The following is a 72,089-nucleotide window of genomic DNA, read 5'->3' as shown; positions in this document are numbered from 1 at the left end:
GAGAGTGATCGACTCCAGCGGATGAAGAATCGGATCACACAGATGTAAAAGGATATGCGCAGCACTTATGCCTTGGCTGCTATCATAAAAAAAAGCGAGCTTGCAGCTGACGTAGAACGCTACGCTCTTACTGAATTACATAAGGCCACAGAGAGTTTGAACTGTAAGTCCGCTTGCCCTTTTTACTCCTTGTTTTTTTACGGAATGCATCGTCTTAAATTTTCCTGTTTCCTTTGCTAGTCATAGCTCTGAACCCTGCTGAAGAGAGCAAGCGTATCCACGCACGTGTCGACGCGTTGACTCAGCTATCATCGTCGGATGAGGTTTTCTGGAGAGAGCAATCGAAGGCTTCGGCTGTCGCAAAGTTCCAAGATCGAGTCCAGCAGGTCCATCGTTTCTTCGACAAATGCTACAAAGGGCTGAGAGTAATATGGAAGACGATGTTTCCTTTGAACGCAGTTCCTCCCACGTTGTTGACTTTGATGTCAGAGTTTAGTAACACCAAGAAAATCCGAGACTTGGTTCGAGCTCAACTTTTTGCAGGAGCTAGACTCACACTTGCCCTCGTGCTCGCGCGTTATCCTTCGGCAAACCTGCTGGCGATTGCCAACGCGGTGGGCGACTTGGAGCCGCTGTACCCGAAGGTGGGACTACCTTCCAATATAATTGTTGACAGGCTTGAAGAGACTTCGAAGGCATCTGAGGAAAAAGAAACTCCACAAGGGTGATTCGGAAACATGTACCTATTGTAAATAGAATACTTGATTACTTAATACACCCGAGTGTTTGGATCGTTAGGTTGAAAACTATTTTTATCGGTAGGAGCATATACATGCAGTTTTACCATGTTAATGCCATTTGCACATTTTGGCGGAGCAAATCTTAATTACTCGTTTAAGCGCATGTGTGTTCGTTGGTCAGCAAATTATTTGAGTTATCAGCTCGTGTTGCGGGTCTTGCTAAACCCGTTGTATGTGCAACTTTGCTTTCAACCGATGTATGACCTGACAACAGCTCCCGAATATATCGGTAGCACTAGCTCTGCCGATGACTCCGTCGTTCTTTGATGCTTCCATAAGTGAAGTATCGAACGTGGGTCGTTAATATACGTGTTTCGTGACTCTTGCTATTTACGGCACTCTTAGAGGCATCTATAGCAGAGGAAAAGAGCGGTGTCCCTGTTGAATTTGCATCCTTTAGCACTCGTAATTTCAGAGGCTTTTTCGGAATGCAATCTTTGGACGTGTTCTTCATCGCACCAACGTTCGCCAAGAGACGCAAACAAGGTTTATGTGTAGGGATTTGTTGCATAGAAAACAAAAAATTTCCTACCAGGAGAACGCAATCCAAGCCAAGATGCAATCTAGAAGATGGGAGCAACGAGGGGATGAACGAGACTACATTTATGGCAGGTTCTAGAAGGTTCTAGAAAAGTCCGGAAGAAAGGCACTATGGAAGGTGGAGTCCCGGAGGGACTCCAATAGCATGGCCGGCCAAACCCTAAGGGGGAGGAGTCCCAGGTGGGCTCCACCTTGGTGGCCGGCCAGCCCCACCTCAAGGAAAGGTGGGAGTCCCACCTTGAGTAGGACTCCCCCCTTGAGTAGGTTTCCCACCTTTGGGAAGTTTTGGTGTTGGGGTCTTATTCGAAGACTTGGACTACAACTCTTGGGGCTTCCACCTATATAATGAGGGACAAGGGGAGGGTGGCCGGCCACTCTTTCCTCCAACCTTGGCTGCCCCCTTCATGGCCAGCGCCCAAGGCACCCCTCTCCCCAAACCCTAGCGCCCCTCCTCCACATACAACTACCGCATACGCTTAGGCGAAGCCCTGCCGGAGTTCTCCATCGACACCGCCACCACGACGTCGTGCTGCCGGGATTCCAAGGAGGATCTACTACTTCCGCTGCCCGCTGGAACATGGAGAAGGACGTCGTCATCAACACCGAACGTGTGACCGAGTACGGAGGTGCTGCCCGATTGTGGCACCGTCAAGATCTTCTACGCGCTTTTGAAAGCGGCAAGTGATCGTCTACCGCAGCAACGAGAGCCTCCTCTTGTAGGCTTTGGAAATCTTCAAGGGTTGCACCGGATCATTTCCAAACTTGGAATATGACTTCCTACATATGAATCTTATTCTCCGGACCATTCCGGAACTCCTCGTGATGTCCTGGATCCCATCCGAGACTCCGAACAAAACTTCGAACTCCATTCCATATTCCATATCTACTTAAACGACATCAAACCTTAAGTGTGTCACCCTACGGTTCGCGAACTATGTAGACATGGTTGAGACTTCCCTCCGACCAATAACCAATAGCGGGATCTGGAGATCCATAATGGCTCCCACATATTCAACGATGACTTAGTGATCGAATGAACCATTCACATACGATACCAATTCCCTTTGTCACGCGATATTTTACTTTCCAAGGTTTGATCATCGGTATCACTCTATACCTTGTTCAACCTCGTCTCCTGACAAGTACTCTTTACTCGTACCGTGGTATGTGGTCTCTTATGAACTTATTCATATGCTTGCAAGACATTAGACGACATTCCACCGAGAGGGCCCAGAGTATATCTATCCGTCATCGGGATGGACAAATCCCACTGTTGATCCATATGCCTCAACTCATACTTTCCGGATACTTAATCCCACCTTTATAACCACCCATTTACGCAGTGGCGTTTGATGTAATCAAAGTACCTTTCCGGTATAAGTGATTTACATGATCTCATGGTCGAAAGGACTAGGTAACTATGTATCGAAAGCTTATAGCAAATAACTTAATGACGTGATCTTATGCTACGCTTAATTGGGTGTGTCCATTACATCATTCATATAATGATATAACCTTGTTATTAATAACATCCAATGTTCATGATCACGAAACCATGATCATCTATTAATCAACAAGCTAGTTATACAAGAGGCTTACTAGGGAATCTTTGTTGTTCACATAACACACATGTATCAATGTTTCGGTTAATACAATTATAGCATGGTATGTAAACATTATCATAAACACAAATATATATTATAATAACCATTTTATTATTGCCTCTTGGGCATATCTCCAACATTATGATGATGTGGTTCTGAATTACTGCAATGCTTTTAAAGAGACAAAACTTAAGTTCTCGTTAATAAAGTAGGCAAGAAACTAAGGGGCGAAAAAGAGCCCTGTTGAAAAGAGAAAACTAAATACTATCCGTACGCTTAAACAAGAGGAGGGTTCTTCTTATCTTCTAGCTTGTATGTCGCGTCAGCGATTTTGGAAGCGTCGTTGATTTCGCCAGGAGTCCTGGCGGTGATTGCCAGTGTCTTGTTTTCTTCTATGACTGATGTACCATCAGCTGCCGAAGCTTTTAATGTCAAAGCATCTGGGGAAAGATCGGCTGGCTTCTTCTTCGTCTTCCTTACGTGTTCGTCTTCCTTACTATCGTGTGCCGACGACTTTGAAGGAAGATCGACAGCTTCTTGCTTTACCCCAAACTTCGCAGCGATCCTCTGAAAGTCGCGGTCGCAATTGTTCGAGCGTGAGAAACTTCCATAGACTGTGATGTTTGTCCCATTGCTCCCAGGCATTTTCAGCTTGAGGTATGCATAATGCGGCACAGCCATGAACTTGGCATAAGCTGGTCTTCCGAGTATAGCGTGGTACTGCGATTCCCAATTTACGACTTCGAACTCGACCTTTTCCTTCCTGAAGTTGTCGAGTTTGCCAAAGATGACATTCAGGTGAACTTTGCCAAGAGAGTACGCCGGTGAAGTGGGGAGGATCCCATGAAAACAGGTGTCTGAATCTTCTAGCTTCCTCATGGTAATTCCCATACTTTTGATTGTGTCGATGAATATCAGGTTTAACCCGCTTCCACCATCCATGAAGACTTTTCTCATCTTGAACCCTCCGATATGCGCCTCAACTACTAAGGTAGCGTGCCCTGGTTTTGGGATTGTCATCGGGTGATCCGCTCTGCTGAACATAATGCTCTGAGATGACCACTCGATATATTCGGGAATGTTGGCCATAATGCTTTCTGCCAGATTGATTTCTCGGGTGAGCTTCTTCATTTCCCTTCTCGAAACACCTGTCCTATGGATCATGCTCATCTGCCCATGTGGTGGTGGAAACGAATCGTTGGGGTTATGAGGCTGAGCTTGCTGGACCTGGTGCTGAGGTGGAGGTGCCGGTGGTGTTGGCTTTTGCTGCTGCTGGATGAGCTTCTGCATTTTGATGAATTGTCGACAATCTCTGAGTAAGTGGCTTGACTTCTTCTTGTCCTCTTTAGAGTCGATGTACGAGTGCAGGTAGCAGGGAGTGTTTATCTGTTCAGCAAAGGGTAGCTCAGGAGTCCTCTGTGGTCGTGGTTTGTAGTTGCCACGATTTCCAGAGTTGCTCCGGTTGCCATCCTGCCGATCGCCTCGCCTGTCGTCGTACCGATCGTCCTACCGATCAGAATACCCCGCAGCTACCAGGTTACTATCGTCATAACTACGGTTTTTTCTTTTCTTACGGAGATCCCTTCGTCCACCCGAGTCGTGCTTCGGCTGATCGTCGTCTTCATCGTCACTGCGTTGTCGTGGCCTTCGTACGTTGTCTTCGCCATCAGCCCAGCTGTTGGCGATTTCCATTAACTTGGTTATAGTTTTCGGCTTCTTGCGCCCAAGTTCCTCTATGTAAGATTCACGTCGGATGCTATCACTGAAGGCGTCGATTGCTCTGTCGATGGGAACGTCTTCGGCAATGTTCAGGAGTTTGGTGAATCTTCCGATGTATGCGCGCATCGACTCCTTCTGCTTCTGTTGGCAATGCCGTAACTCCTCGATTCCAACAGGCCTCTTGTATGTCGCTTGGAAATTTGCGACGAAAGCGTCGACTAAGTCATGCCATGATTTGATGGAACCTTTCGGCAGGCCTCTCAACCAAGCTCGTGCCGAATCCTTCAGGTAAAGCTGCAAGCACTGCATTGCTACTATCTGATTTCCCTTGTGTAGGATCACAGTCTGTAGGTAATCGTCTATCCATGACCTCGGATCCTGCTGCCCATCGTACTTAGCGGCATCAGTGGGGGTAGGTTTGAACTTTTTGGGCGGCATCGTCTCACGGATCTTGTAGCTTAAGCAATCGCCCCCCCTTAGCTCGCCGTCGTACTCTTGGCTTCCATCTGAGGCGTCACTGTCGTACTCCTCCCTAGCGGCGCACCGTCGCCTGGCTTTATCGATTCTACTCTGGGTGATTTCATCCCGAGCATCCCTCGAGCGATGTTTTGAACCACTGGCTTGTAACATGGTATTTTCCTTCCGTGGGACCAAGTTGTCTCCTAATATTGCGAGGCTTTCTAATGCGCCCCGGTGAGCTTGAGCCATAGAACCTTCGGGTCATTGATTAATGAGGTACGCCGCGAGATTGGCAGTTGCTCCCTCGACGGTCTTCGGCCGTAGCATACCCGCGGTGTCGGTAGTCATGAAGGACTTGGACAAGTTCGAGGTGATTTCTCTAGCATCATCTTCCGAAAGCCTGGATAACCTCTATCGGTGCTTCCCTACGCCTTGACTGCTTCGGGAGGCACTTCCTCGTGAACCCCTTCGTCATTCGCTAGATTGTTCTGCGGTGAATAGACATTTCTCGAGGGTGGCCTGCTCTTTTGATAGACGCTCCCGGTTTTTCTCCAATATAGAGCGATAGGCATTGAGGGTTCCAACCGAAGTTCCAGCAGGGAGTGCTGTGTTATTAAGCACGGCTGCTCTGGCTGCTGCCCACTCTTCCTCCGCGATAGTGTAATCGCTGTTGTTGCTACTGGCGCTGTTTTGAAAACTTAGCCGGCTGCTAGAGCGAGGGGTGTGATCTCCGTCTCCCCTATTCCTTGCGTTTCCCGTGTTATTGGCGGCATAAACTTGGTGGTGCACCGCTTTCTAGGTGACCCCCTTGACGACGCTGTCGACATTGTCTTCTCCCGATGAATACTGGGCGTTGCAGATGAACGGTGTGTCGCTCGCCCCAATCCGTGCCTGGTGTCGTAGTTCAAACAGTAGTACGAGGTCATCTCTGAAGACACGAGATTATCGGATCCAACTGACATTGAAGACGTCGACCGAGGGGTTGATGGCGAGGATGAGTTCGTCGAGTCCGTCAGGCCAGCCGAAAGGTCGACTGATGATGACAGGCTTGGCCCTGCGGCCGGTGGTGGTGATTTCCTTGCTGACCTGGGGGCGTATGGTTCTAGCAATCGAAGGACTCCTTCCGCGTTGACGTTGTAGTGGACGCTGCCGAACGTCATCTCCATGTTTCCTTGTAGATCTGAGAAAGTCGAGCGTGAAGAGTGTAATATCCCAGGTATTGGGGTTACAAAAATAGATGAAACAGATGTGTGCATTGCATTCATGCATAGAAAATCTGGGGAATTTTCGCGCTTTAAAGTAAAACAGTCACAGTAACTGAAGTTTCACTTGACCTTGGTGGAATTGAAGTAGCTCACCAAGTCAAGCGCTATAAACCTCAATGTGACTTTGTTAAAACCTTGTTTTGGGAAGAGATGATTTGATCTAAGGGGTTAGATCAATGAAACTAATAATCAACACAACAACATTTTACTCAATGACCAAATGCTTGATCTTATAAAAGATTATAATATGGTAATCCTTGCCATAGCATATGAACATCCATTTAATTGGAAATCAAGTAACAGTAAGATGGAGAAACCATTCTTGACTTATCTTTTCCATGTCTTAAACTAATCCATGATCCTACCATGAACCTCATGGTATTTATTTCACTCCATTGTTGGAAACATGACATGGAGATTAACTCTAGAAATATATATTCTTCTCTATTCCAAATTATTAAGCATCCAACCTAGAGATGTGAGAGTTCTGTTACAATTATTAGAGAAGCAATAACAAACCTTGAGCTAAACCTTGGATATACATCCAAGTATTCAAATCATCATCTTCAAGAGGAACCCTAGAGTATCATTCAAGTCCTTCGCAAATGAGTGAGACCATTCATACCACTCTTAGCTTTACCTATTTCAGATTCAAGGACAATCATTGAATTAAAGTATTAGGTTGAAAACCATTTTCCTTGGAGTGGTGAGATAACCTAATATCACATGGAATAATACCATACCCCTGAATTGATAAGGTGAGGAAGAGACTAACCCAATTAAACTAGACAAACGAAACCTTAGCCTAGATACCTAAGGAGGTATTAGGAGTACACCATAAACCCTAGAATAACCATTCCTAAATGAGAAAGCTCAACCTATGGTGTTATACTCAAGATAATTGAGACAACCATAACCATGCCCATTCAAGAAACTATAAAAGAAAGTATATATTTAATTGATCAAGACAACACTTGATCTTGGGAGTGAGAAACCCATTCAAGGAGAGATACCTTAGGAAGCCAAACCTTGATCATTATTAATTCAGTGATGATCATAAACCCTAAGAATTTGAGGTATTGAGAATAAACCCTAATAGGATAAGTAGATCTCATTCCCACATGAAATTACTGGGAGATCACTAGTAAGCAACCATATGCTTATATTCCAACCTTAACTTGTGAATCACTTGGTGCTCATAAGTAGAATCCTACCATATCTATATTCCATAGATTTAAGAACCTAAGAAAACTTTAGAGTTAAACTCTATACTTTATATGGTGAGAAACCATACATCCATATGACCAAAGTTAACTATAAAAAGAACTATAATCAAATTAGTTACTTCAATGATGAATTAAGGATTCTAATAGAAGTCCAATGGAATAAGATAGAGCCCATTCTCAAATCCTTAGTGATTAGAGAAGCACATAAGATATGAAGCAAGTAACCATATTACCATGGTTAGGGGAGACTAAACCCTAGCAAATGCAATATGGTGACCCCTCATCTCTACAACCTATAATTAAATCCCAAACCTAGTTTATGTATCACCATGGTGATCATAATATAAACCAGGCCATAATTGAGATTCAAACCAATTGCCATTAGGTGAATATAATTAGAAACCTAGAATTTCTCACTAGCTAAATCATATGATTAAAACCATGGTGGTGGTCAACCACTTAGCTTTATAATTAATACCAACCCATAATGGGAGTAGTATCTACCTTAGGTATTCCATGGTGTTATTAAAATATAACACTAGTGCTAACTTTGAAATAAGATTATAATAATGCTTACAAGGCCTTAACAAAAAGTTGCTCACATAAAATATTATGCAAGGGATCAAATCCTCAGATAAGAGATTAAATACTTAGAAAGACTTATGCACATGAGATCATGTCATTAAGTCCCTTGTTTAATAGAACTCCATAAACAAACAATACTTAGTAACTTGTTTCTTGCAAAGCCATACCAAATAAAACAAGATATATCATTAAGTAAGAAAACTACCAATTGGAAAACAATTTGAATATTCCCAAGGATAATATTCAAATTCATGTCCATAGGGGTATTGAAATTCAAATACCAATAATAATAATTAAATCAATGTTATGGTGCCATATTAAAATTACAAATACACCCCTCAAGACATTGTAGTACCCTGGACTAACCCTTGTATGAATTAATTTGCAATACCTGCAAGATAGAAAAATTAATTCATATCTAACTTCAAAGTAGAAATACAAAACAGAAAATAAAGAAGAAAAAGAAGAGAGAAGAAAAACCACCTGAACCTTACGTGGCCGCCACAGCCCACCTCGGCAGCCCAGCTTAAGCCCATCGACACGGCCCAAGCACCAGCCCAGCAGCAGCCCGTATACCCCTTCGTTAAAAAAAATCCAGAGGAGCTCGTCCTCATCTTCTTCCTCGCTCGGTGGACAGCACGAAGCCGTGCTTCGCTTCTCCCTCGCGCTGGCGCCTTCTCCTTCCCCGACGTCGTGACGAGGATCGCCCTCGAGCCGTATAAAAGCCCAGCGAAGCATAGCAGCTCGGGATTTCTTCCTCCTCTCCAGTTTTTCCCCAACCGCCGAAACCCTAACTACTCGGACACCGTCAATCGCCGATGACTGGGGCAACCCCGAGGCTCGCTGTGGACACCAGCGTCACCACCATGTCCGACTTGCTCCTCCTGCAAAAGGAATCGAGCCGGGGCAGTCCGTAGCGCCGTCGCCAAGCTCAGCTCTCCGGCGGCCGGCGCCATGAAATCCGGAGAGCCAGACCTCCATCGACCACGCCGTCAAGCGCTACGTGCTCCTGGTGAGCTATTGAACCTCGTGGTGAACTTGGTTCACTCGATTACGTCCCGTAACCTGCCTAGCATCGTTGATCCAGGAGCTCTGCCGCTTGGCCTCGCCGGCGAGCGAGCTCCGGCGACCAAATAAGGGCGGCGTTGGTACTAGCTTGTTCACCTCGACGCGCTGAGCCTCGTAGTGTAGGTAGTTGGCCCGCGCGAGCGCCGTATCGCCGGCGGCGACCACCTCTGGCCGCCGGTGAGGCACTTGGTTGCCACGTCGGCACCACGTGGCCGCCAACGTGGACACGGCCCACCAGTCATGGACTGTGTGGGTGTCCTGTCCGTGTAGCTTTAGCTATTTTCAGTTTAAATTTAAATCTCACAAATTGCTGCAACTTTACAGAAATAAATCAAAATCATTTCAATTCTGAAAAATACTAAATGTGATATCAAAATGATCCTAAAAATAAACTCTATCCAATAAAAATATAAAATGAAATTTATATTTTTAATAAAAATTTAATTACTTAATATTTGTTATTTAAGCCTTTAATTTTAATTCTAAATACAATTAAAATTCAATAATTAGTAAAAGTTCCAAAACTAAATAATAACCAGTAAATAAAATAAAGAAAACATTAAACTAATTTTCTTTATTTGTTATTTTGTTAAATCATTATTAGAGAAATTTAAACCCTGATTAATAATTACCCTAAGTATTAATTGTTTAAAAATAATAAAATGTCAAATCCAATATTATTTTTATTTCCAAGTTACTAATAACTTCAACTTTCCCATGAAGTTATTAATCATAGAACCATAGGGTAAATAGCAAACCCTAATTCCTTATGAAATGATGTTACAACCCTATCATTTCATGTATAATCCTAAAACCCTAATCCATTCAGGAACCCTAGGACCACTATTTCATGTGAACCTTAATTTGCTTCTAACCTAAAACCAAGGTTAGAACAGGTGATCATGGTACTTTATTTCAAACCATAGAGCCATCATTAGCAACTAAAAGACATACCTATGTCTACATAAAATGTAGAACCCTATCATTAGCAATTCAGTATTCCATGTATGCATATCACTAAACCTAGTTGATCAAGTAGGATCAACCAACTTTAAACCCTAGTCTCTACTGTCAAAACCATCATCCTTATTCATCCATGCTTAGCATCACACCATTGTGATGAACCCCAATAGAATCTAGGCTCAATATTTATCATTACATAACCAAGTCCACTGAACACTACAAATACTTCATAATTATGAACCATCCTATTTAGGAGCCAATCATTCTTTACTTAGTGAATCCAATAGCAAACCCTAGACAACCTCAACCTTAATTGTATTACTTCTTATTAATTAAGAAGTATGTTCTTCAAAAGTTATTCTTTTGAAGAAAATAAGGAATCATCATCAACCCTGCTTATAAGGACCTATAAACCCTAGTCAGCTATCACTAGCAAGATAAACCAACCTTGACAACAACCATGTATAATGAATTGCTTAGGATACCTAGGCTTATCTTAACCTTACAAGCCCTAGGTGTTGATGAATCCAACCTTGTTAGGATCCATCTACTACTTACTCCAGAAACCAATTAGAACCATAGAATACCATAGAACCCCACAAACCTAATTATCATACTTGTTCTTCATTAAAGAACATGTTCTTCAAAAGTTATTCTTTTGAATTATATACTAAATAATCATCAACCATGCATTATAGGACTTAAAATTGACAACTGCTCTTTACTTATTATACAACTACTATTTCTTGGTGTATGATTGTTACTATGCATTTTACCATTTCCTTATGGTTCTAAAACAACACAAACCTTAATAAGAACCTTGTTTGTGAATCTTTGAATCACTCTAAAAGTGTAACACACCCTAAAACAAATCATTTCAACTCACTAATCCTATATCATCGGGGTTAGGCCACGCTTAGAGCGATTGCATCTCATACTTATGCATTATTGCATCCTTGGCAATCTTTTAAACATCGTCCTTACCGGACGATGATGCTATTTCAGAATTTGGAGTTATTGCATATCGAAGACCTTGCCTGCATAATCTTGCAGTCAAGAAAGGCAAGTTCATCACTTGCTCATGTCATTTGAGTATTTCTATCAAATTACTTGCAAAGTACTATGGTTATCACTATTGCATAAAAACCAAAACCACTACTTTCATAACTATGAATATGACTATGTGGTGGGCAATGGAACCATGGATTGTGTTGATATGGTGGAGGTTCCATTGCAAGGGTTAAATCCATCTAGGATTAAACAACAAATGTCGCCAGTGATTCTTGTGCCGTAATACCCGTGTTAACCATAAGATCTGGAATGGGACGGACTAGTCAATTGTATTTCCACCTCTCGTACATCAACGGATGCGCTTACCGTAGCAGTTGTGTCTGGCGGAACAACCGGAGGGTGGGGATCCCACTCTAATTCCCCACGGTAATGCAATGCTTACCGTAGCAGTTGTGTCTTGCGGAACAACCGGAGGGTGGGGATCCCACTCTAATTCCCCACGGTAATGCGGTCTATGATGGGTTGCAGCTGCCGGCAAAGGAGTTTATGGTAGAGCCCAGAACTGTTGTCGTGGTCGGGGTCCACCCTGAAATTACGGGAATAATGGGACCGGCGAGGACCCAGGGTCGGGGTTTGCAACAAAGGGTGGGTGTGCGAGGTAGCGGAGGAATATGATTGGCTATGACCTTATACCAGGCCTCACACCATAGGAAGTGTGGACGAGCTCGCGGCTCGGTTGGCACCAAGGTTAAGATCTCTTATGGGTAAAGCAACACACCTCTGCAGAGTGTAAAGAACCGTGACCTGTCACTCCCTGTTCCGGGATATGGAACTGCGAACGCGGCCGGAAAGGAGCTCCATGAAGTTCTAGTAAACCGGTGAAGGCTGACGGACATAGTTCTTCTGAATAAAAGCAACCTTTTGAAGAAATGGTTATGAAAACTTGCATTGGTATTAGACTCTCTAGTCTAATGCTGTAGCTAGTGCATTAAACACCTCTTTCCTATAATGAACTTGTTGAGTACGCTCGTACTCATCCCACTCTTAAATCCCCTGCTTAGATATGGAAGCATCGAAGGAGGATCCACAGTGCAACTCGAAGGCCGAGGAGTCAACAACTACTTCAAGAGACAAGACCCTGTCAGAGGAGTCAGATACCACATCCAACAAGGAGAAAACCTAGTTTAGCCATAGAAGTGAACTAGCTTCCTAAACCTAGCTCCTAGTTAGCTAGAATCTATTCTTAGCCTCTATAGCTAGGTAAATACTCTACAAATAGAGTTCGTGACAGGATTAGACTACGAGTCGTTCTTTTGGAGTTTATTTGCAGATTTACCTCATTGTAAAGTAGGAGGCTGTGTTGATCTTATGTAATAGAGTCTGAGTTGTAATTCCATAGACATGCCTTGGACCCGCATATGTTTCTGTTGTACCACTCTGAGCGATATAATACTAGTGGAACGGTGTTTCATTAGTGTTGTATCAGACTTGCATACTACACCATGCAGTGGTATGCCGGGTCATCACAGTTCGTATCAGAGCAAATGCTTTGACCTAGGATTAAAACCCTTTAAATGAGACCTATAGGATTGGTAGTGTCTATAGGAAGTTGTCCTAGGTAAACCAAATACTTCGTATGACTTGAGATGGATATTCACTTGAGAATAATCCTGACACACTTGAGTCAACATTTCTTACTTAACTTACCAAGATATAGTGAACTTAGTTAGCTAATCCCAAGTATGTAGCATACCATTAAGTCCTTAGAACAATAGATGAGTAGATCACTGTTGGTATACCATACATGGTAGTCCAAAGAGAGGATACAACCATAAGGAAGATATCCTATTGGAAGATGTGTACCAACACATGTTATAGCTAAATAAGAATTACTCATACCTGCACTAGAAGTAATATCAAGTGATGAAGATAATTAAGATATCCTAATAGAAGATGTAGACCCAGACCAGTAATAGGGTAAGTAAAATTTATCTAAACTTGTGAAACAACTGATAGTAAGTGATACAAACAAGTGATATGAGTAGTAGAGACCATGATGAGTCAATCATGGGAAATAAGGAAGAGTGATAGGAATAATATATGTCTACTTACAAGGTAGAGTTGCTAATCATCTAGAATTCACCTGAGAATCGTTATGTGATGGAATAGAACCTCATACACATTTAGGAGGAGAACAATAAGAAGTTAGACGCGAAACAAGAGAGTAAGATTTGTGTTCCAAAACCATGTGAACTGTGTCAAGTACATCATAACCCTAGTTATATGGTTAGAACATATGGAAGTATATGAGCTATATTTCCATAGCTATGTGTTTAGAGTAGCAATGTTAGAACCTAAACATATCATGTGAGATAGTCTTCAATAAAATGAAAGTTAAGTAGTACTTCCAAAGAAAATTAGGTTAGCCTTAACCATCCCAAACCACCTTGTTTCAAGTTTATCTCATTGCAAATGTGCAATTACGGTAAATGTTGAGACAAATAGTAGAGTCCCTTATATTCGTGCTAAGTATCACGATATAAACCTATCTTATGTGGTGTTATATACTACACATCAGAGCCTGATGTTTAGAGATGTCTTACTCAACTATCATATTCAGGCTTATGATGGTGTGTATTATAAGCACAAAGCTGAATCTTCTTGGATTTTATTGGATTTTCATTGTTTGACTAGATCCATACATGAAGTTTGACTTTGATATGCAAATGCATGTTGCAATATCAAGTTCCTACTTGATGTTAAAGATCTAGAGGGTAATGGTATTCGTGTGAGAAAGTGATGAATTTGGAAGATTCTGAAGACAAGATGAAGGTTCATCAAATAAAGGAAACAAAGTTGTGGGAAGTAACCACCATACTCTGAAGGAAGTACCAATCAACATTCATGCTTTACCTCCACAGAGGAGTACTTTAGTACATAAGAAGCATGAAGGTGAAAAATCTGGTGATTATGGTGAAGCTCAAGCAGATCCATAGTCAACATGGAAGAGGGAATGCATGGGAAATCACTTGGAATACTATAATCATAGTGTTAGCTAGTGGTTTTCTTGCAACAATAAACCCTCGAAGGAAGGAAGATGACCTATGAAACCATAGAAGAGATAAGAAGACCAAAATTGGTATTGGATCAATACTGCAAGATAAAGTAGAAGATGTCTCGTCCAGTTGATCAGAACCTATAATAGAATCCATTTTTAGATAACATATAGCCACAATTGGTATCAAGTAGTCGACCATTGGATTATTTGTACCAAGAAGTTGTGAACAAATAAAATTTTGTTAGCCAAATAACAATGATCTATAATTATTTAGTCGAAGGATTCACATTGGATATCCACAATTGAGTGGATACACCACAAACATTCTTCGTGAGACTTTTAGAAAGGTATACACCATAAGTTAGACCATACTAATATTCTAACCATAAGTCCAATGGTTCGGAGAAAAGGAGTTGAAGACCATAAGAAAACTCTAAGGGGTAGAGTAAAGATTAAGATGGATATACAATGGCTCAATACTTTAAGCTAGATAGAAGCAGAGGGTCTGAACTGAGAGGAAGTTTGATCTTATTTTCATAAGATTGTTGAACATTACTTTCAGAAGAATGTCAGACTAGAAGCCGAGGTTCATACCTCGAGGAAGTAAGAAGTGAATTATAACTTGAGAAAGTGAGTAGTATTGACTCAGAAGTACAAAACCTCAAGTAAGTCATGGATAAGGAAGTTGAACGAAGTTAATACTAGAGACCTAATAAAGCTCAAATAGGCCAAAGACCGAAGAAGATTGAATATACCAATACCAAAGACTAATAGAATGATTCCTTTCATGGAACCTAAATGACCCAAAATAGATATAGGTATCAACTATAATCCCTGATTGGATGGACTAAATGAGTCTAACCCATTCTTAGGGAAATAAACCATCAAGACCATTTCTATGGTAAGTATCTTACCAAGTACCATTATTGCACTTTTGGTAGCAAGGGAAAAACAAAGACCTATTTTATCAAATAGGAGAATGTTATCCAATTAATCCTCAATTAAGACTGTCAGGACAAGAAGAAGTCCCAATCATTAAATATTCAAAGAGAAAGGAAACAAGTTCATAGAGTTGAAAGAAATCAAATAATTAAAGTTAGAAGCCATGGCTCAGAGACAGGTATTATTAGATTCCAGGAAGAAAATCATAGAACTGGAATAAGAAACTAATGTTCAGAGACAAACCCAAATGGATTCCAGGAAGAATCTGGACAAGGGATATATTCAATTATATCCACTAAGATCACCATGGAGTTCGAGAAAAGTTTAAGTCTGCATAAGTCAGAACCACACTCCGGAAACGTGAGAGAGTTCAAACTTCGAGGACGAAGTTTAGTTTAAGGGGTAAAGACTGTAATATCCCAGGTATTGGGGTTACAAAAATAGATGAAATAGATGTGTGCATTGCATTCATGCATAGAAAATCTGGGGAATTTTCGCGCTTTAAAGTAAAACAGTCACAGTAACTGAAGTTTCACTTGACCTTGGTGGAATTGAAGTAGCTCACCAAGTCAAGCGCTATAAACCTCAATGTGACTTTGTTAAAACCTTGTTTTGGGAAGAGATGATTTGATCTAAGGGGTTAGATCAAATGAAACTAATAATCAACACAACAACATTTTACTCAATGACCAAATGCTTGATCTTATAAAAGATTATAATATGGTAATCCTTGCCATAGCATATGAACATCCATTTAATTGGAAATCAAGTAACAGTAAGATGGAGAAACCATTCTTGACTTATCTTTTCCATGTCTTAAACTAATCCATGATCCTACCATGAACCTCATGGTATTTATTTCACTCCATTCTTGGAAACATGACATGGAGATTAACTCTAGAAATATATATTCTTCTCTATTCCAAATTATTAAGCATCCAACCTAGAGATGTGAGAGTTCTGTTACAATTATTAGAGAAGCAATAACAAACCTTGAGGTAAACCTTGGATATACATCCAAGTATTCAAATCATCATCTTCAAGAGGAACCCTAGAGTATCATTCAAGTCCTTCCCAAATGAGTGAGACCATTCATACCACTCTTAGCTTTACCTATTTAAGATTCAAGGACAATCATTGAATTAAAGTATTAGGTTGAAAACCATTTTCCTTGGAGTGGTGAGATAACCTAATATCACATGGAATAATACCATACCCCTGAATTGATAAGGTGAGGAAGAGACTAACCCAATTAAACTAGACAAATGAAACCTTAGCCTAGATACCTAAGGAGATATTAGGAGTACACCATAAACCCTAGAATAACCATTCCTAAATGAGAAAGCTCAACCTATGGTGTTATACTCAAGATAATTGAGACAACCATAACCATGCCCATTCAAGAAACTATAAAAGAAAGTATATATTTAATTGATCAAGACAACACTTGATCTTGGGAGTGAGAAACCCATTCAAGGAGAGATACCTTAGGAAGCCAAACCTTGATCATTATTAATTCAGTGATGATCATAAACCCTAAGAATTTGAGGTATTGAGAATAAACCCTAATAGGATAAGTAGATCTCATTCCCACATGAAATTACTGGGAGATCACTAGTAAGCAACCATATGCTTATATTCCAACCTTAACTTGTGAATCACTTGGTGCTCATAAGTAGAATCCTACCATATCTATATTCCATAGATTTAAGAACCTAAGAAAACTTTAGAGTTAAACTCTATACTTTATATGGTGAGAAACCATACATCCATATGACCAAAGTTAACTATAAAAAGAACTATAATCAAATTAGTTACTTCAATGATGAATTAAGGATTCTAATAGAAGTCCAATGGAATAAGATAGAGCCCATTCTCAAATCCTTAGTGATTAGAGAAGCACATAAGATATGAAGCAAGTAACCATATTACCATGGTTAGGGGAGACTAAACCCTAGCAAATGCAATATGGTGACCCCTCATCTCTACAACCTATAATTAAATCCCAACCCTAGTTTATGTATCACCATGGTGGTCATAATATAAACCAGGCCATAATTGAGATTCAAACCAATTGCCATTAGGTGAATATAATTAGAAACCTAGAATTTCTCACTAGCTAAATCATATGATTAAAACCATGGTGGTGGTCAACCACTTAGCTTTATAATTAATACCAACCCATAATGGGAGTAGTATCTACCTTAGGTATTCCATGGTGTTATTAAAATATAACACTAGTGCTAACTTTGAAATAAGATTATAATAATGCTTACAAGGCCTTAACAAAAAGTTGCTCACATAAAATATTATGCAAGGGATCAAATCCTCAGATAAGAGATTAAATACTTAGAAAGACTTATGCACATGAGATCATGTCATTAAGTCCCTTGTTTAATAGAACTCCATAAACAAACAATACTTAGTAACTTGTTTCTTGCAAAGCCATACCAAATAAAACAAGATATATCATTAAGTAAGAAAACTACCAATTGGAAAACAATTTGAATATTCCCAAGGATAATATTCAAATTCATGTCCATAGGGGTATTGAAATTCAAATACCAATAATAATAATTAAATCAATGTTATGGTGCCATATTAAAATTACAAATACACCCCTCAAGACATTGTAGTACCCTGGACTAACCCTTGTATGAATTAATTTGCAATACCTGCAAGATAGAAAAATTAATTCAGATCTAACTTCAAAGTAGAAATACAAAACAGAAAATAAAGAAGAAAAAGAAGAGAGAAGAAAAACCACCTGAACCTTACCTGGCCGCCACAGCCCACCTCGGCAGCCCAGCTTAAGCCCATCGACATGGCCCAAGCACCAGCCCAGCAGCAGCCCGTATACCCCTTCGTTAAAAAAAATCCAGAGGAGCTCGTCCTCATCTTCTTCCTCGCTCGGTGGACAGCACGAAGCCGTGCTTCGCTTCTCCCTCGCGCTGGCGCCTTATCCTTCCCCGACGTCGTGACGAGGATCGCCCTCGAGCCGTATAAAAGCCCAGCGAAGCACAGCAGCTCGGGATTTCTTCCTCCTCTCCAATTTTTCCCCAACCGCCGAAACCCTAACTACTCGGTCACCGTCAATCGCCGATGACTGGGGCAACCCCGAGCCTCGCCGTGGACACCAGCGTCACCACCATGTCCGACTTGCTCCTCCTGCAAAAGGAATCGAGCCGGGGCAGTCCGTAGCGCCGTCACCAAGCTCAGCTCTCCGGCGGCCGGCGCCATGAAATCCGGTGAGCCAGACCTCCATCGACCACGCCGTCAAGCGCTACGTGCTCCTGGTGAGCTATTGAACCTCGTGGTGAACTTGGTTCACTCGATTACGTCCCGTAACCTGCCTAGCATCGTTGATCCGGGAGCTCTGCCGCTCGGCCTCGCCGGCGAGCGAGCTCCGGGGACCAAATAAGGGCGGCGTTGGTACTAGCTTGTTCACCTCGACGCGCTGAGCCTCGTAGTGTAGGTAGTTGGCCCGCGCGAGCGCCGTATCGCCGGCGGCGACCACCTCTGGCCGCCGGTGAGGCACTTGGTTGCCACGTCGGCACCACGTGGCCGCCAACGTGGACACGGCCCACCAGTCATGGACTGTGTGGGTGTCCTGTCCGTGTAGCTTTAGCTATTTTCAGTTTAAATTTAAATCTCACAAATTGCTGCAACTTTACAGAAATAAATCAAAATCATTTCAATTCTGAAAAATACTAAATGTGATATCAAAATGATCCTAAAAATAAACTCTATCCGATAAAAATATAAAATGAAATTTATATTTTTAATAAAAATTTAATTACTTAATATTTGTTATTTAAGCCTTTAATTTTAATTCTAAATACAATTAAAATTCAATAATTAGTAAAAGTTCCAAAACTAAATAAAAACCAGTAAATAAAATAAAGAAAACATTAAACTAATTTTCTTTATTTGTTATTTTGTTAAATCATTATTAGAGAAATTTAAACCCTGATTAATAATTACCCTAAGTATTAATTGTTTAAAAATAATAAAATGTCAAATCCAATATTATTTTTATTTCCAAGTTACTAATAACTTCAACTTTCCCATGAAGTTATTAATCATAGAACCATAGGGTAAATAGCAAACCCTAATTCCTTATGAAATGATGTTACAACCCTATCATTTCATGTATAATCCTAAAACCCTAATCCATTCAGGAACCCTAGGACCACTATTTCATGTGAACCTTAATTTGCTTCTAACCTAAAACCAAGGTTAGAACAGGTGATCATGGTACTTTATTTCAAACCATAGAGCCATCATTAGCAACTAAAAGACATACCTATGTCTACATAAAATGTAGAACCCTATCACTAGCAATTCAGTATTCCATGTATGCATATCACTAAACCTAGTTGATCAAGTAGGATCAACCAACTTTAAACCCTAGTCTCTACTGTCAAAACCATCATCCTTATTCATCCATGCTTAGCATCACACCATTGTGATGAACCCCAATAGCATCTAGGCTCAATATTTATCATTACATAACCAAGTCCACTGAACACTACAAATACTTCATAATTATGAACCATCCTATTTAGGAGCCAATCATTCTTTACTTAGTGAATCCAATAGCAAACCCTAGACAACCTCAACCTTAATTGTAATACTTCTTATTAATTAAGAAGTATGTTCTTCAAAAGTTATTCTTTTGAAGAAAATAAGGAATCATCATCAACCCTGCTTATAAGGACCTATAAACCCTAGTCAGCTATCACTAGCAAGATAAACCAACCTTGACAACAACCATGTATAATGAATTGCTTAGGATACCTAGGCTTATCTTAACCTTACAAGCCCTAGGTGTTGATGAATCCAACCTTGTTAGGATCCATCTACTACTTACTCCAGAAACCAATTAGAACCATAGAATACCATAGAACCCCACAAACCTAATTATCATACTTGTTCTTCATTAAAGAACATGTTCTTCAAAAAGTTATTCTTTTGAATTATATACTAAATAATCATCAACCATGCATTATAGGACTTAAAATTGACAACTGCGCTTTACTTATTATACAACTACTATTTCTTGGTGTATGATTGTTACTATGCATTTTACCATTTCCTTATGGTTCTAAAACAACACAAACCTTAATAAGAACCTTGTTTGTGAATCTTTGAATCACTCTAAAAGTGTAACACACCCTAAAACAAATCATTTCAACTCACTAATCCTATATCATCGGGGTTAGGCCACGCTTAGAGCAATTGCATCTCATACTTATGCATTATTGCATCCTTGGCAATCTTTTAAACATAGTCCTTACCGGACGATGATGCTATTTCAGAATTTGGAGTTATTGCGTATCGAAGACCTTGCCTGCATAATCTTGCAGTCAAGAAAGGCAAGTTCATCACTTGCTCATGTCATTTGAGTATTTCTATCAAATTACTTGCAAAGTACTATGGTTATCACTATTGCATAAAAACCAAAACCACTACTTTCATAACTATGAATATGACTATGTGGTGGGAAACGGAACCATGGATTGTGTTGATATGGTGGAGGTTCCATTGCAAGTGTTAAATCCATCTAGGATTAAACAACAAATGTCGCCAGTGATTCTTGTGCCGTAATACCCGTGTTAACCATAAGATCTGGAATGGGACGGACTAGTCAATTGTATTTCCACCTCTCGTACATCAACGGATGCGCTTACCGTAGCAGTTGTGTCTGGCGGAACAACCGGAGGGTGGGGATCCCACTCTAATTCCCCACGGTAATGCAATGCTTACCGTAGCAGTTGTGTCTTGCGGAACAACCGGAGGGTGGGGATCCCACTCTAATTCCCCACGGTAATGCGGTCTATGATGGGTTGCAGCTGCCGGCGAAGGAGTTTATGGTAGAGCCCAGAACTGTTGTCATGGTCGGGGTCCACCCTGAAATTACGGGAATAATGGGACCGGCGAGGACCCAGGGTCGGGGTTTGCAACAAAGGGTGGGTGTGCGAGGTAGCGGAGGAATATGATTGGCTATGACCTTATACTGGGCCTCACACCATAGGAAGTGTGGACGAGCTCGCGGCTCGGTTGGCACCAAGGTTAAGATCTCTTATGGGTAAAGCAACACACCTCTGCAGAGTGTAAAGAACCGTGACCTGTCACTCCCTGTTCCGGGATATGGAACTGCGAACGCGGCCGGAAAGGAGCTCCATGAAGTTCTAGTAAACCGGTGAAGGCTGACGGACATAGTTCTTCTGAATAAAAGCAACCTTTTGAAGAAATGGTTATGAAAACTTGCATTGGTATTAGACTCTCTAGTCTAATGCTGTAGCTAGTGCATTAAACACCTCTTTCCTATAATGAACTTGTTGAGTACGCTCGTACTCATCCCACTCTTAAATCCCCTGCTTAGATATGGAAGCATCGAAGGAGGATCCACAGTGCAACTCGAAGGCCGAGGAGTCAACAACTACTTCAAGAGACAAGACCCTGTCAGAGGAGTCAGATACCACATCCAATAAGGAGAAAACCTAGTTTAGCCATAGAAGTGAACTAGCTTCCTAAACCTAGCTCCTAGTTAGCTAGAATCTATTCTTAGCCTCTATAGCTAGGTAAATACTCTACAAATAGAGTTCGTGACAGGATTAGACTACGAGTCGTTCTTTTGGAGTTTATTTGCAGATTTACCTCATTGTAAAGTAGGAGGCTGTGTTGATCTTATGTAATAGAGTCAGAGTTGTAATTCTATAGACATGCCTTGGACCCGCATATGTTTCTGTTGTACCACTCTGAGCGATATAATACTAGTGGAACGGTGTTTCATTAGTGTTGTATCAGACTTGCATACTACACCATGCAGTGGTATGCCGGGTCATCACAAAGAGTCGCTGTGCTGGGTGAACTCGTAGGAGCCGAATCGAATCGGGCTTCCTAAACTTGGCGATGATGACGATGATGGTGTCGACGAAGCTGCCGACGACATGACTGCATCTGCCGATGACGGATCTTGTGCCGACAGGGTCCCCACAGACGGCGCCAATTGTCGAGGGTACTCCTCGTCAATGCCCTCCGATTGGGGCTGAGGGTTGATGGAATCCTGTAGGCTGACACGAGACATCGGTTAACAGACAAGCGGGGAGAGCGATTTACCCAGGTTCGGGGCCCTCGATGAGGTAAAACCCTTACGTCCTGCATGTCTGATCTTTATTATGAGAATATTGGGTTACAATGGGGTGCCGAAGGTTTCGGCTGTGATCTTGTCGAGAGGCTAAGTGCTACGGCGACCTAGCTCTAGACTTCTGGTGGCTAAAGTTGCTACGATTGATTCTGTGTCCCTCGGCAGCCCCTCTCCTGGCCTTTATATAGGAGGCCAGGTCTCAAGAGATCTGTCCGGGTACGACTAGGTTTACAAAAGACCTAGCTCTAAACTTTCCTTGTTCGGATCCTCTCTTGCCTTGTTCTTCAAGGGATCTTCTCTTGCACCGTTCTAGTGGCCCGCCTCGCCATCGGGTATCTTCATGGGCTTCCAGTTGTACCGCACGGGATAGAGCAATGTCAGTTATCCGAAGGGTAATGCCCACGTCAAACACACTCCTCTCCATCCGACCGTTTAACTTAGCAGTGTACGGTTATAAAGATTTAGTATTCGGTCGGTCATCACATCCTACTCTACACAAGTTTGGGGAAATAAGAAACGACCGTTAGTGTATGACTAACAACCATTCCGAGGTTCGATGTTTATTTCTACTGTACACCAGCTACCAGTTACATATGAAGTAAATACCATAGGGAAGAGATCTTCACCTCGCTCCACCGCTGCTGCTCAGGAACATGATTCCTGAGTAGAAGGCCCTTCCATCCTTTATGTTTCTCAGCTCGTCTTGTCTGCTATTGGTGGTGATGTAACTTCTCAGAACGGATCGCTTGACATGCGGCATCACTTAGGGACGCGGGTGGACGGATGGACACTCGAGGGCAGTAGCTCTAACCATAGCAACATGAATGGGTGCGAGGGTTTCTGGGGCACCCTCGGTGTCGGGGCGCGCCGACGGCTAAGGTTCGGGCAAGGTGTAAAAAAGGAATTTTTGATTAGGTTCGTACACAGACGATTAACACTTTTAATCAAATGGCCACGCGGATTGCCACGCTGGAACTACCCACAACAGAGAATTGTTGACACACGGGACCCAAATAGCTCCTCAACGAAGGAAGTCACGGCAACATTTGGTTTGCCCTCGCCTATGCCGGACATACGTGCGCTCCTTGGGGGCGCGCCCACAGGTTTCAAGACAAGCGATGCGTACCGCCTCCTTCACAGCTCGGTTTGCGGCCCACCTCTCCACGACCTGAACTGGGACACTTTTGTGTCGGTCCGGGTCAAGGTCTTCATCTGGATCCTAAGCTATTGTAGGACGCGAACCAGGGCACGCTTGTGCCGTCTGGGCATCTTGCAGTCGTTGGATTGCCCATTCTGCCCCGGCGTTGCGGAAGATGTGGATCACCTGTTCGTCAACTGCCCACGTCTACTCCGAATGTGGAGGTGTGCATCTGCGGATCCCGGGTTGGGTTACACTGCACGGTGGAGGGTGTGGTGGATGCCTTCTCCGATGCCCACTTGGGCTGGCTGCTCACGCTCCGTATGACTGCGCCACTCTCCTTCTCTGGATCACCTGGAAGACGTGAAACCGCATGGTCTTCGATGGTGTCAACACACCGCTGAGTTCTTCGCATCCGTGCGTGACCATCTCACACTTTGGCTTGCCAGGGCGCCGCACCACATTGACTGTGCTCCCCTTGTTGCTTGGTGTGCGTCCCTCTCCCCCCTGACCCCCTAGTGCTCTCGGGTGTTAACAGGGCTTGAACCCTGCTTGTAATCCTAAGTTTTCCATGAAATTAATGAAAAAGTTTCAGGTGGGCTCTTCGCCCTCCGTTGCGTTGCTAAAAAAAAACATTTGGTTTGCCCTATATTCTATCAGAATGGACCCTCATAGCAATTGGTGGCTCCCCAAATTTTTGAAATTCTGCTGTTACAAGAAACAACATGCCTTATGAGCTCTATAGCGAAAACGGGAGGTCTGCATCGCAAATCGCCCGCATGCATATGTACCACAAGCAACTTTCTGCTACGAAGACAGAGATCGTAGGCAAGGTTCCCCAACCATTTGCTTAAAACGACAACGTAATGAACAAAAGGTGCCTTACTAGACCACGGCATGCCACGGCAGAAATGCTGCCACCGAATGATCAAGGGAGCAGGGCAAGTAGACAACACTCCTAATCCCTGCAAGTTAGTGGAATGAGCGTCCGATCGTAGCAATAAAGTGCTAACCACTGCACCGCCAAAGGGTTGTTTAGTACTAAGTCGCAAACTAGCTGTACTAGCAGAACGGCAGAATAGTATGAAAAATGCGGAAGATTCTTGCAGTTTTCTTAAAAGTCTATTGATCTGTTTTGCATGACATGCGCATGGCTTGCATGACAGGAACACAAGACCTTACATCTCTGGCCAGACTTTGACTTGCAGTAATTTAATAGGAGGAAATTTAGATGGCAATGGGAGCAGCATAAGAAACTACTCAAGAGAAGAGCTATATATAGTCCCATTTCTAGCTTTTACCACCACCAGGTAACAGTATTTGCGATGATTGAAAACTCTGAATCAGCAGTTCAGCACCATAAAGAACCACACTTTAAAACCCCAATTTACTTGCAATAGAAGGTATTGCAAATCCTATTAAACTGTTACAGAATAAAATAAACCAATGGATTCAGTCCTAATCATCAATACAATTTTCAGTTGCCGTACATGATGCAAACTGACAGAACAGATATTGTTCGGTTCGCCGACTCTGGAGAATGCAGAGTTCTCCTTTGGTTTAATGTCAAGATCACTTTGCCAAACTATGTGAAATGTTCACCTTTTAAATGATATTTTAGTATTAATCTTACTGTAGATTGATTTGGCAAACTGAGAATGATTCTTCCTGTACTACTGCAACATTATTCTATTTCTCAAAAAAAGCTTCCAGCATTGACTGGCTGGATAAAAGTTAACTGAGGGGGGGTGACGATCTATGCTAGTTCTCTCCCAGGGATCAAGGTGGAGACCTCTTGTAAGATACGCGAGACAACAACTACGGTGTTGTGGATTTCGCATTTGAGTTGAGAAAGAGGGACATTTTCATTACACCTCCATCACACTAATGTGGAGCTCGACAATGAAAACTTGGAGGAAAATTGGGTTTCCTCGAGGGGAGGCCATGTCCCAGTAGTGAAAGAAAATGAAAAATTGCTCCAAAACCACAATTAATTTTTTTAATGAAGCAAGCATACAAAAGTTTCCTAAGCATCCAAAAAAATTTGTAATACTAATTAGTTATGTCCTGTTATGGACAACCAAGGTAGAAAAGTGTCTGTCTACATTATACTAACTACACAGTTGTAGTTCACCTCTTTTCAGAACTAATAAAAGTAGATATTCAACCTTTTATATACAAGAGCGAGTTTGATATTTACATTCTGCATGATTAGATGAATTTGTGTGTACTAACTACTAAAGAGTTTCATCACAAACATCAACAGAGGCAACAAAGACAGCAAATCAAACACCCCCAGCGATTTAAATGCTCGCCTTAAGCAACTACTCCGTATTAGTTAGCACAAGATGAGGTAAAATACTCTAAAAGTTCATAATAACAACAAAACATTTGATCAAAGCAAAGTGCGGTTGGGCGGTCTAGTAGCACCAATCATAGATGAAGCTAATCCTTAAACTAAACTATCCGTGGTAACCATCCCCACCGCCCATAGATTCTATAGTCCGCAACTGGAGCTTGCCAATAAGTTGTTAGCACGATTTCGAGTGTATAAAAGGGGCCTAATCTGAAGGGAGTTCACTCATCAGCGTACACACATCATCATCCAGAGCAGCAAGTTAATTAAAGGGAGTGAAAGCAGGATGGTGAAACTCACATTCGGAAGCTGCGGCGACTCCTTCAGCGCCACGTCCATCAAGGCCTATGTGTCCGAGTTCATCGCCACCCTCCTCTTTGTGTTCGCTGGCGTCGGGTCCGCCATCGCCTACGGTGAGTCACGGCAATCGTTAACTGTCTGATCACTCTATTCTATTTTCCATAGTGAATCAGTATGAAATGGCAAATTGGCGTGTGTGCGTACATAGGCAAACTGACCAGTGATGGCGCTCTGGACCCGGCTGGTCTCGTGGCCATCGCGATCGCCCACGCCTTCGCCCTCTTCGTCGGCGTCGCGGTCGCCGCAAACATCTCCGGCGGGCACCTCAACCCCGCCGTGACCTTCGGCCTTGCCGTCGGCGGCAACATCACCATCCTCACCGGGATCTTCTACTGGGTCGCCCAGCTGCTCGGCTCCACCGCTGCCTGCTTCCTGCTCAAGTTCGTCACCCACGGGAAGGTCCGTACTAGTACTTGCAACACCATCACTGTACTGCCCGTTCAGCTTATGTACGTAGACTGAAAGATGAATCAATGGATTCTAAACGCATGCAGGCCATCCCGACGCACGCCGTCGCCGCCGGCATGAACGAGTTCGAGGGCGTGGTGATGGAGATCATCATCACCTTCGCGCTGGTCTACACGGTGTACGCCACGGCCGCCGATCCCAAGAAGGGCTCCCTCGGCACCATCGCCCCCATCGCCATCGGCTTCATCGTCGGCGCTAACATCCTCGCCGCCGGCCCCTTCAGCGGCGGCTCCATGAACCCTGCCCGCTCCTTCGGCCCAGCCGTCGCCGCCGGCGACTTCGCTGGAAACTGGGTCTACTGGGTCGGTCCTCTCATCGGTGGCGGCCTCGCCGGGCTCGTCTACGGCGACGTCTTCATCGCATCCTACCAGCCGGTCGCCGAACACGACTACGCATAAGGTCAAAGTGTCGAACGCTCCGTCTAGCCGTTCCAGTCAGATGCGCGTCGTTAAGTTGCTTGCTCTTCGTCCTGTGATGATGCATGATGTGATCAACGTTGTGTACGAATGTTGTCTCACGGTCAAGGCACTTGTGTTTCCATTTTGATTCAATCTACTATGTAAAATGATCTATTATCCTCGTTTGGAAAAGAAAATAGTTCCATGAAAGAATTTGGCGTTTGCACTTTATGTCATTTGCATAGTATGTGGGAATTGTGATGGACTGGAACTGCTGTTAACTGCAAACACTTCCCGTGTACGGTTGTCGCTCCTTCTCTCTAAACCACACATCCATTCATCATTTCTCCAATTTAAAATATGGGCGTATTTCTCAATTGATTGAGAACTAACTTCGTTTCTTAGTTAGATGATCATCAAATCTCTTTTGCAACTCATGATTAGCGTGAATCGCGATTCAAATTAAATGGTGTAGGACTTGACTGATCACGAAGTTAGTTTTCAGTTAGCTGAGAACTAGCAAATCCATTGAAATATTGCTCAGAGGCGCGCCCGTAACTCTGGACTGTACTCGCTTTGTGCATCCATATAGACTAGATACTTTTAAAGTAGACTAGATACAAACTAACGTGAGTGAACCTACATGCAAAAATAGAGTAGATACTAACTAAAGTGATGAATCAAACAAAATGTTTTAACATCTTAGATTTTCAAACGGAGGGAGTATTTATCTGCAATTGCTCTTCCATTTTGCAGTTGTCGAAGATGACCATACGAGTTGCGTGCCATGACGTCCAATCCAGGGCTCACTTGGAGCGGTCCTTCTCGGCACCGGCGCTCCGGTCGTACCTCGCAGAGTTTATCTCAACCATACTCTTCATCTTTGCCAACGTTGGGTCCACCGTCTCTGCCCGTGCGTGTAATCTCCTCTGATGTTCGGAGTGGTACGATAGGTGTCTCGGATCATCGGGAATTAAATAATATGTATTATGTATTAATTAAATTAGTTAATATTTAAATATATATTATTTAATTATAAAAGGTGTAGCCCACCTAAATGGGCCCCTCCCGTAGGGGAGCCCATTAAGTGGTCGGTCACCCCCCGATGGGCTTATGGGGGGCAGCTAGGGTTTTGGAGGTGGGGCGCATGGGCCCCTAGTGGCCCAGCCAGCCACCCCGTTGGCCTATCCGACCAACCTCTCCCCCATTTTAGTCCCACATTGCCTAGCTGAGCCTCCACCCCTCCCCTTCCCCCCGTATATAGTGGGGCATATGGAGGGAGGAGTACACATAAAATTGGCTTCAGGAAAAGGAGAACACCCTTGGGCCCCTCCTCCCCCCTCTCTCTCTCTAGTTATTCTCTCACTCGCACGCGGTTTCTCGAAGAGCTTCACATAAAGGTAGTCCACTACACGCAGTACGCGGGAGCGCTGATGGGATCTGAATCCAGAAGATCTACTTCCGTACCTTCACTGGATTGGCGACGGGAGCGTCGTTGAGCACCATATGTGTGTGAAACTACGAGCTGTTGTATGTGTGGGACTTGACGTCGTACCAGGAGGATTGAACACGACCCCAAGGTCAGCGATGAGTACAACTACTTCATCCATATTCTAGCGGAGCGTTAACCGCTTTTGCTCTACGATGGTATATATGTCACCGAAACTATCTCTGTTACAACATTACTCCTAGATATATCTGGACAATCGGGTTGTGCTAGTTAGATTTCTTTTGCAATGAAACCATACAAATTTATCTTGCCAAGAAACTTATGCATTTCCTCTTTGCAAGTCGAAGGTTGGACATTCTAGATATCCTCTATTGTTTCTGATCAATCTCTATGCCATGATAATGTACGATGAAATCTAAGAATTTGTCGGCTAGCACACAAAATACACAGTTTAGCGGATTCATCTTGATCCCGTACCGTACTGTCTCGGCCCAGAAAAAAAGTATGTCGGCGCAACGAAGTGCATGGGTCCTTCTAGTTATATTTTATACTCGACCTAGTTTATTTAGACTTATACATATTGGCATTTTCTGAATGCCTAATAATAGATGGAGCACGCATGTATGATCTTCAGCTATGAACCTTGAGGACATGAATTGAGATGACCGTACTATTGATGGTAAGGCAAATCTGATCGTGACATTTATGGTCTCCTCATACAGCAGTTTTTTTTTTTTTTTTGCTTAATATCGTGTCAATCTACACCTTCAAAGTATTTATCTTGGTTCTTACAAAAAAAGAAGTACAAGTAAATTAGCTAGAACGTGAGTGTAGTTCCAGTTTGACACGTTAATATATGGAAGATTAAGATTTGATGGACTCACTTTTTTTTTTTAAATTTGGACGCACGTAATATTTTTGTACATGGAAAGGAAATTTTCAAGGGGAAGAGAGATCACATAAACGTTATTGGTCCTGGGACTCCCGTAATTTTTTCTTTGATTTTGGACTCACGTTTTTTTTTTTTTTTTTTTTTTTTTTTGAGGGATTGGACTCACGACGTTTGTTGCTACATGGAAAGAAATTTTTGCAGGAAAGAGATCCTTTACTAATACTCTAATAGGCAAGTCCGTTTCCCTAAAAAAAATAAAGGCAAGTCTATTTAAAATATAACGGTGAAGATATATATCATAATAAGCCACACGATTTTTATTACGTATCGAATATGGAATGGCGCGTACCAGATCACCTCAAAAAACAAAAGTAATCCATACTGTTCAACTTAAAAAGAAGTTGTAGCATCAAGTGCTGTCACCATGGGACTCTAAATGCCTCCGTTAGAAAAATTCCTAGACTAAGAAACTTGGAGTTTGTGTGAGAATAGCATAAAAAAACTCTATCCAGTTCACGTACGATGCAAAAAACAAATGTTCTTAATTGTGACATATATATGTCCTGATGTATAATGACACCGCAGAGAAAATAATAAAATTTCCTATACATTTTTGTGTCAGTTCACCAAAATTTTACAACTTGCATCAATATTTATGTTCAGTGCGCATGAGAATTTTTCGTCTGTCGGGCCAGGCTGGTAAGTACATGGACATCACATGAAAAGACATGTATTGGCCTATAATAACTGACATATATATGTATGTTAGAATTATTTTAGCTATTAGATCTGTAGTTTTACTAAATACGGAGTATGTAACATGTACGAGTGAATACAAAACACACGTGCATTAATGATTTAATTGATCCAGTCAAAATTTGAAAAACGGCATTAAAGATTGTATGCTACAAATGACTTTAACTGGACAAATAAAGTTTCTGATATGTACACAAGCAACACACGCGTGCACGAGGAAAAGAAGCCAACCCGTGTACATGCCAATTTAAGTTTGTGTGCACCTGTAACTAAATTTGAAGTTCAAATCGATGTGTCAATAATCATCATAACTGAATCGACAATTTATGAAAGACCCTCCGAATATCTTCTAAAAGAAGCCCATGTTTCCTGCATGTGGTGACGTAAGGAATGGTGCACCAACTTATCTAATTTTTTTGATTTCTATTGGCACATAAAGTATCCCTTTTAACTAATATAAATATAGATACAAAGAGTGCAATGCTAATACACTGTTCAAAGGCAAACAGAGCTTGGTTCTGGTGGTTAGGTCCCTTGTGGTGGAACCAGTCCATCCAGGTTCAAGTCCTAAACTTAACATGGGTGTTTACATTTACCTAGATTTATTCCAGGATTTAACCGGCGCTATGCTTTTAGTGGTAGGTGACATGCCCGTCAACAGCGAAGCGCCAGTGGTGACTTCGTCAACCTCAAGATATGCCGGCTCAGTCCCTCGGAGGTGCTCATAGGGGTAGGGTGTGCGTGCGTTCATAGGGGTGTTTGTACGTGTGTGTTTGTGAGCGTCTGCGTTGTACTGTGTTCTCAAAAAAAAAAACACTGTTCAAAGAAATTAGAATTGTGCAGGTTTAATTGTTTAAGCATCCACACAATGGATATATGTACGGCAAGAGTAGTCCGTTTGATGCAAAAAAAAGATCTTAATATTAATCATTATTCATATAGTCATATAATATAACACATGTTTACTATTATTAGATGTGAATAGTAAAAGTATTCAAATTCTTATGTTAAAGGTTGTATCATACAAACAACCTATTTACGTTCCATGACAAAGTTATATGAAATAAATGAAAAAAATTAGTATAAATGTGTGATGGTGAATTGTTTTCACTAGCCATTATTTCACACAATTGATCAAATAAAAATGTACAAAAATAGAGTTTTCTCCCAAAATTCGATGATGAAGTGGAGCTGGAGATCGTCGAGAGTGGGGGGTCGTGGAATTCCTCCACACCGTCGACGAAGAAGATCCAATTGATGTTCGTGAAGAAGGGCTTTCATATCTCCTACAAACAGGAATTGAAATTTAATAAATTACAATCTCTTCAAAAAATTAAATTAGAATATCAGTTTGAATAATTCTTGTTTGATCTTGAACAATAGCAAAGCTTCTTGACCCAGTAGTATGTGTAGCGTTAGGTTTTTCTTTTTGACCCTGAATAAAAAAGAAGTTTACACTATATACAAAACTGAAAGAAACTAAAGAAAACTCAAAAAGAAGAAAGCAGATTGCAGCAGAGTGATATCCTGAATGAATTTACTTCTTACAACTTTATTCATCTTACAAAAAATTTGCATTTTAAATTAAAGTTTAAGGAGTCATTATTGGGTAGCTCTTTTTGCCCTCTTTCCAACAAAATTGGTTTCTGTAACATCCCAAATTTTCAATAAAAGAAAGTTAGAAGAATTCCAGAGAGCAAAATTTCAAACCAACAAAAACTTTTTAAATTGCATATAGTGCCATGCATAGGACTTGTGCATTTGATTGATATGCCATGATGATTGTTATTTTGTGTATATGATAAACCCTAAAACCCTAATGTGATCATGAGAAGATCACAAACCAAATAAATCCAAAAGAGGAAGAAAATCAAATAAATGAAAAACCCTAAAACCCTCACATATGCCCTAAGGCATTTTTATAAATTTTGACCCTAGACCAATTTGGTCTTCACCATTAGTTGGATAATGTTGCTAAACACTTATTACAACTTTTGGAATCAAAGAATCACAAATCAAATGGATTTCAAATACAAAACTTGCTCACATATGATAATGGTCAAATCTGCCAATTATAGTCTCATCACCACTTTGAGCCTTTGCAATTCAAATTTCTCAAACCAAACCTTGCTAACTCTTTGCACCACATCCAAGTCAACATCAAGGAGAACACTTTTTGTAAAGATCACCATGCCAAATTCTTTCTTGATCATTAGCTATGCTCAACCAAAGTTGCAACATTTTAATAGATGCAACAATCTCACACTTAGCCAAATTTGCAAAACTTTGAATTTAACAATTCCACCACCACACTCCATCACCTCTGGTCATTTCTAACTAAATGAAATACTTACAATTCAAAACTTGCAATCATTTGAATTGAATCAAATTTGGACAAAAATCAAAAATGGCATCTATGTAACTATTTGACACTATTTGCTATAGTGATCTACCTCATCAGCTCTACCTAAACCCTAGTCCAATTGGTCCCCTGGTTCCCTCTAACCATCAATGATCAATAGAAACCCTAGGGAGAGGAGGAGCAAGGCTAGGACATGGCCATGCCGGCCATGTCGCGAACCCGACGACCTCCCCCTCTCTCCCTTCCTTCCCCAACCTGGCCACCTCGCCAAAGCTCGCCACCACACCCTACTGGACATGCTAGAGCAAGCCCTGGTCGAGGAGGAGCTCGACAGCCGCCGGAACACGCGCGCCCAGTGGTGGCCACGCCATGCCGAGGACGTCGCGGGTGAGCGCCGCAGACGCGCCCTGGACACGCGCTGCCTGGCCACCTCGAGCATGCCCTGGACCACCTCGCCACGAGTTGAGCACCGCCGCACACGTGCGCAGCCGCCAGACATGCCCTCGACCACGACCCGTGACCGCCGGCGCCGGAGACGACGACATGCTCCCGTAAACGCCGCGGCAGATACGGAAGCAACGCGACCAATCCAGCCACCGCCCGACCGCGCTGTCGCCGCCAAATGCTTTGCCAGGAACCGCAGAACAGCGCCGCGCCCTCGCCTAGCTTGATAGCTCGCCGGAGAAGCCGCGCCATGGTCGACTTCCTCACTGCCCCGCAGCACCCTCGCGTTGCTATAAATAGAGCACTCCCCTCGTCGATCCAAGCACACCATCGTCTTCCCCTCTTCTCACTCGACCACCTGAGCCACTCCACTGCCTCGATTAGCCACCGCCGCCGCTCAATTGCTACACCACTGCCCGTGATCGCCGCCGAAGCTCGCCGTCGATTGGAGCCGCCCCAGGACGAGCCGCCGGTACCAGGAGCTTCGCCGTCGTCGACATTGTCCCCGAGCACACTGCCCACCCTAGCTGGAGCCACGGTGAGCGCTCCGACCCCCTAGGCTCGCCGCCAGACCTTCGGCATCTCGCCGAAGAAGAAGATGACCCTGAGCCGTTAGATCAGGATCTAATCCAACGCTCCACTTTAAAACATACCGATTCGGGTTTTAATAGCCGCTGACATGCGGGACCCACCCTGTCAGCGCGCCGCGCGTCTGTGGACCGTGGCTGGGCTGGACTGGGCCGTTTTCATTCGAATCTGGCCCAGTTTCATTTCCCGTCGGCCCTTTTAATTCAAACTCCATTTAAACATTTCCAAATAATTTCAATACTGCCCAAACTTTGAAAATCAATAGATTCAAATTGGCTTAACCAAATTCAATGAATTTTATATTGTTGGAAAGCTAATGAAAAGATCTACAAAATGCCACTGGTCCCATGTCAAGATGTGCTGTAGAATTAATCTGATAAAAAGAAGAAGGCAGGGACTTTTCCATATTCAAATAATTATTAAAAATCAACCAAAATAGATATTAAGTTAATTCCAACTCTAATAGCTCACATTTGACTTACAATAATTGTTTATGCAATAAAATGGTGTGGTCACTTTGCATGATCATGCCCTAGTTTAATTAATGGACAATATGGCTAGTTTATGTAGTTGATATTGTCCAAAACTATTAAGTAAATCATATGAAGTATTATAATTCATTTAAACCTTGTCTCAAATGAATTCATGTGATGTTTGGACCCCTGGCCAAACTCACTCATATGAATTACTTAGAGATTTAAATCATTTGTAGCATTACTAAATTGTATGAGGTGGTCTACCTCATTTAAATCATTTTCTCAAATGATAATGATGAATATTTGACTTAGGTCAATATAAGTTCATATATGATTGTTTGAGAAATTAAATCTTAAGAAGATTTCAATGAGAGGAAATTATTTCTCAAGAACCCTATGGAAACTATCATTTACATATTAAATAAAAAGAAGTGAATTCTCCTCAAGCAACACAACCCATGCACCCTAATTAGATTATTTGTGTGCATAGAATAGTTTGTGTGTTTATATGTGATACATGGAATAGCCATTGAATTAGTGAGTAATTATACTCGTATTCAAATTTAGACGCTAGCACCAGAGAGTACACGGAAGAAGAAGGTTGCTACCAGGAGGAGGAGGAGGAGAATTTTGAGAACTACCAAGGCAAGCTAATATTATTGAAAAGTGCAAAGCCCTTTGGGGCAAGGCACCATGAGTCTTATCTTTTCTTACATAAGCCTATCCCAAGTTTATACATACCAAGTTTTTACTTGTTTTCTCAAGAAGTTGCTTTTATAGTTAACTTTGGTCAAAGTAAGGAAGTTTACTAGAGTAGTAAAGTTAGTCTCAAACAAGCAAAGCAAGGTAGCACCCCTCATGATTTAGAGCTAGTGCTAATGAAATAAAACTTGACTACTCTATATGGGAACAATGTGACTTGAATTGAAATTTGAAACCTTGGAATGGTGAAGCATTCCACTGAATGATTTTTGAAGGTGAATATGACCAAGAGAAGATAGTGATTTTTGATAAACATGATATTAGTTTGAATGCGATACCTTTCCAATAGTAAGTACCCCCACAATACCTGATTATGGGTAGGGCTTAACTGGAAGTTTATGCATCTTAGTATGGGTTCCCTCTGAACACACATCATAGGGGTTATGCTTGAGGCTGCCTCCGTTGTTGAGAAAAGATGTGAATTGAGGTGAATTGTACGGCCAAGCCCTGTGCAGTTCCCAGGTTGACAGTTGGTCTTCACTGGGAGGCCAAGCTCATGGGGAGAGGTGCTCATACTAGGATTTGTAAGTGAAAGGTTATGGTTGATGATCCGCGTACTGTGTTACGATGATTCGGGGTAATCCCGACGGATGAAATCAAATGTTGTGGCACAAGTGTGCAACCTCTGCAGAGTGTAAACCTATTCGAATAGCCGCGTCCACGGTTACGGACAGTTGGAAAGGCCATACAGTTTCCGATGTCATATCTTTGACAAATGATGTTGAAAGAAGATGGTGAAATGACTTGTGGTGAATTGAATTGAAATCACCACTTGAATGGTGGGAATGATACTAATGTTCCCACTTGAGTTAGTTAGCACTTGAATAAGCTTTTCTCAAATACTTGTGAACTAAAACAGGCTTTATGCAAATAAACTAGAGCTTAGCAAACATGACTAAATTGTCTAGCACTTACATTAGTATTAGTTTGCGAGTACTTGAAGTACTCACGGCTTTGTCCCTGGCTATTCAAATGGCCAGAGTATGAAGACGAACAAGGAGATGACCAGCAGGACGCCTACGACAACTAGGAGTCTTCCGACGTCAAACGTTGGCCTGTGGACTAAAGAGTCCTTGTATCTTACGCTTCCGCTATGAACTTGTGTTTGTTCGTTGATCAATAGATCAACTATTCGTGTAATATGGATGATGTGATTCCAAGTTGTAAGACATTATGGTTTGTAATGAATGATGACTGTGATACTTAACTATTATGCCTCGCAACAACAATATTCCTGGGATTGCGATGTATGACATAATAGGCATTCGGACTTAAAAATCCGGGTGTTGACAGTTTCACCTTAGTTGGAGTTCCCAAACTCTAGATATTGATTTTATAACATCTTATTTGTTTTCAGAAAGAAAAGAAGGAAATCGTTTTCTAGGCCTTGCAGCACTACCTCCAGCGTTACAGGCCCACTACCGCCCGTGGCTTCGCGGCCCCTAGTACTCTCCCCAATACTAGGCATGTACCAGACCGGTAGTACCCCGTCGTCCTCAGGTCGATACCAGGCTGGTGCTACCGGGTTTGCTCGTTTCCCTACCTTGGTCGCCTCCCACCCTCATTCTTCACTCGGCCGCCGCTCGCCCACCCTTTCTTGCCCACTGGTGATACGTCTCAAACGTATCTATAATTTCTTATGTTCCATGCTACTTTTATGATGATACTCACATGTTTTATACACACTCTATGTCATTATTATGCATTTTCCGGCACTAACCTATTGACAAGATGCCAAAGAGCCAGTTGCTGTTTTCTGGTGTTTTTGGTTTCAGAAATCCTACAAAGGAAATATTCTCGAAATTGGACGAAATCAACGCCCAGGGTCTTATTTTTCCACAGAGCTTCCTGAAGACCGAAGGAGTTACGAAGTGGGGCGACGAGGCGCCGCCACGCTGATGCTGGCGCGCAGTTGACGTGCCCGTTGGGAACCCCAAGAGGAAGGTGTGATGCGTACAGCGGCAAGTTTTCCCTCAGTAAGAAACCAAGGTTTATCGAACCAGTAGGAGCCAAGAAGCACGTTGAAGGTTGATGGCGGTGGAGTATAGTGCGGCGCAACACCAGGGATTCTGGCGCCAACGTGGAACCTGCACAACACAACCAAAGTACTTTGTCCCAACTTAACAGTGAGGTTGTCAATCTCACCGGCTTGCTGTAACAAAGGATTAGATGTATAGTGTGGATGATGATGTTTGCAGAAAACAGTAGAACGAGTATTGCAGTAGATTGTATTCGATGTAAAAGAATGGACCGGGGTCCACAGTTCACTAGTGGTGTCTCTCCCATAAGAATAAGCATGTTGGGTGAACAAATTACAGTTGGGCAATTGACAAATAAAGAGGGCATGACCATGCACATACATATTATGATGAGTAGTGTGAGATTTAATTGGGCATTACGCCAAAGTACATAGACCGCTATCCAGCATGCATCTATGCCTAAAAAGTCCACCTTCAGGTTATCATCCGAACCCCCTCCAGTATTAAGTTGCAAACAACAGACAATTGCATTAAGTATGGTGCATAATGTAATCAATAAATACATTCTTAGACATAACATTGATGTTTTATCCCTAGTGGCAACAGCACATCCACAACCTTACAACTTTCTGTCACTGTCCCAGATTTAATGGAGGCATGAACCCACTATCGAGCATAAATACTCCCTCTTGGAGTTACAAGTAAAAACTTGGCCAGAGCCTCTACTAGCAACGGAGAGCATGCAAGATCTTAAACAACACATAGATGATAGATTGATAATCAACATAACATAGCATTCACTATTCATCGGATCCCAACAAACGCAACATATAGCATTACAGATAGATGATCTTGATCATGTTAGGCAGCTCACAAGATCCAACAATGATAGCACAATTAGGAGAAGACGACCATCTAGCTACTGCTATGGACCCATAGTCCAGGGGTGAACTACTCACACATCACTCCGGAGGCGACCATGGCGGTGAAGAGTCCTCCGGGAGATGATTCCCCTCTCCGGCAGGGTGCCGGAGGCGATCTCCGAATCCTCGAGATGGGATTGGCGGCGGCGGCGTCTCTGGAAGGTTTTCCGTATCGTGGCTCTCGGTACTGGAGTTATTATCGACGAAGGCTTAAGTAGGCGGAAGGGTAGGTCAGGGGCGCCACGAGGGGCCCACACGCTAGGCCGACGCGGCCAGGGCCTGGGCCGCGCCTCCCTACTGTGGCGTCGCCTCGTCGCCCACTTCGTATCTCCCCCGGTGTTCTGGAAGCTTCGTGGAAAAATAAGATCCTCGGCGTTGATTTCGTCCAATTCCGAGAATATTTCCTTACAAGGATTTCTGAAACCAAAAACAGCAGAAAACAGCAACTGGCTCTTCGGCATCTTGTTAATAGGTTAGTGCCGGAAAATGCATAAATATGACATAAAGTATGTATAAAATATGTAGGTATCATCAATAAAGTAGCACGGAACATAAGAAATTATCGATACGTTGGAGACGTATCAGCATCCCCAAGCTTAGTTCCTACTCGTCCCGAGTAGGTAAACGATAACAAAGATAATTTCTGAAGTGACATGCCATCATAATCTTGATCAATACTTTTGTAAGCACATGTAATGAGTGCAGCGATCCAAAGCAATGGTAAAGATAATGAGTAAACAACTGAATCATATAGCAAAGACTTTTCATGAATAGTACTTTCAAGACAAGCATCAATAAGTGTTGCATAAGAGTTAACTCATAAAGCAATAAATTCATAGTAAAGGTATTGAAGCACCAAAAAGGAAGATTAAGTTTCAGCGGTTGCTTTCAACTTGTAACATGTATATCTCATGGATAGTTGTCAACATAAAGTAATATGATGAATGCAAATATGCAAGTATGTAAGAATCAATGCACAGTTAACACAAGTGTTTGCTTCTTGAGATGGGGGGAAATAGGTAAACTTGACTCAACATAAAAGTAAAAGAATGGCCCTTCGGAGAGGGAAGCATCGATTGCTATATTTGTGCTAGAGCTTTTATTTTGAAAACAAGAAACAATTTTGTCAACGGTAGTAATAAAGCATATGTGTTATGTAAATTATATCCTACAAGTTGCAAGCCTCATGCATAGTATACCAATAGTGCCCGCACCTTGTCCTAATTAGCTCGGATTATCTGGATTATCACCGCAATACATATGTTTTAACCAAGTATCACAAAGAGGTACCTCTATGCCGCCTGTACAAAGGTCTAAGGAGAAAGTTCGCATTGGATTTCTCGCTTTTGATTATTCTCAACTTAGACATCCATACCGGGACAACATAGACAACAGATAATGGACTCCTCTTTAATGCTTAAGCATTCAACAACAAATAATATTCTCATAAGAGATTGAGGATTGTTGTCCAAAACTGAAACTTCCACCATGGATCATGGCTTTAGTTAGCGGCCCAATGTTCTTCTCTAACAATATGCATGCTCAAACCATTCAACTCATGGTAAATCGCCCTTACTTCAGACAAGACGAACATGCATAGCAACTCTCATGATATTCAACAAAAGGTAGTTGATGGCGTCCCCAGGGACATGGTTATCGCACAACAAGCAACTTAATAAGAAATAAGATACATAAGTACATACTCAATACCACAATAGTTTTTAGGCTATTTGTCCCATGAGCTATATATTGCAAAGATAAAGGATAGAAATTTAAAGGTAGCACTCAAGCAATTTACTTTGGAATGGCGGAGAAATACCATGTAGTAGGTAGGTATGGTGGACACAAATGGCATAGTTTTTGGCTCAAGGATTTGGATGCACGAGAAGTAATCCCTCTCAATACAAGGCTTAGGCTAGCAAAGTTATTTGAAGCAAACACAAGTATGAACCGGTACAGCAAAACTCACATAAAAACATATTGCAAGCATTATAAGACTCTACATTGGCATCCTTGTTGCTCAAACCCTTACTAGAAAATATCTAGACTTTAGAGAGACCAATCATGCAAACCAAATTTCAACAAGCTCTATGTATTTCTTCACTAATAGGTGAAAAGTATATGATGTAAGAGCTTAAACATGATCCTTATGAGCATAACAATTGCCAAGTATCAAATTATTCAAGACATTTTACCAATTACCACATGTAGCATTTCCCGTTTCCAACCATATAACAATTAACGAAGCAGTTTCAACCTTCGCCATGAACATTATGAGTAAAGCCAAGGACATATTTGTCCATATGCAACAGCGGAGCTTGTCTCTCTCCCACACAATGAATACTAGGATCCAACTTTATTCAAACAAAACAAAACAAAAACATACAGACGCTCCAAGCAAAGTACATAAGATGTGACGGAATAAAAATATAGTTTCACTAGAGGAACCTGATAATGTTGTCGATGAAGAAGGGGATGCCTTGGGCATCCCCAAGCTTAGATGCTTGAGTCTTCTTGAAATATGCAGGGATGAACCACCGGGGCATCCCCAAGCTTAGAGCTTTCACTCTCCTTGATCATATTGTATCATCCTCCTCTCTTGATCTTTGAAAACTTCCTCCACACCAAACTCAAAACAACTCATTAGAGGGTTAGTGCATAATCAAAATTCACATGTTCAGAGGTGACATAATCATTCTTAACACTTTTGGACATCGCACAAAGCTACTGAAAGTTAATGGAATAAAGAAATCCATCAAGCATAGCAAAACAGGCAATGTGAAATAAAAGGCAGAATCTATCAAAACAGAACAGTCCGTAAAGACGAATTTTTAAGAGGCACCATACTTGCTCAGATGAAAATGCTCAAATTGAATGAAAGTTGCGTACATATCTGAGGATCACTCATGTAAATTGGCAGAATTTTCCGAGTTACCTACGGAGAATTCAACCCAGATTCGTGACAGCAAGAAATCTGTTTCTGCGCAGTAATCCAAATCTAGTATGAACCTTACTATCAAAGACTTTACTTGGCACAACAATGCAAAAAAATTAAGATAAGGAGAGGTTGCTACAGTAGTAACAACTTCCAAGATTCAAATATAAAACAAAAGTGCTGTAGTAAAATCATGGGTTGTCTCCCATAAGCGCTTTTCTTTAACGCCTTTCAACTAGGCGCAGAAAGTGTGTATCAAGTATTATCAAGAGATGAAGCATTGGCATTCTTTACCAGAGGCTCTAGGCTTACCCTTCTTACTCTTTGGTTTAGGGAATATATGATGGCATCCAGGTATGGAGGAACTTAGAGTGCCTTTTTCCACATCTATGGTTACTCCGAAGAGCTTTAGCAGGGATCTTCCAAGTGTGATTTGTCCTGTACCTACACATTCAATAACGAGATAATCAGTGGATACCGTTTTTCCAAGAAGGTTTGTGAATACTCCTTCAGCTATTCCCTTGGGAATTATAACAGAGTTATCAGCGAGAGTTATTCCTTCTCCTCCTTCGGTAAGTCCCCAGAGTGTCAAAGATTTATAAATACTTTCAGGCATAAGGCAAAATTCAGTCATAATATCACAACGAGCATCAAAAATTTTACCATCAATAGTAACTTTAATAGTGGGGTCCCACATTGATGGTTCAGAGTTTATAGGAACATAATCAAAATGCTCACGAATCCGACCATACCCTTCTTTCAAGCAAGATACATGTGTCTCAAGAGTATTCAATCTATTATAGACACTAACAATGGATGGATCATAATTTTTAGTGGAGCTAGATGATGCAAACAATTTTTTTATGGCATTAAAAGCTTGATCCCCATCACAGTGAAGGAAATCTCCTCCCACTACAGCATCTAAGGCATATCTATAGCGAAGAATAAGCCCAAAATAAAAATTACTAAGAAGCAAACTTAGTGTCATTTTAGGTTCAGTTTTATTATAAGAATCAAAAATTCTAGACCAAGCTTCTTTAAAACCCTCTTCACCCCTTTGTTTAAAAGTGAAGATCGATTCCTCGGGTGATAGAGTAACAACTACTCGACTAGTCATGGTAACAAAAATAAGGTAAATGCTAATAACTAATTTTTTTGTGTTTTTAATATGGAGAATGCAAACAAGACAGTAAATAAAGTAAAGCTAGCAACTATTTTTTTTGTGTTTTGATATAATGCAGCAAACAAAGTAGTAAATAAAATAAAGCAAGACAAAAACAAAGTAAAGAGATTGGAAGTGGAGACTCCCCTTGCAGCGTGTCTTGATCTCCCCGGCAACGGCGCCAGAAAATCTTGATGCTGGCGCGCAGTTGACGTGCCCGTTGGGAACCCCAAGAGGAAGGTGTGATGCGTACAGCGGCAAGTTTTCCCTCAGTAAGAAACCAAGGTTTATCGAACCAGTAGGAGCCAAGAAGCACGTTGAAGGTTGATGGCGGCGGAGTATAGTGCGGCGCAACACCAGGGATTCCGGCGCCAACGTGGAACCTACACAACATAACCAAAGTACTTTGTCCCAACGTAACAGTGAGGTTGTCAATCTCACCGGCTTGCTGTAACAAAGGATTAGATGTATAGTGTGGATGATGATGTTTGCAGAAAACAGTAGAACGAGTATTGCAGTAGATTGTATTCGATGTAAAAGAATGGACCGGTCCACAGTTCACTAGTGGTGTCTCTCCCATAAGAATAAGCATGTTGGGTGAACAAATTACAGTTGGGCAATTGACAAATAAAGAGGGCATGACCATGCACATACATATTATGATGAGTAGTGTGAGATTTAATTGGGCATTACAACAAAGTACATAGACCGCTATCCAGCATGCATCTATGCCTAAAAAGTCCACCTTCAGGTTATCATCCGAACCCCCTCCAGTATTAAGTTGCAAACAACAGACAATTGCATTAAGTATGGTGCGTAATATAATCAATAAATACATCCTTAGACATAGCATTGATGTTTTATCCCTAGTGGCAACAGCACATCCACAACCTTAGAACTTTCTGTCACTGTCCCAGATTTAATGGAGGCATGAACCCACTATCGAGCATAAATACTCCCTCTTGGAGTTACAAGTAAAACTTGGCCAGAGCCTCTACTAGAAACGGAGAGCATGCAAGATCTTAAACAACACATAGATGATAGATTGATAATCAACATAACATAGCATTCACTATTCATCGGATCCCAACAAACGCAACATATAGCATTACAGATAGATGATCTTGATCATGTTAGGCAGCTCACAAGATCCAACAATGATAGCACAATTAGGAGAAGTCGACCATCTAGCTACTGCTATGGACCCATAGTCCAGGGGTGAACTACTCACACATCACTCCGGAGGCGACCATGGCGGTGAAGAGTCCTCCGGGAGATGATTCCCCTCTCCGGCAGGGTGCCAGAGGCGATCTCCTGAATCCCCCGAGATGGGATTGGCAGCGGCGGCGTCTCTGGAAGGTTTTCCGTATCGTGGCTCTCGGTACTGGAGTTATTATCAACGAAGGCTTAAGTAGGCGGAAGGGTAGGTCAGGGGGCGCCACGAGGGGCCCACTTGCTAGGCCGGCGCGGCCAGGGCCTGGGCTGCGCCGCCCTACTATGGCGTCGCCTCGTCGCCCCACTTCGTATCTCCCCCGGTGTTCTGGAAGCTTCGTGGAAAAATAAGATCCTGGGCGTTGATTTCGTCCAATTCCGAGAATATTTCCTTACTAGGATTTCTGAAACCAAAAACAGCAGAAAACAAAGAATCGGCTCTTCGGCATCTTGTTAATAGGATAGTGCCGGAAAATGCATAAATATGACATAAAGTATGTATAAAACATGTAGGTATCATCAATAAAGTAGCATGGAACATAAGAAATTATCGATACGTTGGAGACGTATCACACGCTAGGGCCGCGCGGCCTAAGGGGGGCCCGCGCCGCCCTAGTGTGTGGGCCCCTCGTGACGCCTCCAACCCTACCCTTCCGCCTACTTAAAGCCTTCGTCGCGAAAACCCCAGTACCGAGAGCCATGATACGGAAAACCTTCCAGAGACGCCGCCGCCGCCAATCCCATCTCGGGGGATTCAGGAGATCGCCTCCGGCACCCTGCCGGAGAGGGGAATCATCTCTCGGAGGACTCTTCATCGCCATGATCGCCTCCGGATTGATGTGTGAGTAGTTCACCCCTGGACTATGGGTCCATAGCAGTAGCTAGATGGTTGTCTTCTCCTCATGTGCTATCATTGTTTGATCTTGTGAGCTGCCTATCATGATCAAGATCATCTATTTGTAATGCTACATGTTGTGTTTGTTGGGATCCGATGAATATGGAATACTATGTTATGTTGATTATCAATCTATCATATATGTGTTGTTTATGATCTTGCATGCTCTCCGTTGCTAGTAGAGGTTCTGGCCAAGTTGATACTTGTAACTCCAAGAGGGAGTATTTATGCTCGATAGTGGGTTCATGCCTCCATTAAATCTGGGACAAGGATGTAAAAGTTCTAAGGTTGTGGATGTGCTGTTGCTACTAGGGATAAAACATCAATGCTTTGTCTAAGGATATTTGTGTTGATTACATTACGCACCATACTTAATGCAATTGTCTGTTGTTTGCAACTTAATACTGGAAGGGATGGGGATGCTAACCTGAAGGTGGACTTTTTAGGCATAGATGCATGCTGGATAGCAGTCTATGTACTTTGTCGTAATGGCCAATTGAATTTCACACTACTCATCATAATATGTATGTGCATTGTTATGCCCTCTTTATTTGTCAATTGCCCAACTATAATTTGTTCAGCCAACATGCTTTATCTTATTGGAGGGACACCACTAGTGAACTGTGGACCCCGGTCCATTCTTTTACATCGAATACAATCTACTGCAAACATTATTCTTTACTGTTCTTCGCATACAAACATCATTTTCCACACCATATATTTAATCTTTTGTTACAGCAAGCCGGTGAGATTGACAACCTCAATGTTAAGTTGGAGCAAAGTATTTGGATTGTGTTGTGCAGGTTCCACGTTGGCGCCGGAATCCCTGGTGTTGCGCCGCACTACACTCCGCCACCAACAACCTTCACGTGCTCCTTGACTCCTACTGGTTCGATAAACCTTGGTTTCTTACTGAGGGAAACTTGCTGCTGTACGCATCACACCTTCCACTTGGGGTTCCCAACGGGCGTGTGCTTTACGCGTCAACAGCTAGCGAGCACTATATGGCGACAAGGTGGGCAGTTACCCCGCGCCGCACACCCCCGCACGCGGTATGGTCCGTCCTGGTTGGCCCATTTCGCGTTTTTTCTTTTTTATTTTCTGGTTTCTTTCTTCTTTCTTAAAGATTTTAAAATTATTAAAAGTGCATTTTAAAAATAGTAAAATTTAACAAATATTTAAATTAAAAACCTTTGAATTAAAATATGTTAAAATTTATTTTAAAAAAAATATGAAAATTTGAAAAATGTTCAAAATAAAAAATAAAAAATGTTCAGAACCACAAAAATGTTTGTTTTTAAAAAAATCAGATTTTTTAAATATTCAACTTTAAAAATCTTCAATTTTTTTAAAAAATAAAATTTGAAAATCGTTTGAACTTAAAATTAGTTCAGATTTGAAAATCATTCAAATTTAACAAATTTATTTTTAAAATATTCATATTTTAAAATGTGCATATTTGTAAAAATAGATATTTTCCATAAAAATCGGATTATTGAAAGTAAAAAAAGAAACATTAGAAAAAAGAAAAAGAAACGAAACAAAAAAAGAAAAACGAGAATTACCACCTAGTGCGTCGTGGCCAAGCTAGCCCCCGTAGCTACACAAGGGTGTGCGGTGTGAACTCCACGCTGACCAGGTCGGTGAATACGAGCGCCCTTTCCCACTCGTCGCTCGCACGTGTATCGTCCCTTGCACGTGTTGTGTTGCCCGCTCACCCCCTCGTTGCCCTGCTGTTTTTCTTGTCTAGCTACCACGCGCGCGGGGGCGGTACTACTATCTCACAAGGCGGTAGTGCCGTCCCATGTGCAGCTTTGGCCGTTTTTGCCTCTAACGGACAAATTTTCTAGCCCTCTATTTATAGCTTTCTTCTTCCTTTTTTCCAGCTAGCTCTTCTTCCTCTTTTTATTGGCCCCCTATTTATTGGCGGAGTATTTTGTATCGGCGGAAGCTGGTGCAGATGGGTGTCCGATGGAGTGTAGGAGACGGACGGACGATCATAATCATGCATGATAACTGGATCTTGGGAACAAAACCTAAAATGTTGAGTACTTTGACTCCCTTAGACTACTCATAGTGAGAGTAACATAGATAGTAACATCACACACCCCAAGAAATTTTGGTGACATGGGCACATGGCATGCCAATATGTGAAGAAACAGAGTGAGGTGGTAACTAGCTATGTTATCATCACATCACACATTTCAAGATAAGATGAGTCTACAACCTAATATATATGACTTTGCATGACACCATATATATGTTACTACCCACGATGAAACTAGTAACATGGAGTAGTAACATGTGTATGTTACTACTCTATGTTACTCCTCACTATGACTAGTCTTACTCAAATAGAAAATGGTGGACCTCTTGATCCATGAGGAGACAGTGTCATGGAACGTTCTTCTTCTGCGTTCCTTTTTGAACAGTGTGTCGCATATCAGGTGCTTCAGATTCCGCTCAGCCGTCATGATGGCGATGACTTCTTATCTTGGCCTCACAGATGTTTTGGACAGTTTACGGTACGGTTGGCGTATCATCTTGCACGCTCGGAGCAGGAAGCTATGCGTCGGAGTGCGCATGGCCGCGGTATGGGATATGTTTCTCTAGCTGATGCTAAGTTCTTGAAGGTTTTGTGTGCGATCAAGGCTTCAGGGAAAATGTGTATTACCTTTGAGTTTTGTGATACGTCTCCAACGTATCTATAATTTCTGATGTTCCATGCTAGTTTTATGATAATACCTACATGTTTTGCTCACACTTTATAATGATTTCATGCATTTTCCAGAACTAACCTATTAACAAGATGCCGAAGTGCCAGTTCCTGTTTTCTGCTGTTTTTGGTTCCAGAAAGGTTGTTCAGACAATATTCTCGGACTTCGACGAAACAAAAGCCAAACACCTTATTTCACCGAGACGGACCAGAACACCGAAGGGGAGCCGGAGAGGAGGCCCAGGGCCCCCAGACCATAGGGCGGCGCGGCCTGGAGGGGGGCGCGCCCACCTATGGGGAGTGAGCCCCCTGGCTCCTCCGACTCCGCCTCTTCGCCTATATAACCCCTCGAGACCTAAAAACCCGACACCAATTGACGAAACTCCAGAAAGACTCCAGGGACGCTGCCGCCATCGCGAAACTTCGTTTCGGGGGACAGAAGTCTTTGTTCCGGCACGCCGCTGGGACGGGGAATTGCCCCCGGAGTCATCTCCATCGACACCACCACCATCTTCATCGCCGTTGCTGTCTCCCATGATGAGGAGGGAGTAGTTCTCCCCCGAGGCTGAGGGCTCTACCGGTAGCTATGTGGTTCATCTCTCTCTACCATGGTGTGATCTTTATGTGATCATGAGCTTTGTATCACTATTAATCTATGTGCTACTCTAGTGATGTTATTAAAGTAGTCTATTCCTCCTCCATGATGTAATGTTGACAGTGTGTGCATCATGTAGTACTTGGCGTAGGTTATGATTGTAATCTCTTATAGATTATGAAGTTAACTATTACTATGATAGTATTGATGCGATCTATTCCCCCTTTCATAGCTATTGTTGACAGTGTGTATGCTATGTTAGTACTCGGTCTAAATTGCAATGGTCTATTATGCACTCTAGAGGTTACTTTAATATGAACTCCGGATGTTGTGGAGCTTGTTTACTCCGGCTTGAGGTGTGCTTTTGTAGCCCTACACAATGAATGGTGTTTGTTATCCAACAAGAGAGTGTAGAAAGTAGCATTTATTTATTCAGTTATGTGATCAATGTTGAGAGTGTCCACTAGTGAAAGTATGATCCCTAGGCCTTGTTTCTAAGCATTGAAACACCATTTCCAACAAGTTCTATTACATGTTTGCTTGCTGCCATCTTTATTTCAGATTGCAATTACTACTTACAATCATCCATATTACTTGTATTTCACTATCTCTTCGTCGAACTAGTGCACCTATACATCTGACAAGTGTATTAGGTGTGTTGGGGACACAAGAGACTTCTTGTATCGTAATTTCAGGGTTGCTTGAGAGGGATATCTTTGACCTCTACCTCCCTGAGTTCGATAAACCTTGGGTGATTCACTTAACGGAAACTTGCTGCTGTTCTACAAACCTCTGCTCTTGGAGGCCCAACACTGTCTACATAAATAGAAGCGTGCGTAGACATCAAGCTATTTTCTGGCGCCGTTGCCGGGGAGGTAAGGTAAAAGGTATTCATATCCTCCGACTACTAAGCTATTTCCTAGCACTGTTGCCGGTGTGTGAGTGCTCGAAGCTATTTCCTTTAGATCCTGCAATTATATCTTTTTGTTTCTTGTTTTTATTTCACTAGTTAGGCTTAATGGAAAACAACAAAAAAATTAGAGATCTTTATGAAATTTATATTGAATTAGGACATGAGGTGTTTGAAGAGAAAATTAAAAAACCTATGGAACTTTATATGCATGCTAATGGCAATGTTATTAGTATGAATGCTTTGAACACCATTGTTGCTAATGCTATGGAAAATTCTAAGCTTGGGGAAGCTGGTTTTGATGAGCATGATATTTTTAGTCCCCCAAGTTTTGAGGAGAAAATCTTCTTTGATGATACTTTGCCTCCCATTTATTATGATTATAATGATAGTGGTATTTTGGTGCCACCTACTATGGAGGATAAAGTTTATTATGATTATACCATGCCTGCAATTTATGATGATTACAATGATGGTTGTTATAGTTTTACTCCCACTATTACTAATAAAATTGATTATGCTTATGTGGAGAGTAATGATACTTTTATGCATGTGAATAAGAATGCTTTATGTGATAGTTATATTGTTGAGTTTGTTCATGATGCTACTGAAAGTTATTATGAGAGAGGGAAACATGGTTATATGCATCTTAATAATATTAAGTTTCCCCTCTTTATGTTGAGAATCTTGAAGTTGCGCTTGTGTTGCCTTTCTATGCTTATTGCATTATGCTTACATGAATTGTTTATTTACAAGATTCCTTTTCATAGGAAGTGGGTTGGACTTAAAAATGTTTTTTATTTGCTTTTAATGCTCTCTTTTGTTTCAACTCTCATTCTTATGTGAGCATCATTAAAATTGCTGAGCCCATCTTAATGGCTATAAAGAAAGCACTTCTTGGGAGATAACCCATATTTTTATTTTTGCTACTGTTTTGTTGTGTCTTGGAAGTTGTTACTACTGTAGCAACCTCTCCTTATCTTTATTTTATTTCAATGTTGTGCCAAGTGAAGTCTCTAATAGAAGGTTGATGCTAGATTTGGATTTCTGCGCAGAAACAGATTTCTATCTGTCACGAATTTGAGCAGGGCTCTTTGTAGGAAACTCAGAAAAATCTTCCAATTTTCATGAGTGTTCCTCAGATATGTACGCAACTTTCATTAGTTTTGAGTTTTCTGATTTGAGCAACGGAAGTATCTCTTAAAAATTCGTCTTTACTGGCTGTTCTGTTTTGACAGATTCTGTCTCTGTTTTTTGCATTGTCTCTTGTGGACTTTAAGCAAGGCTTTCTAGACTTGGAGAGCTGTAGCTAATGTTTTATTGAGTTCTTGCAATGTGTCACTACACGACCAAAGTGGATTAAAGTTTTTTTTTGAGTACTAACCCCTCTAATGAAGTTTATGAGAAGTTTGGTGTGAAGGAAGTTTTCAAGGGTCAAGAGAGGAGGATGATTCAATATGATCAAGAAGAGTGAAAAGTCTAAGCTCGGGGATGGCCCCGTGGTTCATCCCTGCATATTTCAAGAAGACTCAAGCATCTAATCTTGGGGATGCCCAAGGCATCCCCTTCTTCATCGACAACTTATCAGGTCACCTCTAGTGAAACTATATTTTTATTCCGTCACATCTTATGTGCTTTACTTGGAGCGTCTGTATGTTTTATTTTTGTTTTTGTTTGAATAAAATCGGTTCCTAGCATTCTTTGTGTGGGAGAGAGACACGCTCCGCTATTTCATATGAACACTGGTGTTCTTAGCTTTACTTTTAATGTTCATGGCGAAGGTTGAAACTGCTTCGTTCATTGTTATTTGGTTGGAAACAGAAAATGCTTCATGTGGTAATTGGTATATTGACTTGAATAATTTGATACTTGGCAATTTTTTTGCTCAAATAGATCATGTTTAAGATCTTGCATCATGTACTTTGCACCCATTAATGAAGAACTACCATAGAGCTTGTTGAAATTTAGTTTGCATGATTGGTCTCTCTAAAAGTATAGATATTTTCTGGTGAAGTGTTTGAACAACAAGGAAGACAGTGTAGAGTATTATAATGCTTGCAATATGTTCTTATATAAGTTTTGCTGTACCGGTTCATACTTATGTTTGCTTCAAACAACCTTGCTATCCAAAGCCTTGTACTGAGAGGGAATTCTTCTCGTGCATCCAAAACCTTGAGCCAAAACCCATGCCATTTGTGTCCAACATACCTACCTACTATGTGGTATTTTTCTGCCATTCCAAAGTAAATTTCTTGAGTGCTACCTTTAAAATTTCATTCCTTGTCTTTCCAATATATAGCTCATGGGAAAATATCCTTAAAAACTATTGTGGTAAAGAATATGTAGCTTATGTATCTTATTTCTTATAAGTTGCTTGTTGAGCGGTAACCATGTTTCTGGGGACGCCATCAACTATTACACCTTTGTTGAATATCATGTGAGTTGCTATGCATGTTTGTCTTGTCTGAAGTAAGGGTGATTTATCATGATCAAATGGTTTGAGTATGCATATTGTTAGAGAAGAACATTGGGCCGCCAACCGAAGCCATGTATCATGGTGGAAGTTTCAGTTTGGACATTAATCCTCAATCTCTTATGAGAATATTATCTGTTGTTGAATGCTTATGCACTAAAGAGGAGTCCATTATCTGTTTTATATGTTGTCCCGGTATGGATGTCCTTAGTTGAGATCTATCAAAAACGAGAAATCAAATGCGATCTATCTCCTTGGACCTTTGTACAGGCGGCATAGAGGTACCCCTTTGTGACACTTGGTTGAAACATATGTTATGCAATGATAATCCATGTAAATCCAAGCTAATTAGGACAAGGTGCGAGCACTATTGGTATTCTATGCATGAGGCTTGCAACTTATAGGATGTCTTATGCATAACACATATGAATTATTACTACCGTTGAAAAAATTGTTTCTACGTTTTCAAAATAAAAGCACTAGCACAAAAATAGTAATCCCTGCTTCCCTCTGTGAAGGGCCATTCTTTTACTTTATGTTGAGTCAGTTTACCTACTTCTTTCTATCCTAGAAGCAAACACTTGTGTCAACTGTGTGCATTGATTCCTACATACTTGCTTATTTGCATTCATCATATTACTTTGTGTTGACAATTATCCATGAGATATGCATGTTGAAAGTTGAAAGCAATTGCTGAAACTTAATCATCCTTTGTGTTGCTTCAAAACTTTCTACTAAGAATCTATTGCTTTATGAGTTAACTCCTATGCAAGACTTATTGATGCTTGTCTTGAAAGTACTATTCATGAAAAGTCTTTGCTATATGATTTAGTTGTTTAGTCATTATCTTTACCATTGCTTTGAATCACTTTATTCATCTCATATGCTTTACAATAGCATGATCAAGATTATGTAAGTAGCATGTCACTTCAGAAATTATCCTTGTTATCGTTTACCTACTCGAGGGCGAGTAGGAACTAAGCTTGGGGATGCTTGATACGTCTCCAACGTATCTATAATTTCTGATGTTCCATGCTAGTTTTATGACAATACCTACATGTTTTGCTCACACTTTATAATGATTTCATGCATTTTCCGGAACTAACCTATTAACAAGATGCCGAAGTGCCAGTTCCTGTTTTCTGCTGTTTTTGGTTCCAGAAAGGCTGTTCGGGCAATATTCTCGGAATTCGACGAAACAAAAGCCAAACACCTTATTTCACCGAGACGGACCAGAACACCGAAGGGGAGCCGGAGAGGAGGCCCAGGGCCCCCAGACCATAGGGCGGCGCGGCCTGGAGGGCGGGCGCGCCCACCTATGGGGAGAGAGCCCCCTGGCTCCTCCGACTCCGCCTCTTCGCCTATATAACCCCTCGAGACCTAAAAACCCGACACCAATTGACGAAACTCCAGAAAGACTCCAGGGACGCCGCCGCCATCGCGAAACTCCGTTTCGGGGGACAGAAGTCTTTGTTCCGGCACGCTGCCGGGACGGGGAATTGCCCCCGGAGTCATCTCCATCAACACCACCGCCATCTTCATCGCCGTTGCTGTCTCCCATGATGAGGAGTGAGTAGTTCTCCCCCGAGGCTGAGGGCTCTACCGGTAGCTATGTGGTTCATCTCTCTCCCATGGTGTGATCTTTATGTGATCATGAGCTTTGTATCACTATTAATCTATGTGCTACTCTAGTGATGTTATTAAAGTAGTCTATTCCTCCTCCATGATGTAATGTTGACAGTGTGTGCATCATGTAGTACTTGGCATAGGTTATGATTGTAATCTCTTGTAGATTATGAAGTTAACTATTACTATGATAGTATTGATGCAATCTATTCCCCCTTTCATAGCTATTGTTGACAGTGTGTATGCTATGTTAGTACTCGGTCTAAATTGCAATGGTCTATTATGCACTCTAGAGGTTACTTTAATATGAACTCCGGATGTTGTGGAGCTTGTTCACTCCGGCTTGAGGTGTGCTTTTGTAGCCCTACACAATGAATGGTGTTTGTTATCCAACAAGAGAGTGTAGAAAGTAGCATTTATTTATTCAGTTATGTGATCAATGTTGAGAGTGTCCACTAGTGAAAGTATGATCCCTAGGCCTTGTTTCTAAGCATTGAAACACCGTTTCCAACAAGTTATGTTACATGTTTGCTTGCTGCCATCTTTATTTCAGATTGCAATTACTACTGGCAATCATCCATATTACTTGTATTTCACTATCTCTTCGCCGAACTAGTGCACCTATACATCTGACAAGTGTATTAGGTGTGTTGGGGACACAAGAGACTTCTTGTATCGTAATTGCAGGGTTGTTTGAGAGGGATATCATTGACCTCTACCTCCCTGAGTTCGATAAACCTTGGGTGATTCACTTAAGGGAAACTTGCTGCTGTTCTACAAACCTCTGCTCTTGGAGGCCCAACACTGTCTACAGGAATAGAAGCGTGCGTAGACATCATTTCGCACAGAATTGCCTCCCGTTGGGACAACAATTCCCGCGACGTCATATCCCCGCCTCGCCGTTATGTGTTCACTGTTCTACGGAAGAGAGTGTGGAGCATGGCATGCTCCTCTGTTCTTTCGCGAGGGAGACACGGGATGATGTGAAGAAGGATTTGGGGTTAAATTGAACCATAAGTTCTTTAATGCCCATAAGACTTGGCTAATGGATTTTTTGTTCAAGTGTAGCAGTTCCCAGACCACGGTGTTGGCTATCACTTTTTGGCATCTTGGGATACTGAAACAATATTTAGGAGGAGGGTTGTAGGGTTTGTCCTAGTGGAGTTGCTTCTCGGATCAAGGCATATATTCAGTTCATGATGGTGCATTCTTCACTAAAGGATATCGTCCATAGTTGTGGGACCAATCAGGAGGTTTCTTGGTCTCTGCCCGCTGGATGGGCTGATCAATTTGAATGTTAATGCGGCTCTCTTCGCTTCTTCTCCGTGCACGGGAGCGGGTGTTGTTGCTCGTGATCACCACATGGGCTTTCTTGCAGCAGCTGGCGAAAGATTCAGTAGGTGGTGAACCCGGAGTAGGCTGAGGCTATGGCAATGAGATTTGCCATTACTTTTTTTTTATAATGGGCGCTTTTATTACTCGAAACAAGAAATTACACCCGACCTCTGCATAACCAAGATGCACACAGCCATCCAAGTCTGAGTATTCAGAAGTTCTAAAAGATAAAAAGGCGATGTACATATCAATGATGAGCAACTGTGCAAACGCCTAGGTAACCTGTGGCAGCCCGATCCGTAGATTATGCTGTCACCCATGTTGGGAAAAATTATCCCTCGCCGTAGACTCCAACCATGTACAGACCTCCATAAACAGGTCGCAATTCGCCACCTTCTGTAGTGCAGACCCCGAATGTATAGTAGATAACGTGCAAGAGAGAATAATTCTTATCATTAAAAACATTGTTATTTCTACACAGCCAAAGCGACCATACAACGGCAAGCGCTCCCACCCTAATAAGAGTTCTAAACCTGCGATTGATACCATGGAGCCAATTACAAAAAGATATTGGCTACACTAGTCTGAGGATACATATCCGAAGCTACTTTGATGCATGACCATATAGACCTGGCAAAGCGGCATTGGAATAATAAGTGTTTGATTGTCTCATTCTGTTGACAGAACACACATTGTCTACTTCTATAACAGTTACGCTTAACAAAATTATCTTTGGTTAGGATCACCCCTCGATGTAAGTACCAACAAAAAATCTTAGTTTTAAGTGGTATTTCATCTTCCAAATTTTCTTGTTATTATTGACTGGAATATCAGGATGTATAATCGCATTATATAATGAACTTACTGAAAATTTTCCATTGGGGTGCAAGTTTCAACGAAATTCATCGGTGCCTTCCGAAAGGTGAATGGATTCCAAACGAAGAAGGCATTCCACGCAGCCAATCTTGGTCCCAGTAAATCTCGTCTAAATGTCATAGACGGAGGTGAGGTCGCCATTACTAGTGCAATGGTATCACTTTTGAAACGTACAATACTATTCCCTAAGAGGTCTATTCCCTAACCAAGAATCCTCCCAAAACCGTATCTACGATCTATCCTTTATCGAGAAAGTACCATATTGGAAGAAAAATTTCTTCGTACCCATTAGACCAGCACATAAATGCGAGTCACCAGGTTTCCAGGACTTGGGACAACGTTTTCTCTCCAATATACTTTCTCTTAAGGAGTGTCTGCCATACCCCATCTTCGGTAAGAAGCTTAGACATCCATTTACCCAATAAGGCTGAGTTTTTGACCTCATGGTCATGAACACCCAACCCCCCCATGATCTTTGGGGTGGCAAACAACACTCCATTGAACCAGACAATATTTCTTCTTTTCGCTATCCCCTTGCCAAAAGAATCTCGATCGGTAATAATCGAGTTTATGTAAGACACCTTTCGGCAACAGGAAGAAAGATATCATATACAGTACCATATTAGTAAGTACCGAGTTAATGAGTACCAATCTTCCTCCAAGGGACAACAATTTACCTTTTCAACTACTAAGTCTCTTCTGAAGTCTTTCCTCGACAAGTTTCCATTCAATCATTGTTAATCGTCGATAATGTATCGGGATCCCCAAATAACTAATAGGAAATTGGCCTTGCACACGTCCAAACAATTCCGCATACGCAGCTGATAAATCCTGGGCTTCATCGAAACAGAACAATTCACTTTTATGGAAATTTATCTTAAGACCCGACAATTGCTCGAAAGGCGTCAAGATTAACTTGAGATTTCGAGATTTTTCAAGGTCGTGCTCCATAAAAAGAATTATATCATCGGTGTATTGAAGTATTGATGGTCCACCATCAACAAGATGTGGAATAACCCCTTCAATCTGGCCATCAGCCTTGGCACGTATGATCAAAATCTTGAGCATATCATATACAATGTTAAATAACAATGGTGATAGAGGGTCGCCTTGGCGCAAGCCTTTTCGTGTTTGGAAGTATCTGCCAGTGTCATCATTGACAGGAATGGCAACACTACCTGCAGACACAAAATCATCAACGCACACCACTCAGATGGAAAACCTTTCATCCTGAGTGTTTGCTGAATAAAAAGACCACTTGATTTTATCATAAGCTTTTTCGAAATCAAGTTTTAAAATAACCCCATTCATCTTTTTGTATGCAACTCATGGATCACCTCATGTAGAACGACTACCCATCGGGGATAGTTCGACCTTGCATAAATGCGGACTGTGAATGCAATACCACATGGTCAGCTACCGTATTTAGTCTAATGGTGACCACTTTCGTGAATATCTTGAAACTTACGTTTAGACGGCAGATAGGTATGTACTTCTGAATTCTTCCGCCTCTTTAACCTTTGGTAACAAAATTACCTCACCATATATGGAATAATTCTAACTGTCCAGCGTGTAAGATGCCGAACACCTGTAAAATGTCGACCTTTATGGTGTCTCAAAAAGTCTGATAAAACTTAGCGGGAAAGCCATCTGGCCCCGGAGCTTTATTGTGTTCCATTTGAAAGATGGCCTTTTGACTTCTTCCTCTGTGTAAGGAGCCATCAACAAATCATTATCTGCCATGGAAATTAACTTGGGGATTTGCCATTACTTGGGCTAAGGAGGAATGTTTTAACAACATCCTTGTGCCTCTGATTGTCTGTCGGTTGTACAACGTATCAAGTCGGAGGAACGGGATCGATCTGCCTGCACCACGGTGATTCAAGACATTTGTATTTTTATGTCTTGTTTTGGTAAGTCTTCTTTCCTTCATGTCCGTCCTGTGTAGAACTTTGCTACGTATTATTTAGCTCGCTCGATAGTGCTTTCTTGTAAGTCCATTAATTTGGCGTGGTGTACCTCCAGAGTGTAGCCGGAAGACACTTTGTATTGACTATGTGTTGTGTTTTTGTGATCTAGGAGGGCAGTGGCATCCCCAGCCCAGCAGAGTTCAAACCCCAGATTTAACATTTTGGTGTCTCATTAAAAAACAGAATATTCTTCAGTAGGAGGCGATGTTTCCGTCAACAGCGAGCCGCATGTGGTGACTTCGTCAATCTCAAGACCCGTCGTATGAAGTTTCTTGGACGCAGTCTCTCGAAGATGCTCATAGAGATAGGGCGTGCGTGCATATGTTTATAGGGGTGAGTGTATGTACCTCATGTGAGTGTCTGGGTTGGTACTGTGTTTCGGGAAAAAAGTACACCCATTCTCTTATAAAAAACTTTAAACACTTTTTTTTTCATCGACATCTCAGAATGGTACAGATAAAATAACATCTTACTATTGAAGTCTATCTACCCATTGATTGTTGCACCTTACATTTACATGGTTCTCTAAGTTCTCATACAGGTCTGCACATTTATTCTCCAACTTGGACATCTCGCTCACTAAACAAACTGGCTGCGAGGAACAGCTGCACAGAACATAGAAACATGCTTACGAGGCGCTAAGCCTGAGCGACTGGAAGGAGTGCTCGAGCTGAGCAGTCCCGCCGGCGGCCTGACGGAGCAGGTTCTTCACCGACTCCACCCACTCCTGCATGTGCAGCCTGCTCTCGCACTCGAACTCGACCAGCCCCTGCGCCGTCCTCAACCCGAAGTGGCGCTTCTCTGACGCCGCCGCAGCAGCAGAATCCGGCGTGTCGTCGTGGACGCCGTACACGACGCTCCTCTTCTTCTTGGAGAAGGCGCCGCCTACGTGCTTGCTCTTGAGCTTCACGATCACCTGCGACCTCTTGTTGATGTACACGGAGACTCGCTTCCAGCGCAGTGCGCCTTTCCGGCCGCGCTTGAGGAGCGTCCCTTCCTTGCACCATATGTCCGCGCGGCAGCTGTCGTAGGGCGCCACCGCCGCTTTGCTCCTCGCCTCTCGATGTTCTCTCTGCCTCAGCGCCGTGGCTCCTCTCAGAGCTGCCACAGTTTAGCAATGTCACACACTTCGGCACGCGTAACAAACACATAGACAGACAGGCGCGGCAGCAGGGACGGACTGAGTATGCTCACCTGTGGCAGCTGCAGCGGTGAGGGTCATGAGATCGCCGGGGCTCCGAACTTCGACGGCGCCCTCAACGGCGGAGGCCACCTGGTCGTGATCGGCGCCGGCGAGCTCGGCAAACTCGATGCAGTGCGAGGCCAGGAGCTGCGTGGCGGATGCCAGCGCCGCGTCCATCTTGGCGTCCTCTGGGTCCTCCGGGCTCACAGTTCCCGCGGCGAGGGCAGCGACAGCGGCGGCCACGCTGGCCACGGAGACTGCGGCATGGACGCGCGCCCGCTCGGCACGAGCCTTGTCCACCCTGCTGCTCCCGTCCCTGTGGTGGAACCACCTGCCGATGGTGTGGTGGTGCGCGCAGATCGCGCTCCTGCTCCTGCTAGTCTGCACGTACAAATCGGCTTAATTTACAGAACTCTCCCACTGCATTTCAGGTTTTCTTGTAATCTTAGTATCTTACGCGCTTCTTGGGGCTCGGGTTAGTGCCGGAAGCGGCGGCGAGCGCGATCGTGTCCGGCATGAGCATCCCGGAGAGGCGATCGACGACGAAGTTGGAGCTCCGCCTGCCGGCCACGCCGACGCCGCCGACGGCAAGCACCTTGGATATGTCGGACGCGGACACGCTCCAAGACCGCGACAGGAACTCCATGGGCTCCATCGGCGTCTGCGGCGACTGAACTGTCGCCGGAGCACCGGTGCTGTCATTGAGCAGCAGGTGGTCCCTCCTCTTCATCCTCCCCAACAAGTACCCTTCCATCCTCCTCAAGCTCGGTAACCGTCTAGTGTGCTGGCTATTGCAGACTGTAGTGTTCTTTGCTGCGTCCGGTCGGTGATCGATACACTGCCACGGGCCTCGCCGGCTATTTATGGAGCCGGGCGAGCGGAGGCCACACGAAGCACGGCAAAGAGGCTGTGTGGGCGGCAGGACACACCGAGACCTGGGTTTGTGACGGAGCTGCCGACCCTGTCGCGTGGCGGCGCCGGATCGGGCGACACGTAGCACTGTGACGGCGTCGCTTCCGGTTGCAGAGTGGCCATGACCGTCCCGGTACGCCGCACTGGACTGCTGGAGAGATGGGAGGCCGTGCAGGAGACAAGCTCGTCGGGATATGGCTACGTTCCGTGACGTATAAAATGTTCAACCAACGAAAGGACACCTCGGAATCGCCAGCCAGCCAGTCTTACATTCTTTGCAAATTTATTCGTTTTGCATCTGGGCTGGCCAAGCGGCCGCTGATCGATGAATCTCACGTGCGTGGGGACTTGGTCGGAGTAAACGGACACGAGTCACAACGTGGACGGGTAGGCAAACCTCCAACTGTCACTCGATTTGCCACGTGTCCAAAAATCAGTGCACTTCTACCCTTTGTCTTAAGATTAAGAGCATCTCACCCATTTCGAACATAAAATATATCTGATTTGCTCCATTTAGATTGGTCGGCGGACAAAAATAATGAGAAGTTTTTGGTATGTTGTCCAGGTGTAACGGCCAAACCCATTTTTCTAGATTAATATCTCATTTATGAAAACTTAATTTATAGAGAACAAACAAAATAGAAAGCCAAAATAAAATAAAAGTGATAAAACATATCTACGTTTGCATCCTACTTGTGGTCGTCATCGGCGGCCAGGTCGACAAACTCCTGCGGAACCCACGGGTAAGACTAGGGCACCGGTGGTGGTGGAGCTGCATCCACTAGAGCAGGAGGCCTTGCGGTGGGAGGCGCTGGCGCTGGAGCCATCAATGGCTATTGTTGTAGTATAGAGAGAATAAACACAAAGGAATGGAGCAAATGAATCTCTTGTTTGATTGCAATGTGGGAGTCCCACTTATATACCTGCTCAAGGGGTGTGTTAGGGAGACACCTCTTCCCCAACAGACACCTCCTAGGAGGCATCCCTCCCAATACAATTGATCACATGTTTGTTTCTCAACACTCTCCCTTGATCAATTCGTCATCTGTATATTGCAATCCAAAAACTCCTCCTAAAAAAACCCTGTGGGAAAAATTGAGGAGAAATATTATAACGATATGCCACCGAAAACTCCTTTAAAACCCAGTGGGAAAAATTAAGGAGAAACCATGTGTCATACGTCCGCACTTGTATTTATATTGTCTCGTTAAAAACCTTGTATGAGAAACCTTAGGGAAAACTCATAAAGGGAAAAGGAGTACAATATCAGTGATCGGAAGATCATCAACGAGTTATAACTAGGGATTTTACTCCCCCTCAACATTGCAAACCTAAAGGTTGTCTCATACCAATTCCACAAACTTAATTATGAAATACAACTGTTGGTAGAGATACCGTGAATATCACAATACTTTGTTTGCAAATTATCCTCTTACATTTCTGTAATTTATGAGGATAAATATAACTCATAAGTAATACAAGTGACATTATCTTGGTAGATAATGATAGGTGATTCGAATGAATCTCCACATGAACTCACATGTGGTCAATCATTCTGCGAATTCATACACATCTTGTGATGCTTCATATGATTTCTGCAGAATGATCACCGGAAGGACCCATTTAGAGTCTATTCTGAAGACTTCCTTTTAAATACTCTTTCAGTAAATCCAGTCTTTGATATGGCACTGTTGGGATCAGATAATTAGCCATTATCATATATCACACATTGGTCCCATCTTGATTTTCATACTATAATTAATCAAGAGTTTTGTGCCTTGTATATATCTTAGAATAATCCATACACAAACCTTATACCTTTCGGGGGATTGCACTCTCAATAAATTGCAAACAAACATAATGTCAGGCCTGGCGTATTTTGCAAGATATCTCAGTGCTCCGATGGTAGATATGGAATTTCAGCTCCATCTATCACTTCACCATCTTCTCACCTTTCCAAGGATTGGTATCCCATATTAGGTATAATATGACCATATGTGTCTCTGATATTATATATCCGAATTGAACTTATTAGATATTTTGGAATACATGAAGACTGATATACATTTATTCCTGGGGGGAACAAGCTCAAGTTAAAAACTTAAGCACGATTTGTCTTGACCCAAATCTCCGTCTTAAAATGATTGTGTGTATCTCAAATGTCTCGCATAAAGACATTGATGATAAGATCATCAACACCACTTAGGTGACGTAAAATCCAATTAAGGATTTAGCCATGAGTACAATCAACAATCATTGACATTAGAGTTATCCTTATCGTGGATAACCCAGAAGAAGTATGCATAAAAGTATTTGCCCAAAAGGATAATCCTAGAATCCCGTCTGTCTTCTGGATTTGGAGGAGGATGCAACGAAAGGTCTCACTCGCTGGCGCCAGGAGGGCAAATATCGGCAAAACAACAAGTATTGTTAACCAAGGAAAAGGGGGGCCATTGCTCCATGTATAATATAACTCGGGATGTCCAGTGGGTGACCTTCTTGCTGCCCCAATGGGGCCCGGGCACTATGGCACTCCATGGGTTCCACACAGTCGGTTGTACCACACAATTATCTCCGATTACTTCAAGTCATAGAATGACTTCAGAAGTTTCACACACACATGTTGCGATTTTCCTTTGGATTCAGAATATTAAGTTCTTCAAAACTTTAACATATAAATCCAGATCGAGTGACCCGGGGGGAGTATGTAGGCACAACTACATACATCAACCACATGAATCTGTACTGCCAATAACATTTAGTATCGAAACATAATTCCACTCATACCAAGATGGTATGCCACATCATGACTGATGTCGGGTTTCTACGAAAACCCTTGTGCTACAAAAGCCTCGCTTTATCACCACCTCATTCTCTCTCTCCCCTATGGAAGATACTTATGAGCAGAGGGTTTTACTATCGTAAATACCTCTCTCTGATGAGCGAGCGCTACTCTTCCTCAATTGCTTCCTTTCATTTGAACCAATAGAAGTGCAACAACACTCTCCATGGATTTTGGTTCAGGGCCCAAAAGGATTTTAGCAATTCCCAGGAAGATTTATATGTCGACATATGTAGACTTTCTCATATACGATTCTCATGAATCGGTATCATTTGTGGAATTCTCATTGTGCCTCTCAACTCGTTGTGACTTCCCATAACAACAGAGTCAAGGTGTTTCGATGTCCCAACACACAAAAATGTGTGCGCACTGTGTTGGGTCTTGGATGATACACATCCTTCAGGTGTCATTCAACCTCAGGTTGAACCACATTTAATGATTGGGAGACCATCTCATTTGTTCCAACAAAAACAAAGAGAACTTAGTCTCATATGATCAGAATTCTCCCCCTCTTGCTCTCATATGGGGATACGAGTGGTTTATTAGGTACCTCCACTCAATCCGATACATGACCAAAATAACACCTTTGTCACTAGTAAATATATTGGCAGATTATTTGCAATAAAATGCAAATTTCTCATAACCTGAACCTCTAGTTCAGTTTCTTCAGTACGTGGGAAAATGTCAACAACATTTCTTAGCCATTTCCTGGCATTCCATGTGGTACACATCTCCCCCTAATGCCAGAAAATGTCCTTATTGCAAAAGCAATCAGCGTACAGGCCCCTAACTCCCTTTTCAGGGTTAAGGTATGTGACGAATTAACAATCATACCACAGTTATTCCTCACATAGATCCCAAATATATGTGAGGACCCATAACATACGCCGGGGTGGTGATATCGGATGCAACCGATTACCGCAGATGGGAAATCCTATTTCCACGTACAAACCGCAAGGGGGCGCAGTATTAAACATGCGGCGTGTGATTCCGCATGTTACCACCAACAAAATGTTGGCAAGTCACAATTTTGTAACATTGGCCATGCAATTTTGACTCTCTTTCAGAAGAGATCTAGCCAAACCATTGTGGGTATGTACAAAATATACTGAACATGACCATTGAATGTCCGTGAATCAAATTCAACGACAATTCCATTCCAATGGCATTATCCCACGTTAGGACACTCTGCTCTAAATTCGTCAATTTGAGTTTTGAATTCAGTATTCACATGGTTTTGTGTGAATGATACACACATAAGACCATCTTTAAGATGCATATGTGCAACCATGAAGCACCAACATAACCCACACAATGGTTGAGTAATCCACATACATTCTTGAATGCTTTCAAGAGTAATGTGTGGCTCGTTCTGAATTTTAAGGTGAGAGTGCCTTAAAATTAATTCCCTTATGGCACATCCAGTGCACATAAAATCTTATGGTTGTTGGGAATATTACAACAGTCAAGTGTTAGTCAACAGAATTGTCAATAATTTCTCTAACTTCCCATACCATGGTGGTAAAGGGGAAAAATTATTGTGTACGCAACAAAATTGAGTATGAAATGATTCATATACTCAATTTTCTCAACTATCATGTCCTCGGGACATAATGTTGCAAATTATACTGCATGTAGTAGTACAATCATAGGCTAACCAGGAGACTACACGAGATCTCCAGGATATCTTGAGAATAATCATCCACAAGCAAATCATCATTGTATAAGAGTTATTTTCCTTCTACAATGCCAGAATATTTTTGCTGGTTGTTCCTTTTGAAGTTGAACTTCAATCTTATCCCATTGAACTCATTTGCCTTCTCCGATAAGGAGTTGGTGGTATGATCAATCCAATACTTGACATATTGGTAACCGTTGGTACGATATTTCGTACTACCACCCCTTTGACAAACTTGAGAGTCATCATTGTGATAATTTTTTAAAATGATCCATTTCCTTTTGAGATATATACTCCATTTTTATTTGTCATTTTGCCTTTACTTTACATTCAACTCTCTGTGGTTTTTAATCACTAAATTTCTTAACACTAAGAGTGCAAGCATGCATTTCAGGCAATGTTATCACACACATTGAACGTGATGATCCTTCATAAGAAGTTCATCATATTTTCACCCTGAAATAAAAATGGTATTTATATTTACCATTATAGGAGAATGTAAAGTGCAGTAAGGACTTACAACCAGATATGTATCTGAAATTGCGTTATCATATAATGTCAGCTCAATGTTGATTTGTAGACAAAAGACATATAAGCCTCAACGGACATGAAGTCCCAAACACGAATCAATAGTCATTCGTGTGATGCTTATACCAATATATCTCCTTAAGGGGATCCCAAAAGGGAAAATGGATATTCACCATCCATTTGAATACTCAATTTGAGAATTGAGTCATTGCGATTATGATATCTTATAAATAGCCATGACATTATCTACATGTGGAGTTTCTGTGGCGACATGGCCACGGGTCGACAAAATCATCTATGTCCAGGACCCATGTTAAATGAATACTCCCACATAATGTCATCTCATCGCACTACCTTTCGAGAAAGGTCAGCCATATAATGCATGAAATGTTCATTCATGAATTTACCATCAGTAAATTAAGTAGGATGAAAATTCTATGGCTAAGCATAATCATGGTCATGGTGATTCGTAGTGACCCATAGGTCAAGCCTTCCACAAGAACACCACAATGTGGTGTAGATCTTCAAATTAAAGTTAGTCACCTCAAAAGGGACAAATCTTTAATTTCCTTAAAACACATGGAGGTATTCAACCACCTAGTGGTGCCTCACTCTTATGGACATTCTCATCGATCATAGCCTCCACAACCTTATGTTATTTATAACACATGAAGGTAATCACCACAAAATGGTGTTAAACCTCTCAGTTATGCCTGAAAATTAATTCGTAGCTATGATGGCGTCTCATAAGTTGTGTTTGCATGGAAGGTAATCGCCAAATTATGCAACTATGTTTGCACAATTCTCTTCATAGCATAACATGGCGATTTTATCATCGCCAATGTCTTGGTTCCACATTTGATGGAGTACGTGACACTGATGACCCACAAGTATAGGGGGTGTATCGTAGTATCTTCGATAAGTAAGAATGTCGATCCCAACGAGGAGCAGAAGGTGTTGACAAGCAGTTTCGATGAAGGATTCACTGTAAATGCTCACAGACAAGTATTCAGGGGGTTTTGATGTAACAGATGAATAAAGTACGAGTAAGTAAAGTGCGAGAGTAACAATTGCAGCGAGTGGCCCAATCCTTTTTAGCACAAAGGACAAGCCGGTTTGTTTACTTATAATGACCAAACGTTCTCGAGGACACACGGGATTTTAGTCTAGTGCTTTCGCTACATACGGCTAATTAATCTTCATTGTTTTGATAAGTGTTGTGTGGGTGAACCTGTGCTAATGTACCGCCCTTCCTAGGACTAATACATACTTGTGATTATACCCCTTGCAAGCATCCGCAACTACAAGAAAGTAATTAAGAATAAATCTAACCACAGCCTTAAACTCTGAGATCCTGCTATCCCTCCTGCATCGATATACCAACGGGGGTTTAGGTTTCTGTCACTCCGGCAACCCCGCAATTGGCAAACGAGTACAAGATGCATTCCCCTAGGCCCATAAAGGTGAAGTGTCATGTAGTCGACGTTCACACGACACCACTAGAAGAATAACACCACAACTTAAATATCATAACATTAAATATTACTCAACCATACTTCACTACTAACATTTAGACTTCACCCATGTCCTCAAGAACTAAACGAACTACTCACGAGACATCATATGGAACATGATCAGAGGTGATATGATGATGAATAACAATCTGAACATAAACCTTGGTTCAACGGTTTCACTCAATAGCATCAATAACAAGTAGAAATCAATACCGGGAGAGTTTCCCCTATCAAACAATCAAGATCAAACCCAAATTGCTACGGCGGTGACGATGTCTAGCGGTGGAGACGGCGGTGATGATGGTGGAGATGATGATGATGGTGATGGAGATGATGTCCAGCTTAATGACGGTGACGATGGCGTCGATTTCCCCCTCCCGGAGGGAATTTCCCCTGCGGATCTCAGCCCGCCGGAGAGCTCTTTTCTCTCTGGTGTTCTCCGCCCCGCAGAGGCGGCTGTAACTCTTCGCGAGGTACCCTCTGTGGCTTAGGTCTTCGGGACGAAGGATTTCGCGAAGAAAAGGAGGCGAGAGGGGCTGTGGGCCCCCCTCCTCACCAGGCGGCGCGGCCAGGCCATGGGCCGCGCCGGCCTGTGGTCTGGGCCCACCTTGGGCCCTCTCGGCTCCCCCTTCTGGCTTCCTTCGTCATCTGGAAAAATAGGATTTTTGGTATAATTTCCTTCCACAGTTGGTCTTCCGAAATATTGCGTTCTGACGGTGCTTTTTCCAGCAGAATCCTGGCTCCGGTGCTCGATCCTCCAATAATCATGAAATATGCAAAATAGATGAAATAACATAAGTATTGTGTCCAAATATGAAATATATCAATGAATAACAACAAATTACGATACAAAATAGTGATGCAAATTGGACGTATCAACTCCCCCCAAGCTTAGATTTCGCTTGTCCCCAAGCGAAACTGAACTCAGTAAACAGGACCACATGTTTATGAAGTGAAGAGTCGATAAATAAAATACGGACAAGAAGCATCATATTCATTCACACAAGACATTCTAGTAAACAACTTCCTCATATGACTCAACTTGAAACAAGTATAAGGTAATGATGACCCACAAGTATAGGGGATCGCAACAGTCTTCGAGGGAAGTAAAACCCAATTTATTGATTCGACACAAGGGGAGACAAAGAACACTTGGAAGCCTTAACAGCGGAGTTGTCAATTCAGCTGCACCTGGAAACAGACTTGCTCGCAAGAGTTTATCAGTAGTAACAGTTTTATAGCAGTAGCAGTAGTGAAATAACGGCAGCGGAGTAACAGAGACAGCAGTAGTGATTTTAGTAAACAGCAGGATTAAAATACTGTAGGCACGGGGACGGATGACGGGCGTTGCATGGATGAGAGAAACTCATGTAACAATCATAGCAGGGCATTTGCAGATAATAATAAAACGGTGTCCAAGTACAAAGCAATCAATAGGCATGTGTTCCATATATAGTCGTGCGTGCTCGCAATGAGAAACTTGCACAACATCTTTTGTCCTACCAGCCGGTGGCAGCCGGGCCTCAAGGGAAACTACTGGATATTAAGGTACTCCTTTTAATAGAGTACCGGAGCAAAGCATTAACACTCCGTGAACACATGTGATCCTCACATCGCTACCATTCCCTCCGGTTGTCCCGATTTCTGTCACTTCGGGGCCATCGGTTCCGGACAGCGACATGTGTATACAACTTGCAGGTAAGACCATAAACAATGGATATCATGATGAAACAATAACATGTTCAGATCTGAGATCATGGCACTCGGGCCCTAGTGACAAGCATTAAGCATAACAAGTTGCAACAATATCATCAAAGTACCAATTACGGACACTAGGCACTATGCCCTAACAATCTTATGCTATTACATGACCAATCTCATCCAATCCCTACCATCCCCTTCGGCCTACAGCGGGGGAATTACTCACACATGGATGGGGGAAACATGGCTGGTTGATGTAGAGGCGTTGGCGGTGATGGCGGTGATGATCTCCTCCAATTCCCCGTCCCGGCGGAGTGCCAGAACGGAGACTTCTGGCTCCCGCGACGGAGTTTCGCGATGTGGCGGCGTTACGGAGGGTTTCGGCGACTTCGACTTCTCTCCGTGCGTTTTTAGGTCGAGGCCGATAAATAGTCCGAAGGAGGGCGTCGGAGGCCGGCCGAGGGGCCACACCACAGGCCGCGCGGGCCCCCCCGGGCCGCGCCGCCCTATGGTGTGGGGCCCTCGGCCTCCACCTTAATTGCCCTTCGGCTCCGTCATTATTCGGGAAAATAGGGCCTTCTGCATAAATTCCGAGGATTTTCCCGAAAGTTGGATTTCTGCACAAAAACGAGACACTGTATCAGCTTCCAATGAAAACAGCGTTAGTCCGTGTTAGTTGCATCCAAAATACACAAATTAGAGGCAAAACAATAGCAAAAGTGTTCGGGAAAGTAGATACGTTTTGGACGTATCAACTCCCCCAAGCTTAGCTTATTGCTTGTCCTCAAGCAATTCAGTTAACAACTGAGCGATAAAAGAACTTTCACGAACACATTTGCTCATATGATGTATATATTCTCATGCTATGGCTAATACTTAAGCAATTCATAATGAGATACATGCAAATAAGATCATCTAACAGCTATGTCAATCATGGAGAGGTACCAACAATTAATAATAAGCATCATGAATCATGTATATAAGCAGGATTGCAATGTTCATAAGATAGTATGATAAAGTGGTATCTCGCTTGCCTGTATTTGATTGGCAAAACATAAATGCCCGGGCACCTCTGGAGTTCATAGAAAGACTAGAAGTAGTGATTGTCAAAAGATAAATGCATCAAAGTTATACCACAATCAATCATATTTTGAGACAAGCATATTATACTAAGAATGACAGTTGTGCTCTCAAGATAGTGCTCAAAGAAATAATGGAGACACAACGTAAAAGTAAAAGATTGACCCTTCGCAGAGGGAAGCAGGGATTAACATGCGCTAGAGCTTTTCATTTTTATAAAGACAGGAGTAAAATTATTTTGAGAGGTGTTTGTTGTTGTCAACGAATGGTAATGGGTACACCAACTACCTCGCCAACCGGACTTTCAAGAGCGGCTCCCATGAATTATTGCATATTTATTTGGCACTCCTTCCAACCTTTCTTACACAAACCATGGCTAACCGAATCCTCGGGTGCCTGCCAACAATCTCATACCATGAAGGAGTGCCCTTTTATTTTAGTTTTATTATGATGATGACACTCCCCCCAACCTTTGCTTACACAAGCCATGGCTAACCGAATCCTTCGGGTGCCGTCCAACAATCACAAACCATGGAGGAGTGTCTATTTAAGTTAATTAATTCGGGACTGGGAATCCCATTGCCAGCTCTTTTTGCAAAATTATTGGATAAGCGGATGTGCCACTAGTCCATATGAGAGTCCGTCAAAAGTAAATGACAAGGTTGAAAGCTAAACACCACATACTTCCTCATGAGCTATGAAACATAAACACAAATTGAGAAGCATTTTGAAGGTTTTAAAGGTAGCGCACGAGAATTTACTTGGAATGGTTTGAAATGCCATGCATAGTTATTTATGGTGGACACTCTGGAATAACTTGGTTTTCATGTGTTTGGAAGCACGAGCAGCGTTCCCGCTCGGTACAAGTGAAGGCTAGCAATAGACTAGGGAGCGACAAATCAAGAGAGCAGTAACTGTCATAATCATGCTTGCGGCAAAATAAATTAACGGAGGCATAAAAGTGATACAAGAACTCTGAAGCAATATAGATCATCGAGGCTTAATTGACTTTTTGTTCAGTCATATGCATGCGTGAGCATGTGCCAAGTCGATATAAATGAATTATTCAGAGGAGGATACCACAATGCCATACTTACTTATGAATAAAACAATGCAAGCAAACAACCATGACATGCTACTCATATTAATAGATTGGAGCTAAACATGAGAGATCATAAACTGCTAGACTTTCTCAAATAACATATACCTCACATGAACCAACTAAGCATGCTCACATGGATGAGTATATGTACAAAAATGAAAACAAATAGAGTTCATACCAGCCTCTCACCACAATCAGATTGTCGTAGATCGTCATTATTGCCTTTTCACTTGTGCAGCTTGGATAATATGAAATGAAAACCACGCTCCAGCCACCGAAGACCATTGAACTCATAAAGAACTTTACAAACCAAAGAAGAACAGCAAATATTTTTGGTGTTTTCAAATTGCAAATAAAAACAAGAGGAAACAAACAAACAAAGCAAAATCTTTTTGGGTTTTCTTATAGCAAACTGGCAATAGCAAATAAAGTGAAACAAATGCAAGAAACCAAAGCAAACAAATGGTGAAGAGAAACAACAGAAATATTTTTGGTCTTTTTGTGTTTTGGAAAGGAAACAAATCAAAAACAAGAAATAGCAAACTAAAAGAAACACAGAAAAGCGAGATGGCAGAAATCTGCCAAAACCTGACAGCAGTACAGAAATCGATTTTTACAAAAATCTTACGTTGCTCAGATTGAAAAGTGTTCAACTAATGAAAGTTAGATAACAACCTGGGGAACCTGCTCAAAAATTGGCAGCTCAAAATGACGCTCTGGCTATTTTTGAGAATGTTTACGGTAACGTTCCAGAATCTGTTTTCAGGCAGCACTTCCCCAAATATCATCTTCCTCTCATTAGAAAACCACTCAAACGAACAAAACAAGTATGTGCAAGTATCCAGCAACCATAATATGCAAAGAATGAGTGATGCCGGTATACCTCCCCCCAAGCTTAGGCTTTTGGCCTAAGTGGAGTTCAATCCCATCGATCCCATGAGGTAGTGTCTCCGTAGTATGACGAAGATGGATCGTACTCCGGGTATGTGCTGGAAGAAGCACCCGGATACGTGACGGTGTGGTCGTAGGAGGCCCCGGCGTCCTCGGAGTCATGTTGCTGGTGGAAGTCTTTTATCTTCAAATGTTCATCCACTTCCTCCTTAGTGCACGACCATGATTGCCTGTCAATACTGAACAAACCTGGTTGGGGAAGAGGAATTTCCTTCTCATCCCCGTCAGAAAACAACATTCTATAGACCATATTATCTAAAGTAGAATCAGTGGTAACAAAATGATGACTCTTCATAGCAGCAATATCGAGTCTCCTAGGGGCCAATGGCACATCATTAGGATCAATAGGAAGATTTAGATATGTTAAAACGCGCAGTGCAATAGTTCCTCCAAAAATAGGCCCCCTGTTAGTCAGGCGGCGAGCGATAAGAGCACCAAGGTGATAAGATGTCTGACCAGTAAGTGCAATATTCAAGAAAGCAAGATGGTAACTAGAAATGTTGCTAGTGTTCTCCCTACCAAGAATGCTAGTAGCAATGTAGTATGCAAAATACTTAATGGCGGGGAGTTGAATGTTCCTTATCTTGCCACGCTGAATGGTGCGACAATCATCATCGGTAATCCCTCGATAGAGCTCCAACAAGTCCCGGGGGTTGTCATCAATCCTTCTTGCTGTACCTACAGGGACAATATCCAATGCACGACAAAAATCCTCCAATTTCATAGTAACAGGATTACCATAGATCCTGAATGCAACCGTCGGCTCATATTGTTTGTTGTTGAACTGGAAACTCTCGACGAAGATTTTGGTGAGCATGTAGTATTGCTCCCTTTCATCTCCCACATAGGTGGTTAACCCTGCCCTGTTGACAAGGGTGAAGAAATCCTCCAATATCCCTGCATTCCTAAGAAAATCATAGCATGGAAAAGACGAAGCATTAGGAGCCCCGTTGTCCTCTTCGGGCGCGAAGCTAGGCGCGATGATGTCTTCATTGTATGATCGCCTAATCCGGGTGGCGGCCCTAGAAGGCCTCCCGGTGCTGGTTGTCCCTTTCTTGAACAACTCTCCAAAGTTGAACTTCTTCATAGCTTCTCTGAAATTTTTAACAAATGATATAAAATTTGATTCGGTGACATATAATCAAGGGGAAACTACCATAGAAACTTGCTAGAGTACTAATCATGCATCAAAACTAGTTTCTACCACTTAGAACAAGCATGCAAGCTCACTAAACATGTTACCTACAGCAGCAAAATATTCAAGATATACTCAACCAAACAAAATTCTACTTGGATGGGTGGAGGAGTCACATACCAAGGAGCAAATGTGCTAAATTTCAGCAGGAAATCTGGGCTGAGCAAAGAGATCGAGAAATCTGGAGCTCTGGAGCAAAAACGCGAGAGAGAGGAACTTGGTACGAGTTTTTTCGGGAGAGAGAAGGTGCTGGGAGAAAGAAATGACAAAGTGGGGCAAAGGGGGGCCCACACCACATGGTGGCGCGGCCACCTCCTTGGCCGCGCCGGCCTGTGGTTTGGCGCCCTCTGGTGCCCCACAGGTCATCCTCTGGTGCTCCCAGGTGCCTCATCGAAAAATAGGACCAACGGTATAATTTTTGCGAATTTTTGAAAACTTTGAAAAACGCACATTTCTGGGTATTTAGTTTATTATTACTGGCCAGGAAAAATTTTGAAATCTTCAAATAACTAAGGAACCTTGCAAATTAAAAATGCTACAGCAACTAGAGCAAGTGGAGGAAGAAAGAGATGTTGTTTACCCTCTCTATGCATGTAAAAGGTATTTGTTAACAAGGTTGATCAAGTCTTGTCACCAAATAACTTTTTCATAGCATAAGAAGAAATAAACCTCAAATCAATCATGTTACCTTGAATTGTATTGATATGGATCCAATCACGAGAGTTAGATATTCTTCTTTAGGCTCATATATAGGACAATCAATAGTTCCCACTTTGATAGTTCTCACATTAGAAATAGTATTAACTCCACACGCTTTCTCAATCCTCTTGGGAAAATAAACGGTATGCTCCCTATCATCAACATTGAAAGTAACCTTTCCTTTATTGCAATCAATAACAGCCCCTGCGGTGTTAAGAAAAGGTCTCCCAAGAATAATAGACATATTATCATCT

General features: G+C 42.3%; 2 protein-coding genes across 2 annotated transcripts; one reads left to right on the top strand and one right to left on the bottom strand.

The window, feature by feature from the left end:
• The first annotated feature begins 26,101 nt into the window (after positions 1–26,101).
• On the top strand, positions 26,102–27,344 carry LOC127306803 (probable aquaporin TIP2-1). Its single transcript, XM_051337515.2, has 3 exons — positions 26,102–26,300; positions 26,396–26,646; positions 26,742–27,344. The coding sequence occupies exons 1-3, from the start codon at positions 26,174–26,176 to the stop codon at positions 27,111–27,113; spliced, it is 750 nt and encodes a 249-aa protein (XP_051193475.1). The 5' UTR covers positions 26,102–26,173; the 3' UTR covers positions 27,114–27,344.
• A 29,541-nt stretch (positions 27,345–56,885) lies between these two features.
• Positions 56,886–58,654, bottom strand: LOC127309438 (VAN3-binding protein-like). Its single transcript, XM_051340303.2, has 3 exons — positions 58,091–58,654; positions 57,645–58,014; positions 56,886–57,551 (listed from the first exon to the last, which is right to left on the bottom strand). Exons 1-3 carry the CDS (start codon positions 58,385–58,387, stop codon positions 57,079–57,081), a joined length of 1,140 nt encoding a protein of 379 aa, XP_051196263.1. The 5' UTR covers positions 58,388–58,654; the 3' UTR covers positions 56,886–57,078.
• Positions 58,655–72,089: the final 13,435 nt, after the last annotated feature.

The sequence above is a fragment of the Lolium perenne genome, chromosome 6 (genome assembly GCF_019359855.2).
Source record: "Lolium perenne isolate Kyuss_39 chromosome 6, Kyuss_2.0, whole genome shotgun sequence".
Taxonomy (NCBI): Eukaryota; Viridiplantae; Streptophyta; class Magnoliopsida; order Poales; family Poaceae; genus Lolium; species Lolium perenne.
The sequence above is the reverse complement of the archived record's forward strand: the minus strand, read 5'-3'. Positions and strand labels throughout refer to the sequence as shown.

Coding starts and splice junctions, on each gene's coding strand:
- LOC127306803 (XM_051337515.2), top strand. CDS start 26,174: ATGGTGAAACTCACATTCGGAAGCTGCGGCGACTCCTTCAGCGCCACG. Junction 26,301..26,395: donor CGGGTCCGCCATCGCCTACG/GTGAGTCACGGC, acceptor GTGCGTACATAG/GCAAACTGACCAGTGATGGC. Junction 26,647..26,741: donor AGTTCGTCACCCACGGGAAG/GTCCGTACTAGT, acceptor AAACGCATGCAG/GCCATCCCGACGCACGCCGT.
- LOC127309438 (XM_051340303.2), bottom strand. CDS start 58,387: ATGGAAGGGTACTTGTTGGGGAGGATGAAGAGGAGGGACCACCTGCTG. Junction 58,015..58,090: donor ACCCGAGCCCCAAGAAGCGC/GTAAGATACTAA, acceptor TTGTACGTGCAG/ACTAGCAGGAGCAGGAGCGC. Junction 57,552..57,644: donor CACCGCTGCAGCTGCCACAG/GTGAGCATACTC, acceptor AAACTGTGGCAG/CTCTGAGAGGAGCCACGGCG.